This window comes from Arvicanthis niloticus, chromosome 12, assembly GCF_011762505.2.
Source record: "Arvicanthis niloticus isolate mArvNil1 chromosome 12, mArvNil1.pat.X, whole genome shotgun sequence".
In the NCBI taxonomy this organism is placed as follows: domain Eukaryota; kingdom Metazoa; phylum Chordata; class Mammalia; order Rodentia; family Muridae; genus Arvicanthis; species Arvicanthis niloticus.
Genome location: NC_047669.1, coordinates 61,023,242 through 61,095,330, shown reverse-complemented (window position 1 = coordinate 61,095,330; position 72,089 = coordinate 61,023,242). Strand labels below are relative to the sequence as shown.

The 72,089-nt window shown below is 42.0% G+C and overlaps 1 protein-coding gene across 6 annotated transcripts; it reads left to right on the top strand.

The window, feature by feature from the left end:
- Positions 1–22,763: 22,763 nt before the first annotated feature.
- On the top strand, positions 22,764–48,385 carry C12H21orf91 (chromosome 12 C21orf91 homolog). Of its 6 annotated transcripts, none has more exons than XM_034515023.2 (5): positions 22,764–23,097; positions 23,493–23,626; positions 45,180–45,695; positions 46,700–46,762; positions 48,060–48,385. In XM_034515023.2, exons 2-5 carry the CDS (start codon positions 23,500–23,502, stop codon positions 48,224–48,226), a joined length of 873 nt encoding a protein of 290 aa, XP_034370914.1. In that variant the 5' UTR covers positions 22,764–23,097; positions 23,493–23,499; the 3' UTR covers positions 48,227–48,385. The 6 variants fall into 6 exon arrangements, with proteins under 6 accessions (XP_034370914.1, XP_034370912.1, XP_034370913.1 ...); XM_034515021.2 differs by having other exon boundaries at positions 22,772–23,038; XM_034515022.2 differs by having other exon boundaries at positions 22,785–23,173.
- Positions 48,386–72,089: the final 23,704 nt, after the last annotated feature.

Below are 72,089 nucleotides of genomic sequence, written 5' to 3'. Positions count from 1 at the left end.
GACATGTGTGTGTGTGTACATGTGTGTTCATGAGACTGTGTGTCTGTGTGTGTGTACTCACATCTGCATGGGTATGCATGGCATGGGCATGGGTGTGTATGTGTGTGCGTACTTGTGCCTGTGTATGCACATTCGAATCTGCATGTGTACATGGGCATGCTGTGTGTCCACAGGCAAGATTCCTAAGCTCCCTAAAGGAGAGGCTCCTGACCTATAAAATGGGAGTGACAGTGGAATTCCCAACATTAAGCGGGGTGACTATCCAATCACAGTTACTTACTCTGACATAAGTAACCAAGTTTAAATACCAGCATAAGACAGATCTAGTAGTTCATCAAGACCTGGTGCTTCATTGCCTCTAAGTTTAATCCTACACTGTCCACTAGGGAAAATGGTATATGATGGTTGTCACTGTGATTGTGTCGAGAGACACCAATGAACTTAGCAAAATACTATATAGCTTTGACTAGAAGAGAGTTTCCAAATGTGATAAGATCATGAACATTTCTGATGTAATCAGTAAAATTTTCAGTCGGCTATTAGGACACAATTGTGCAGTGTTGGGGAGAACTAATTGAAGGAAGTGGGTCACTGGGTTATGTTTGAGGGTGTATCTCTTGACCCCAGCTCCTTCCTGTTTCTCTCTGCTTCCTAGACACCATGAGGTAAACAGATTATGCCACATGTTCCTACTTCTGGCCTAAAGCAAAGATTTCAGGAACCATGAACTGGCTAATCTAAAATAAACCTTTCTTGTCTTGTTTTCCCAGATATGCTGTTTATGACAGAAACCTAATACAAGGTCATTTTTTTTCATAAACACTAAAATGTGACTAATTTGAACTAAGAAGTGGCTCTAGTTAAGACCAGATTTTTTTTTAAGTACAAAGAACTGCTTTGTAAAATAACCTGTTAAATAGCCTATTTGTTAAACTTGTAAGTCTAATTACATGTTAAAAAGTAATATGTTTTATAGTTGGATTAAATAAAATATGTTTATAGTTTATTTTAGCACAAAGGATATATATAGCCCATGGTATGATGGCTGTGTATCATGCATAAAGCCCCAGGCTGGACCCCAAGAGCTTCTGCCATATTAATTGTACTTGTTTTTATTTCCTTTAAGAAAAGAGAGTATCTTCAATGACATATGTAGAATGCCTTTGGTGGACCCTGTGGCTACCATTACATTGTTTGTGGGATCCTAGGACGATAATCTGTTCTTATTCACTCTCTCCTTCTTCCATGTAGGTTCTATGGGAGGCAAAGAAGAGCCCAAGGACTAGGCCATGTCAATTCCAAAGGGAAGAATGTCCTGTGTAGGGACTTCAACAAGTAAAAAAAAGCAAGGTGAGGGCCTGCCTGCCATGCCGCAGTACCAACAAAGACCAATGTGGCTTAGCTCTCCGACTCCAGTAGGTGAAGCACAGGTAGGAACTGGAAAACAGGATTATGTAGGTAAAAAATGGCTGGAGAAATCGCAGAGTTCCTCACGCCAGTCTGTGGTAGTTGGCTGGGAACGCTCTGGGTTCCTCCAGCTGGAAGTTAGGCCCGGCTGCTCACTAAAAGCCTCTCCACGGTTCCTCACAGCACGGCCCCAACACAGGAGGAAGTCTTTGGGTTTCCAAAACCGGTTTATTGACATGATAGATGGTAGATGGATCTGGGTGCACCCCCTAAAACCCAGGGCATTCTGAGTTCAATAGGGAGGGGAAGAGGGGGAGGGGTTGGGGAGGAATGCTTAATTGACTCCACCCTCTGGCCTTCAGGTACCTTATTAGTATGTAAATCTCTCTAGGGCGTGGGGCCTGTGTACTGACTGAAGGGTGAAGGTTGAATGGAGATTAGACCTCGGTGTCAGGATTAGGGTCATTTTCAAGATTTGAACTCCTGCTCTGAATAAAACAGAAAGCCAGTGAAAGGTTTAGGAAAGTCCTCCAGCGAGCTCTGTTGAGACTAGACTGTGGAGTTAGTCGAGTCTGCATCAGGACACCCAACACTTCTAAGGAAGTGAGATACTGCACACTAGTTTGTTCTTCTTCAAGGGGGATTTTGAAAGTAGAGCTAAAGAGATTTGATGAGAGATTAGAAGTAGACTAAGATAGCTAATGAAGGAAAATACACTCAAAGGTTTTTGTTTTTTTCTGGGGGGGGGGGGGTATTTTTAATCTCAGGCAACCAGAAGATCTAAATAATCACTAAGGAGAAGGCAAGGAGGATGAGAAATGTGAGGTTAGGGATGGGAGGCAAAGGGTAAAAAACGGAAGTTCAGACATGGATATGCTAAATGAGCATGAAGGAGTCTCATCAATCTGGGACTCAGCAAGTTGTATACTGTAAATATGTGTGTGTGTGTGTGTGTGTGTGTGTGTGTGTGTAAATACATACAGGATATTTATTGTATTTAAAAATAAAGGTTAGTTAGCATCACCAATGGACTGAGAACAGACAACAGTCCCAAGATACTTTATGAAATATCAGGCTTGACTGATAATTGATATAGATAAATAAATATTCTGCAATATCTATTATTCAAAATTATTTAATATTCCAAAAACATTTAATATTCAATATGTAATATTTAATGTTTAGTAATGTTAAATATTAATATAAATATTTAGTATTTAATAATTAAAATATTTTAAATAATTAAAATTTCTAACAAATTTGTAAAAGGATAGATGTTAAAGATAGATGATAGATAGATAGATAGATGATAGATAGATAGATAGATAGATAGATAATAGATAGGTAGAATGCATATAGTCCTTCCATAGGTTAAAAAGGAATAGAATATTGAGACATAAAAGGAAGGTTTATGTAGGTTTGCAATACATTTTCGAGTAAATTTTCATTTTCTTCCAAAACCTCTCATGTATTTTCAGAAGTCAAAAATAGCTTCTATTTAAACTAAATAATCATTCCAGATTCTCCTTCATAAACAAAGGCAGGAAATATAATCAGACAGAACCAGAAAATGAAAGACAAGTTTGTGTTATCTTTCTCATCAGTTAGGAATGCTTCCTTCTCAGCCTCTGCATCATTTCCTTAACCGTTTGCCAAACAGTGTGCAGAACCTCCTCCCCCCCCACCCCCCACCCCCCCCCACACACACACACATACAAATGGCTGCTGTTGCTTTTATTTCTTTATTATACTGTTTGGCATTTTCTGTGTTAAGTTCCAAAGGCCTTCATCATCTGACTGGGTCATTATCTTTCTTAGGTAAAATCCATAGGAACAGAGCTAATTGGCTCAGCTTGAATCAAATTGTTTGAGTCCATTAGAACCAGAAATGAGAATTCAGCTGGTCAAAATATGGAGACTCTGAATCACATTAATTGATGCATTTTCTTTAAAATTGTATCTAGTTCTGTAGAGTGAAAAATTATAAAGGCCATTTTATGAAATATGTGTAGATTTTTCGCCTTACAGAACTCGGAACTGAAAATAAGATTTCAGGCCTTCACATTCCAGGTGAAGGACACTTGCTGGATTACATTCCCCAAGCCTCACCCAAGGCAGGAAGGCATTCCTGATTACAGATAAAGATGCTACCACCTAGGTGGGGCCATAGCCCTATAGCCGGAAAAAAGTAAAGATAGTAATCTGAAATGGCAGGATAGGACACAATAGCATGGTGAAAACGACATTTTTGAGAAGAATGAGTGTGCAGAGTGATCTCACATGACTCTAGATCATTTAGGCTAGATTCTCTGAAATGTTCCACTGTTCTTGGTTACCCCTCCCTTGGTCTTCCCAGTGCTATGTTCAAAATTCGTAAAGCAACCAATCATGTGTAAGCGTGCGAAAATGCCTTCCTCTCCCCACCCCATGCTATAAAAGACCCTTTAACCCACCACACGGGGCCAAAAACCCTGCTCTTGGAGCTAAAGAGCTTGTCGTTTTTGACCGCCGGCTCCTCCCCTAATAAACCTCTGCTGATTGCATCCAGGTATGGTTTCTTGTGATTTTTGGGTGGTCTCAATTTCCAGAGGCTTGAGGAAGGGTCTCCCAAGTATGGGGGTCTTCAGTTCCATAACTGTTCATAATATATGCTTGTTTAAAAATTCAAGCAAAGACAAGCAAGATGAATCAGAGGATGAAGGTGTTTGCTGCCAAGCTTGATGATCTGAGTTCAAGCCCCAGAATCCACATGGTAGAAGGAGAACCAATACCAACAAATTGTCCTCTATCTTCCACAAGTACACATAAATATACAATAAACAAATAGATGTTAAAAATCAAATAAATATAAAAGCAAAGGGAAAAAGAAAAAAAAAAAAGTGCCTTTAATTCTTTTCCTCTTGTGTCCAGAAGCATTTGTGAACCCCAAAAGACCACCAAGGAGCTAAGTCTGATGTCATCACATTAGGGTCTCTGTAGGCATAAGGAGCTAACTCTGATGTCATCACATTAGGGTCTCTGTAGGCATAAGGAGCTAACTCTGATGTCATCACATTAGGTGTCTGTAAGCATAAGGAGCTAACTCTGATGTCATCACATTAGGTCTCTGTAGGCATAAGGAGCTAACTCTGATGTCATCACATTAGGTCTCTGTAGGCATAGATTTTATGCAACTTACTTTTAATAAGGATTCAACGTCTCCTCTAGCCCACCACCCAACAGAGGTAGTGGAAAAGAAAAGTTATTAGAATCCGGGGAAGTGGACCTGTTCAGCAATAGCTCAATGCTCGTCTCCCACTGTCTGTGGGGTCTTATTTGCACTCCATCAAGCGTCCTGTCACCTGTGTACCCCAGCAAAACATTATTTTACATAATTTACTTTTCAAAGAATCTAGAAGTTTCCACCTCAAGTTTCTTTATTATAAACTTGTGTTTGGGCTTACTCACCGCTAACCAACAGGACAGTTTGGTGAAGTAGCCCCAAACTCTCGTTGAGACAAGGTTTTATAGAGAACGAGAGTACTACGTGAGCAGGGGCAGTGTGGAGAGCATCCTGGCAAGCATCTAATAGAATGACTATTGTAAGCCGACAGGTGGGTGCTCTGAAGCAAAACCACATACAATCACAAACGGTCTGAAAGTACATCTGAGACAATCAAACAAATCTTTGATTAACTGTTGCTAGGAAGTAGCTAAGGAGTAACTCTGAGGTATGAGCCAATTACAAGCTGTAAGGTCCTTCCTGGTACTTGGGTGCAGCTTGGATTCTACTGCAGGTCAAGTTTTCAGGTTTTGTTTTTTTCTTTTATGATAGAGTCTGCTCCCAAGATGGAGTAGGTTTGGCTACTCACCCTCACTCCTAACTACTCCTAATTTTACATCCCAAGGTGAGGGACAGAGGCAACTCTAACGAAACAGGTGACTCAGGACCCCAAGTATAAGTCCAAAAAAAGGCCTGTATTTGACTTTTATAATCTACTTAACACATAATATAAACAATATTAAGAACTCAGTTTTCCTGTCTCCTTGAGCATTCCTTCTATTTCAGAGAGTTTTCCACAGTACTGGTTTTCTAAAAATCTTCAGTTGCGTATATATTACCATAGGCGCTGTGTGCTTTAATGCATAAAATGGGTCTGACAAGCATAAAATCACAGTTAAAAGCAAATTTATATTTCTAAGGAAGCACTGAAATGCTGAAATATATTCTGAAGTGAAAAATGGACCTATTGAAGCCATTTGAACTACCAGGACCCCCTCCTCTTCTTCAGTGAATCCCCAGTGCTTTCTCGTTGCATCTTTTTAGACCTGGAAGTTATCTTGGAGGCTGTACACAAAACTCAAACTTCTCATGCAGTTTTTTTCATAATTGCTATAGTTGCATGCCTTATGCTTTCTCTCATATATCCCAGACTGTTCTGGAATGTCCGTCCTAGCCAAGTATGACCTTGGACCTGATCTTCCTGTCCCACTTCTGAAGTGATGGTATTATAAGTTCACACCACCATGCCCAGTTTATGCAGTGCTAAGGATTGAATCCAGGGCTTCACACATACCAGGTAAGCACTCTACCAACTGGGCCAACTCTTGTTTGTATATTTAAAAATTCAAATAGACACATACAGGAAAACAAAAGGTGGCTTAATTTATCACTACCTAAGTCACCACAGATTATCCTGGAGTCCCCAGCCCTCTGCAGAGGGAAACGTAGTTAACTGTCTCTGCAGAGGGGAAATGCAGCTAACCGTGTGGGCTGAAGTCACTGAAGGGTTTTTCTAGGTTAGATTTAGTGTCTAACTTGTTCTCGGCTTTTCTCTTTCATCTTCAGCTCTCCCTTTTTTCTTTATGCTGATGGCTTCTTGTCAATATTCCTGGCAAGTGACTCTAATGTCTCTCTATCCAGAACCCATCAAGACATCTTTAATAGAGTCCCAAAGAGTTAATCTCTTAAGGTTTTTTTTCATATTTCACCCATTTTTTTAAAGCAGACGTTTTATGAGTTGGTGAAGCAATCATTCAGAAACATACATCTCTAAAGCCATAATCATTTTATAATCTGTGCTGTGTATCAAACAACTGCAGCCCGTCTTCCGAGAGGACCATCCTTCAAATGCAGTATCTAACATTAAAGCCGCTTATGGCTATTTCAGATAATGGGAGCTGTCCAGCCGGTGATGTGTTTCAGTCCCTTCCGTTTATGGGGATCAGTTGTGCTAATAGTTGACTCGAAAATGAGCTGTGAGCTGCAAAGTCAGCAGTGAATGATGGGAACAAGTGAGCATACGACATTTATAAGGCATCTCTCCCCACATGAGAATATATTAAGCACAAAGGCAAATGCGATTTTTTTTTTTTTTCAAAGCAGCATATCACATTCTCATGAACTTCTTTCCTTAAGTTTATGTCCTGCCCGGTGAGAAAAACTGACCAGCACTGAGGAAGCAGGTCAGTAGCAAGAGCACCTGCTAAGCACACACAAGGCCCTGAGTTCCAGGCCAGCACAGGAAAGGAGAGAACTGACTGAAGAGCCTTCAATCTCATACTTTCTAAATTTTTAAAATAAAAAAATAACATGAAAATTTTAAAATAAGAATCTTCACAGGTATAAAAATCTCCTAAACTATATCCTTTGTGAGCTTCTGATTACATTTTCTTGGAAAATCAACCATTTTATCGTAGGAGTTATGTCATTATGGAAATGTGCAGTTATTTTTTATTTCTAGTCTCCTTCTAAACCTAGGAATAGCAATATCTATTTTTGCAGGTTTTATTGATATAATCTGAATGTTTTCTTGCCCTGAACTTGTATGATGAACCCAATCGTCAATTCAACTTAGACAGGCAAGGTCATGAGTGTGGAATTCCTAAATGGGATTGGTGTCCTTCAAGGAACTAAGAGGTTGGATTCTCCCCTTCTACCAACTGAGAACACAGGGAGGAAGGGTTCACCACTCTGTGAACCAGGGAATGAACTGTCATAAGATGCTTAATCTACCAGGGACTTGATCTTACATTCCTTGCCCTTGAAAGCAGTAAGAAGTATGGTTCTGTTGTAGAAGCCACCCAGATTCAGTTCATTGCTACAGCAGCCTGCTCAAAAAATTATATAATATAAGAAGTAGGAGTTTTGCCACGTATGAGGCCCACCACTGATGGTGTTTCCATCCTGTGGCAAGTAATTTCCACACATACTGGCAAAAGTTCAAATGCCTGCCTGGTTGCTCAGTTTTTCTGACTTTCAATTCATTTGAAAGATGTATTTTCTTTCATTCTTTGGAGGAAGTGTTCTGAAACCTATTCTGTGTCATCCCCTGAGGAAACCAGTTGAAATTACACACCAGTCATGCATAGAAATAACTGGCTCAATAATGCATCCATAATTGGCTTCCCGGAAGCATCTCTCACATAAGTGACCTTCATTCAGATGTTTATCCATGAGGGAAAAACGATCAAAGATGTTACATAAAGTGTTTTTCACAATGCCCAGTACAAAGATTCATGAGAGGTCCCTGCTCTTCATCTCTTTGGATAATGTTGTCCACTTTACTGATGAATCAGAGTCCACTTCTCAACAGTAACTCATACTGGGCAAAATGATGTCCTATGTAGAATAGCCACATGTGGCTACTGAAGACTTGAAACATTATTCTAAACTGACAATGGAAGGCAGTGTAAGCTGAAAAACACTTAGAAAACATAGAATAAAAACTTAAGGGAACTCAACAGTAATTATTGTGCTGATTAATTGGGGTAACACATTTATGTACTGAATTTTGTGTCTTTGATTTTTGTGGTATTAGAACCAGAAGATCATACACTATAGGCTAGTAAAATAAAACATGTTAATTCTAGTCCTACCAACTTCTTACTTTTTACAATGTAGCTCTACCACAACACACTAATTTCCTTTGTGTGTTGTATTCTTGTGATGAACTACAGTACACTGTACATACTTACACTGTATGTTTTTACTACTGTAAGGTCTCAGTTCAGGAACAAAAAAAGGAAAGAGAGAGAAAGAGAGAGAAGAAGAAATAGAAAGAATGAGAGAGAGAGAGGAAAAGAGAGAGAGAGAGAGAGAGAGAGAGAGAGAGAACACAACATACACACACAGAAATATCCTAAAAGCTCATAGTCAGTATCCTTTCCTACTGTAGAGGAATTTTAATCCAGCAACATGGTTGCTCTGGCATGGGATCACATCCAAAGACCTTCTAGCTTTTTATCACCATCACTAGATTCTATAATACAATTCTTTCTGCTTACCAAAACAGGGATCTCTGTTGCAAGGGTATTCTGACAATAAAAATTCCAGGAGACCTAAAGAAGAAGAAGGAGGAGGAAGAGGAGGAAGAAGAGGGAAAAGGAAAAAAAGAAGAAAGTAAAAAGAAAGAAAGCTATTAAGTCTCTAAAGGCAGAGGCAAGCTCTGTGAACTCTGAGTTTGAGGCCAGCCTAGTCTATAGAGTGAGTTCCAGACCAGCCACAACAACAATGAGACCCTGTCTGAAAGTAACAACAAAAGCTATACAGGTGCCATAAAATGTCTTCATTTTTAGAGATGTACAGAACTGCCTGTGGAATATAGCCCTACCCTCTATATGACAGCTTGTTTTAGTCTTGCTTGGTAAACGGTTCTGACTCTCCCATTTCCCATGCTTGGCCAAATAAGACAAACAACACAAACATGGAACTTAGGAAACTAAATAGCATTTTCACTGTTTTCTCGGTCCCTCATTGGTCAGGATTCTTAACATCAGTGGTCATTCAATCAGAGGTGTTTAATATCTTCATTCATTCCTTGGGGTTAAGAGAAAGCACGTGGAACAGTAAGGGATAAAGGTGACTCCAGCTTAGGCAGATAGATGTGCTTAGTCAACTCTGATGATGATCAAGGGATGGCAGATGTCACAACAGGATCTACCTCATAAGTATAGGTATCTTGAATAAGATCAGGAAAAATTCGTGTAGGGAGAGCAAGAAGAGTAAATGCATCTGCAAGAATGACTGGCCTCTGACCCATTCCCTAGCTGAGTAGCTAAGGAGAGACAGCAGTGGAAAACAGTGGACGTCTGCAACACTTGGTACCCCAGCATTAGAGCAGAAACCATTGTGTCTGTTGGGTCTCTAGAAACACCTTTTGCTAACGAACGTTAAGAAATAAATTCTCCCTACATCTAGGCAAGTATTAGAATTTACTTGAAAAAGACAGCTGAAGATGAAACAAGCTTGAATTTTTAACCCAAATTTAACTATGGTGAGTCAGTCAACAGGAGTCCCAGGGATTTCAGAATGTAGCTTTTGAGAGACTGGCAAATAGCATAACAACCCAAGAACAGACATCTTTTTCCCTGCCCACTCTGAAGATCTATCTGGTCCAAACTACACAAAGCAACAATATTATCCCAAAAGAAAGACAAAATCAAGGTCTGACAGATTTTAAACCTGAAGTGCTAACAAGGTGTGATGGTTTGCATATGCTTGGCCCAGGGAGTGGCACTATTAAGAGGTGTGGCCTTGTTGGAGTAGGTGTGTCACTGTGGGTGTGGGCTTAAATACTCTCAACCTAGCTGCCTAGAAGTGATTTCTTGCACTAGCAGCCTTCACATGAAGATGTAGAACTCTCAGCTCTGCTTGCACCATGCCTGCCTAAATGCTGCTGTACTCCCACCTTGATAATAATAGTCTGAACCTCTGAAATGGCCCCAATTAAATGCTGACCTTTATAAGACTTGACTTGGTCATGGTGTCTGTTCAGAGCAGTAAGACCCTACCTAAGATACAAGGCATGGAAAAGGAGAACATTAACCTAGAAATAACTACAGTTTTATACTATCAGGAAATCTAGCATATGATAGGCAGCAAGCTCAATTAAAAATATTATTTCAAGAGGCCGGCCCACCACCATGCCACTAGCTGCGCAGGCAGGCAGGAGACACCTAGAGGCCAGACAGGTCCACAGCCTGCCTCCATCAGGAGCCACTGTGATGTACAAGTCTATGGTAGACAGATGGGAGAGAAAAAGAAGCAGAACAGTTTCAGCATTATGAAGAGACATGTGACAGGAGACGAGAGAGTAGAGAGGAATAGCCTGACATGAATAGTCTGCACTGCCACCTGAGGCCATGATGAAATCTCCTGGCCCATGCTGCTGCCTCTGAGGACCATGTCTGGATGTAGGCATAATGTTTTTGTGCATTGTGTAAATTTTATCCTCGTTTTATCCAAATGCTTATTTCTCTGCCTTCGCATCTTGTTTCAATCCTGACAGGGCATCGCAATGCTTAGGTCAAGAATCTCCTGTCCTAAGTTTGTGTAAACGATTCTTACCATTTATTCTTTGCCTTGTCAATAAATGTTAATCACCCAATGTCTGGGCAGAAGAGAGAATAGGGCTGGACTTCTGCCAACCAGGGTAAGGAGAGACAGAGGAAAGAAGAAGGAGGAGAAAAAGGAGGAGGAGAAGGAGGAGAAAAAGGAAGAGGAGAAGGAGGAGGAGAAGGAGAAGGAGGAGGAGAAGGAGGAGGAGAAGGAGGAGAAGGAGGAGAAAGAGGTGAAGGAGAAGATTCATATCTGTGACCAGAAGGAAGGAGGAAAGAGTACTTGAAAGTCCAGCAAAAACATGGTAAGCCATAAATGGATATATTATTAGGATCTTGGCTACTAATCTGGTAGCCAGATTAGTTTAGGGGATTAAGATAGACGTTTCAGAGCTGAGCAGTGGTGGCACACGGCTTTAATCCCAGCATTTGGGAGGCAGAGGCAGGCAGATTTCTGAGTTCGAGGCCAGCCTGGTCTACAGAGTGAGTTCCGGGACAGCCAGGACTACACAGAGAAACCCTGTCTCAAAACAAAACAAAAAAAAAAAAAAAAAAAAAAAAAAAACAAAAACAAAAACAAAAAAAAAAAACAAAACAAAAACAACAAAAAAAAAAAACAAAAACAAAAAAAACCAAAAAACAAAAGAAAAGAAAAGATAGACTTTCCAGGTATTGAGATGAAGCTTGAAAATAAATCTTGATTTCTCTGTTTTGTTATCGAGAACTAGCTAGGATAAAGAAGTACAGCCACCCTATTAATTTACTACTTATATTTATATTAAAAATAGCTTTTACAACTGGGTCTGTGTCCATATAGCTGCAGGAGTCTGTGTCAATGTCTGTGGCTCATATTACCACCAAAGGCCATGTAGAAGTCCCTGGTCTGGGCTGCTGCCTGGGACCATGTTGATGTCCAAAGGCTGTGATGAGCTGCCACCCTCCTCATCAGCTAAAGCACTTGGGAAAGTGGGCTCTGAATCGTACCTGGGTAGCACAGTAGAGCTGGTCCTGGTGGTGGAAGCAAAGGTGACCTGACATCCTGATCCCCACCCGCTCCCCACCACACCCCCCGAAACCCCAGGTTGTGAGTGCTGGAGAGCTAGACCCACACCTTATCCGCCATAAGGTAGCAAGGGTGATCCAGAATTGCCCTCCCATCTCTCCATCTCACAAAGTTGTCTTACAAACTCCAAGCATGGCACAGCATGTGAATTTCTGCACTGAAACACATGTACATGTTGATTAATTAATTTAAAAAAGCAGGTGACTGCTGAGGAACAAATAGCTAAGGCTGTCCTCTGGCCCACACACAGAGACGCATGCGCGCTCGTGCACACGCTCGCGCACACGCGCGCGCGCACACACAGAGACATACACACACACACACCATGTAAGTAGAAGGTAGCTCCTTAAATAGAGTGTGAGACAGGGGAAAAGGAAGTAGTGGGGCAGTGGGAACATGATAGAAATATGTTAGTTAATGTATTAAAATTTCATATGGAATTCATTATTTATCATACATGCTAACAACAACCTAAAGAAGAATGTAAGATGTGCCCAAGCAGTCCTGTCTTTCTGCATCCTGACTCCGTGTGCAATGTGTGCAATGTGACCACACCCTTCTGCCACCGTACCCCCTCATCTGCCTCTGGACCTAGAAACTAAAATGCACCTTTCCTCTTTTTAAAGAAAAAAGTTAAACTGAGGAAAGTCTGTAAGCCTAAAAAGATCCAGCTTCATCCCCACCCTTTCAGATCTAAGCGCAGACAGGACTTGGCAGCGAAAGCTGCCTTGCTACTGATAATGCTTTAACTCAGTGGGAATCATTAAAGTCAGGCTGAATTCTCTGCTGTGTTTGCTCTATGTCAGTGTCCAAGAGCTAAGAATTAATTCTTTCTCTACCTATAGTTGTAAACATAAAGTACAGTATAAGAGGATTTTATTTATAAAATTAAGAGACTGGAAGAGGTCGTTGTTAGCTATAAAATTAAATGTCACCCAGTTTATTTTTGTCAAACACCAGAGTTCTGCTAAGCCTCAGATCTAGCCTTAAAATTATAAAAGAAGCTGAAAACCAGTAGGTAAAACATGGACAAACCTTTTGCTTTTATAAACATATTCAAGCCTTAGGTGTGTAGTGTTGCTTCCTAGAGACCTCAGAAGAATAGGATGGGAGGGGTGCCACTGACAATACTTCTTATGATAAAAAAACAAAATGACAATTTGCATCTGGCAGGAGAAAAAAACTATGAACTACAAGGACGTGGTAGGAAGGCACAGTTTGGGGATTTCTGAGTATGATTCTCAGAGATAGGCTCAGTACAGAAACTCTGAAAACAATGCCTCAAACATTATTATAAGAGACGGATGCTGCCATCGGAGCCTGGAGTCTTTAAGCACAATGGACCACTTGGATAAATCTTACCTCAATTCATATGAACTTGATGCCTGGAAACCAAAGGTTGACCTCATGGTTGCAGAAAGATATAACTGGAAAGGTGTTTCCAATGCAACCCTCTAACAAGATGAATTTCTGCTCTTCTGCATCTGAGTGTGTGTGTGTGTGTGTGTGTGTTGCACATTTTTATGTGCATAAGAATATCATAGCCCATGTTTTAGAAGCTATGCTTTGTGCTTCCCATAATCTCAGTTAACTCAGTCATTCTGGATTTCTGATGGGGTTGAAAACTTATAGTTTCATAGCCAATCCTTGCTATTTACTTTCAGAAAAAAGATTTGAGAGGATGGTTTTCAACTGACATTCATTCTAAAGCCAAGAAAAAAAAGAGCCAGGTTCAGAACTAAGTCTTTTATTTAGGAGAGATGACAGAGGTTCTGGTTAGTCAACAAAATGATGGACTGGGTATTAGGTCTATCTTGCACCTTACTGACATAGATTGGTATAGTTATGCTATAACTGTATTTTGAGAGAAAAATTTAATTTTAACAGGAAGGGTGATATGTAGGAAGAGCTAAGGTGTGAGGAGTACAGAGAGGAGGAGTAAAGAGAGGAGGAGGAGAAGGAGAAGAGGAGCTAGGTGATGAGAGAGAAAGAGAGAGGGGGGCCAGACATGGAGGCAGATGTTCACAGGTCTCCGCCAGTCAAAGATAGTTGATATATCTAGATTGGGTATTAGGTTACTCTTTTGATTGATATTGAGCATTACCAAACTTATAAAGCCTTTGATTGACATTAAAAAAATTGTATAAAAGCAAAAACGAGAAGGGGGCATGGGATAGGGGCTTTTTAGGGAGGGGAAAGGGGATGGCATCTGAAATGTAAATAAATAATATCTAAATATATAAATATAAAAAAACAAACAAACAAACAAATGATATCATAGCCCAGCCTTAGGAACTATCCATTTTATTTTTTTTAACTATTTATTTTATCTGTGTGTATGAGTGTTCTGGTGGTGGAACTTGAGTCCCCATATTTGACAGCAACGAATTTACCCACTGAGCCATCTCCCCATTCCCCTACACCCATCTAACGATCCCCATGGAAGTCTAGTGAACCTGAACGTCTAGGAACTCTCCCGGTAGACACTGCAATGGCTCAGTACACAACAGAAAAACACTTGTCAGAACGATAGCAAATGAATATGCCTTTCATGACCGATAGCATCGTCACTGTTTCCAGCATCATGTTCATCTTTGTCACCAGGGAGCTGTCACTGTATGTCATTCTTCCACATCAAAAAATGTGAACTGTAGATGGCACATGCCCCTGGGTCACAGTGGGACTACAGTGAACACAGGGAAATGCTTGGGACCACTTTAGAAAGGTCCTAAAGATTCCAAAACATCGTTTGGTCCAGGCAGAACAGATGGCTTTATTAATAGTCCCTCTATTTTTAAACTAATCTTCTACTTTTGTTTTCCTCATAAATGCTTACTAAAATTTATGTTTGCACGTGTTTAAATGAAAATTCTGTTGCCTCTTTTATATCTACTTAACTATACCTAGGGATAGAACTCTACAAACCCGAAGCAACTGAGAGAGAGAGAGAACTGTGCTATGAGAGAACTTGCTGATGACAGAATAGATTTCCTCACTCTTAAACAAGGATGAAGAAACGAGGCATACTTAGACGTAAAGGTGTCTGAGGTGAACTTCAAATTCCAAGGCAGCTAAGAGTGGACCCAAAACTGTCTCCAGGGCTGGGTGCATACAGCAACCCATCCATTAGTCTCTCAGAAATCCATGTACTATTCTGTATTCCTGAAAGGAAGACGTGGTTCTCAAGGCCCCCTTTCAGTGCAGCTTTAGAGCAACCAGAAAATCTAAATCTATGTGCCAGCTTTGAGTTATGGACTAAAAGACAGAAGCTATATATTCTTTATGTTCTCCTCTCAGCCTCCTACTCCCTACTATTTGCGAGACTCACAAAATGAACCCCAATCTTAGAGGTGACAGAGAGAAAAACCTAGAGGCACCATTCACGGCTGAAAACTTCACGGGCCAGGCATCCCACATTCAGAAAATGTAGGAAAAAAATTAAAATCTTATATTTCTGAGTCGCTGTTATTGAGCATTTTATATTAAATGTGGTGAAGTCTAATCCCAATGGTACAAGAACAGATTTTAAGGCATTAAACAAATGCTAAATACAAATGAGAAACATTATTCTTATAGACAATCTGTTTTCAGTTGAGCGATGTAAAAATACCGGTGTAGACTATGAATTTTTTTTTTTTTTTACCACTTAGGTTTTTGTTGTGTTTTGTTTTTTGTTAATAGTGGTGGCAGGGTTTGTGACAGTTTGCCTGGTATATGTATGTGTTAATGTGGATGCATGCACATACATATATGTGAGGTTGTGCATGTTTGTGTGTGCATATTGTGGTTGACACAGGGGATCTTTCCTTGATTGATCTCCACCTTTATTTCTTTTTTAGCTAGGGTCTCTCTGATCCAATGAATCAGTTCATTGATTCACCTAGGCCAGCTGGCCAATGAGCTTCAGGGATCTGCCTATTTCTGCCCATCTCAGCCCTGTGATAACACGCGTGAGCCTCCATACCCAGCCTTTGACATCAGGTCTGCGATCAGAACTCAGCTCCTCATGCTTTTCCACCATACATTGTTAATCACCTCAGTCATCTCTCCAGCCCATAACCTATGTTTAAGCCAGCTCCCTTCCTCTGGAGACGTTTGTGATGTCAAGCAATCAAATTTTACCCCACTTCTGAGCCTAGAGAATTCAGACACAGCCCTTGTAATTGGTTCAGGAGTCACTTTGTGAATTTAGCATGCAGCTGTTGGAGTCAGTGTGGCTCCAGCGCGTTGCACGATAAAGCACAATGCAGTGCTTCTTTAGCCAACATCTGTTATGCATCTGTCATTCAGCAGGCTCCACCCTAGCTTTACACTGTGGCTGGGCACTTGACTGATCTAAATCTCTCATCTCCTTTGTACCAGCAGATAAGCCTGAGGAAGCATTTCTCAAGATGTTGACAGCACACACGAACTTAAGCTAGCCCATGGAATCACATTTATAATGTGTCTGTTAATATCTCACAGGGATAAAAATATTACATTCAAACCATTAGAGTGAACTATAGAGTTCCAGGAACTGGAGAAGGGGTGAAGGCATAAAAATAAAGTGTGATTTGTTTTGCAGACAGTGTGAGTTCCACAGTTTTTAGATGTGAGTTACCAGAAGGCTGGTGCTACAGGTGTCACTCTCCCTATAAGAGAAAAAATAGATAGTTTATAAAGATAAACAAGGAGGTTGTGTTCCTTAGGGTTACTATTGCTGTGATAAAACACCATGACCAAAAGAAAGCTGGCTAAGACAGGATTTGTTTGGCTCATGTTATTGTTTATCATCCAAGGAAGTCAGGGCAGGAACTCAAACTGGACACTGGACAGGAACCTGGAGGCAGGAGCTGATGCAGAGGTCATGGAGGGGTGCTGCTTACTGGCTTGCTCCTCATGTCTTACTCAGCCTGCTTTTTGATAAAACCCAAGACTGCCAGCCTAGGGACGGTGCCACCCATCAATCACTATTTAAGAGGATATGTCACGGGCTTGTTAACAGCCTGATCTTGTGGCAGCATTTTCTCAGTCAAGGTTCCTGTCTCTCAGAAGACTCCAGCTTCTGTCAGGTTGACATAAAACTAGCCGGCATGGACGGCCATTTATGGATGAACACGTTGAGTGTGTTAAGTTGTTTACTTTAAAAGTGGGATCATCCTGTAAACAATCGTACATTACTGAAGGTAAGCAGAATATGAAATCAGGAACATGGAAGGAATAACTTCATGTTAGTAGAATGAATCCATGTGCGTTGAACTTTACTGATGAATAGGGATGATTTCCTACCGTTGCACAGATAGAAGATATTTTCAGGAAAGAAAGTTAATCCTCTCTAGCGGCCCTTGCTGGCTTATTTACATATCTCTTTTTCTTGGTTTGTTTTTGGGATTTTTTTTTTTTGGTTTTTTTTTTTTTTTTTTGGTTTTTGGTTTTTGGTTTTGTCATGGAGTTGGGGAAAAAAAAGATTTTTCTTAAACCTATTACTAGTGAAGATTATATGCAAACAAAACGCTGCTATGGTCTCTTAGGAAATGGCCTGCTTCCTGGCTGAAGTGAAAGTGGTGGCTTACTCTTACTCTCGTGCCTTTCCCATACCTTCCATTTCTATTCTTTTTCCTGGAGGAAAATATGGTGCCTAACTGAAGACAAACCAGAGCAGGCAGTCTTCACAACAACAGCAGTTGTGAGTGGTTGGCTTTGCTGAGCTCTGGGACACACAGAAGCCCTTACTTGACTAGGGTACTGTTAATTTGGGGTTTTGTTCCATGTATATCAAATGACTTGGAGCTATTCGAAACCCCAATTCACAGTAATGTCTATTTTCGATCAAGCCTAAATTATCAAGATAGTCTTTGTTTATAATACAGTTTTTCACACTTCAGTGAGTCACTAATTTGAGGGGTTTATTAGGTTTAGTGTGTGTGTGTGTGTGTGTGTGTGTGTGTGTGTGTTCACGTAAACAAGAGCAAAAGTGCATGCACCACAGTGTATTGCAGAAGTCAAAGGACAACTTTGATCCTTGCTATCCACCCTGTCTCTTGTTCACTCTCACCGCACACAGCAGAATAGCTGATTCATGAGCTTCCAGGAATTCTTCTATGTCTGTCTCCCATCTTGCCATAGAATGATTACAGGCATGTGTTACCAAGCCTGGCTTTTATGTGGGTTCCAAGAATTCAAACACATTTGGGCTGCAAGGTCTTTACCCAATGGGACTATCTTCCCAGCTCAAATTACTAGTTGTGAAAAGACTACATGTACAGATAACCATTCAAGTCCCTCTGAGCTTGCCTTTTGAATTATGAAGAACTGAAGACCAACCCTTTTGGAGGGATTGGCTTTTCTTCTCCCTATATTGTCAGGGAGGGAGGCAAAACAAGGCAGTTACTCAATGATTTTTTATTGTTGTTCCGGAACCTCCCTCAAAATGGAAGGAGATTACTAGTGTCCAGGTATTCGCAATCAATTTTTATTCCTTAAAACAGAAGATAAATATTAAATACATGAGATTTTTTTAATAGAAAACAATAAAGTGGAAATCATCTTGCAACTGTCTAACCGCTAAACAGATTAAAGTCCTCCTGTTAGGAGCAAAGCACAAAGCTATCATGAGTTTCTAGAGGAGGATGCCATCTGCAATTGTCTCAGAAAACTCTTTGAAGACTATACTGAGAAACTAGATGAAATATCTGCAGACATAAAAACCAAAGATTCCAGCCAGGATTAAATAAGGGTTACCAGAATAGCTTGTAAAAAGAAAGCTGGCCACAGTATACAAAATACCTATTTTTAAAGGCTGGAACATGGATCACACAACACGGAGTTTTTAATAGAAAGGATGGCAAATGGGATGAGGCACACAATGCCCCTGGTTCTATGCCTAGAGGTATTTTTCAGACAGCATGAGGAAAGGCCACACTACAGTAAGGAGAGAGAGATTGAGTTTGATGATGATGATGGTGGTGGTGGTCTGTGACTGGAGTTTGTAATACACAGTGTTAGAAAGGGAGACCCATGCATAGATAATATTTCAAATTTTTCTGTAAGTCTTTGACTGAAGTTGAAGCTGAGCGTGTATACGGTGAGACTCCGAGAGGCTTGGGGAAAATAATCCAATAGAGAAAGAATAACTACTGGAGACTATAAGTCAAACATCTACTAGAACTCACAGGAATGTGAGTTGTTTGAGTTTTCCTCAGCTAGGGTACAGAGTCTTTCTCAAGCATTATAATATATAATAGACACCCTAGAAAGCCATTTTCTAAGGGCAAGAAAAACGAAACTATATGCATTTACAAACTGAGTTTTAAAAACACGTTTGGAGAGAACCAAGCAGAATACCACTAAAATAACCTCAAAACAAAGTCCAAACGTTTCTAAAACTTTATATATTCAGTGTATCAGTTTCATAAAACTGGCATAACAAATTAAGGCACATTTAATGTGCCTAAGGCCATATCCATTTATTATTTTATGGATAGATAGATGTGGTTTCAATAAGAATTTCCCCAACTGGCTCATAGATTTGAATGCTCAGCTACCAGTGAGTGGCACTCTTTGAAAGGATTAGGAGGTGTGGCTTTGTTGGAGGGAGTGTATCACTGGAGGTGGGCTTTGAGGCTTTCAAAAGCCCAAGCCTAACCCATTGGCTCACTCTTCCTGCTGCCCACAGATCCAGATACAGAACTCTCAGCTACTGCTCCATTGCCTGGATGCTGCCATGATCCCCGCCATTTTGATGATGAACTGATAATGAGCCTTGGAAACTGTAAGCCAGCCCAAATTAAATCCTTTCTTTTATAAGAGTCCCCATGGTCATTGTGGTATCTCTTCACAGCAATAGAACATCGATGGAGACCATGGGTAAGACTCCAGTACAGTGTGGTTCTGTCGAATGCTCTGTTTTGGGTTCACTGAGGCTAAAATTAGGATGTCTGTAGGATGTTGAAATGAGTGTCCCAAGTTTTTCAGGTTGTTGGCTAAATGTAGTCCCTCACAGACTGGGCCTGAGATCCCTGTGCTTGCTGTTTCCTGGTGATGGGGACTCTCCCAGTTGTTTTGGCTTCATCTGCTGAACAGAGTCTCTGACATTAAAGATTCTCACTTTTAATGGCTTATACAATTAGAGTCACTTATTATTATGCTTGACTGTACCTAAGACTCCAAATACAGTATTTTACCATTAAACTTAGAGGCCGGCTGAATTTTCTGAACATTTCCTTATGAATTACTAGACCTTAGGCTCTTCACTTGTTTGATACGTGGATCTGGTACCATTTTCCTTTGCCTGGGGAGCTTCTTTGACGTTTCTTACAGAGTGGTAGCAATTTCTTTCAGCTTCTCTTTGTGTGGAGACGTCTCTATTTTCAGAGCTCCACTGTGTGAACAGCATTTTAGGAGTCCGGCTCTGTTTCCACCTCTGAATGCCTTTATTCCAGATTTTTCGGGTTTGTATGATGTATGAGAAGCCAGTAGCAGTTTCTCAACTCCTCGTTAAACACATCTCTTTTCACAGTCCACTTGATGGTTTTTCTCTTTTCCTTGTTATTTTTCCTTTGATTATGTGTTAGTTAGGGTTCTTTTGTCTAGCTTCAGGTTAGTTGAGCTTCTTGGATATGGCTGATACTTTTCATCAAATCTAGTTTTTTGTTTTTTTCGGGTTTTACTTCCCCCCAGCACTGCAGTCATACATGTGTGTTAGGTTGGGTGCTGTCATATCTGAGGTCGCTAACACTCCGTGTTTTGTTACTCAGTGTTTCCTCTCTGCACTCCTTTTCTTTCTGAGCACAGATCTTTTCTTCTGCAGTGTCTGATCTGCTTTTAAACCTACCCAGTGGTTGTTTCCTTTCAGAAATAATCTTTGCAGAAACAGACAACCCTCTTTCATTTTCAAAGAATAATAGTTGTATTTGTGGTTTTTGTAACACAGTAACAAAAGCACCAGACCAAAACAACTTAGGTTTATTTGGTCTCAGGACTTCAGAAGGATTTCAGTTCATCCGGTGGCAGGGAAGGCACGGAGAAGTGGAGCAGCTCTTGGACAATGATGTGAACTAAGTGGCAGTGGGTGTTTACATATTGGGAGACTAGGAAGCAGAGGGCAGCCTGCTGCACTAGAGACCAGGCTATTAATTTTCTTTTTCTTTTTGTTTTGTTTTGTTGTTTGTTTGTTTGTTTTTTTGAGACAGGGTTTCTCTGTGTAGCCCTGGCTGTCCTGGAACACACTCTGTAGACCAGGCTGGCCTTGAACTCAGAAATCTGCCTGCCTCTGCCTCCCAAGTGCTGGGATTAAAGGCATGCGCCACCACCGCCCCAGCCAGACTATTAATTTTCAAAGACATGCTCCCAGTAATCCGTTTCTACTAGCTGTGTTCTACCTCCGGAAGTTTTCGTGGTCCCCAAAACAGTACCAACCTCAAAGACGCATAAGCCTCCAGATCATGAACCTATGGGGAGTGCGTCTTACATTTAAACCATAACAGGTATCAATTCATTAGATCATTAGAAACCCAACGGCTAGCTAGCCTGAACTACATAGCTATGAACAGCAAAGAGACCCTTTCTCAAACAAGATAAAAAATGAGGACAGACATCTGAAATTGCACGTTCTGACCTCCACATACATGCACAGGGTATGAACACGCACACATCTTACACCACCACGTGCACAGACATGCACATACAAACTTTTTAAACATCACTTTTATTAAACAGATGAATAGAATCCAAATGCAAGATATTTAGCACACCCCCAAATTTTAATGTGAAAAGGGTCTTTTAAAATATTTATTATTTTATTATTATTATTATCATTTTATTTAATAATTAAATTTAATAATTTAATTATGATAATTTTAATAATAATAAAATGATAAGATATTTATTATTGTTGTTGTATTATTTTATTAATAATAATAAAATAATAATAGGGGGACATGTATCATGGTGAGTGTGGGACACTCGGAGGGACAGCTTCGTGGAGTCAGTTCTCTCATTCCACCGGGAATGGAGCTCAGGTTGCTGGGTTTGCCATAGCAAACACTTCACCCACTGAGACAACTCGGGTCCATGGATCTGGGGTCTTGTTCAGAGCAAGGTACTGATTTCCGGATTTTGCCTTTGTAATAACGCCACATGGAGTCTTCGAGTCATCTACCACACTTCGGTAGTCTGGGCACAGATGACTTTTCTGAGGTGTTGATTAGTGGTTTTACCCCTGCAGCTTTGAGTTCAAGCTCCAGTTTTTGTTTCTAAGAAACTGCGATAAAGGGTTAGTCACCACTAAGCTGCAAGACGAGAGCTGAGTTTCCTGTTTCTCTTCTGTGGGCTGTTGAGAAAGACTACTATAGCGAACGTAACTGAAAGTATTGCGTAGACTTGTGGCCTAGGCAAGACTCAAGGAGTCAAGCAGATGATGAAAGTATATTTACATACTAAAAAAAAAGTTTAAGAAAAGGGTGGGCTTAAAACCAAGAGGCGGAGCCTCGGGAATGCTGTCCCTGGATGTGCTTGGGGATGTACCACATCGTGGGGAGGGCCGCCCCCATCAAGACGTAATCAGAAGGAAAAGATGCTCTGCTTCTAGAATTATACCTAAATCGGGATACCTGAATATAATATCAACTTTTATCTTACTCAGGAAGTCAACCAACGTGAAACTGGAGTTCAAAAATAGTACGTGGTTCAGGTTCCTAGTTTCGAAACAATCCACTCCCCACGCGTGTGTATGTGCGCCTTTCTCACCCCCACCCCAACCCCCGCCAGCATTCGCGTGGGCCCACTCCTGTAACCCGCGAGTGGCTGGAGTTTGCAGGGGCTGGAGGGAGGCGGGCCGGACGGGTCCATGTGCGCCACGCGGAGGGGCGCGAGATGCTCGCCGCGGAGGCCGGGGTGGGAGGTGCGCTGGTGGGGGGTGGGGGGGGCGAGGCGAGCGCGGGCGGGCGGGCGGAGGGCGGCTGCAGTCCTCGCGGCCGGGTGGCCACGTGGGACCCCCGGGGCTGTGGGCTGGACCCGCGGCTCTCCCCGTGGGCGGTTCGGGGTGGCGCAGGCGGCCGGGGCGGGGCGGAGCGCGATGCCGTCTGCGCCGCGGCGGCGGCGGAAACAATAGTGCGGATCGTGGCGCGCGGAGCCGGACGGTAAAGATCCTTCTCTGAGCCGCTCTGGTGCGCAGGACCGGTGCCGGGACAGACGGACGGACGGACAGACGAGACACATCCCACGCCGTGCCGACTGCCCACAACCCTCGAGTGGCGCCCCTGGGACCCTCTGGTCCGTGGCTGCGGGGTCTCCGACGTGAGCCGACCTTTCCCGGGTGTCCCCGTCCCCACGTGCGTCTTGCCGCAGAGGAGCCGAGTAACCGAGTTAGCGGAACGCCTCCAGGCGCTCGCCCAGAAGTTGGCAAAGGCGCGTCCCATCGGCTCCTTCTGGCCACCGGGACCGACCCGAAGTTGGTTGACAGACCCGGTGTCTGCCCGCGCGACCCGGGCGGCGGGTATCTCCTGTGGGCAGCCTTTTTTTTATCCCTGTGCTTTATCCGCAGTAAAACTGTGGTACTGTAACTCCAAGCATGGCGATGCTTGCCTGAGGAGGCTGTTGCAAACGCCTCCTTTTCCTTTTTTTTTTTTTTTTTTTCTTTTTCTTTTTCTTTTTTCCTTTTGTCGGTACTGCAGGCCATAAGCAAGTTCTTGCGGTTGTGTAACTTGCCTTTTCTCTTTCCTCATAGGGGCACTATGAACGAAGAGGAGCAGTTTGTAAACATTGACTTGACTGATGACAACATTTGCAGTGTTTGTAAACTGGGAACAGACAAAGACACACTCTCCTTCTGCCACATTTGCTTTGAGCTAAATCTCGAGGGTAAGGATACTGCGGTTTTAACTGCATGCCCTGTTGTACTTTTGCTTGAAGGTAACTTTTGCTTGAAATTGCTTGAAAGCCTAGAGCTTGTGCTAAGTGAGGATCTGCTAAGGTTTTTCTGGAAATGAAGCCAGAGTTAACATAGTTATGAATCGAGGAAAATCTTTGTCTTTAAAACACATAGTTAAACTCATTTTCACTAATTTGAAATGAAGTGCAGGTATTGTCTGGTAAACATTAAATTTTTAGCCTCTCTGTCCCTCCCCTCCCCTCCCCTCCCCTCCCCTCCCCTCCCCTCCCCTCCCCTCCCCTCCCCTCCCCTCCCCTCCCCTCCCCTCCCCTCCCCTCCCCTCCCCTCCCCTCCCCTCCTATTTAAGAATCAACATGACCGTTTACATGGGCAGATGTAATCTTTTTTTTGGTGGTGGTGGTGGGTTTTTTTGTTTGTTTGTTTTTGTTTTTTCTTTGAGACAGGGTTTCTCTGTGTAGTCCTGACTGCCCTGGAACTCACTCTGTAGACCAGGCTGGCCTCGACTCAGAAATCTGCCTGCCTCTGCCTCCCAAGTGCCGGGATTAAAGTCCTGCGCCACCACAGCCAGATGGCTGTAATCTTATTCCTTTAGGCACAAACTCTTAGTCTCTATTTTCCCATCATGTGATGAATTTTAATCAACTTTTAATGTTTCTAAGTTCTTTATGTAAAATTTTAAATAACTTCCTTTACTTTTAGTAATCTTTAGAAAACCAAAAGGACTTTTCAGTTTTCTTGATGCCAGCCAGTGTCATTGTGAGAATGTGTAAAAGAAACTCTTTGGAAATTAAACCTTTTGCTGAAGGTTGGGTTGAGTACACAGATAACTGGGTCCTAGATACTAGTCTCTTGTTTCCAGGAAACATGGGATGTAACCTTACTGTTCACATTGTCACAGTGAAACCCCAAATCTTTTTAGGTATCTATGAATCACACTGAAGAGAAATCTTAAAATTCCCCCCAAAATAAAATTTGCTTGTAACTTGAATTTTGAGGTTCTAATGTGTTGGTGGAAAAAAAAGACCTTATTAGAAACTGGACATTTTGAAATACTTAGATGCTTGAGGACTTGGTTTCAAAACAACATTTCATTTGGTCTTTAAAGATTTTCATGATCTTTTTTTTTCCTGTTAAGAGGTACGAAATATTGTTATTGCTAAACACACTCACTCCCGTACTGTGATCATAGACTTTGACATTCCTGTTAGAACTTGTTACTCAGAAATGTTGTAGCTTTCAAATGGTGTGTCTTGGAGCATCATGGGATTTCTGTGGGTTACATAGTATGACTGTTAGTTTGGCTTTAGTAAATGTAGCGATTCCGGCTAGTTTTAGAAGCCTGACTTCCAAGTGTGAGTTTTGTGTGGAGTTTATGTTAACGTTCTCCATGCCACAGTGAGAGGGCACACTTCTGCTCTTTGGAAACACAGTTTTCCCTGTGTGTTCTGACACCTCCTGGAGGTTTACATTTTAGAAGGGCAAAGACATCAGAAATGATCAACTGCAGCCTCTTGTGTTTCTCTGTGAAAGAAGACTGAGGTCTGGCGGGTAGGCTGCTCCAGGTTGCTGGAGTGGTGACAGCAAGCTGTTGTTATGTGCCAGGCAAATGTCTGCTGGGAGCACATCTGTGCCAAGCATGGCCCTAAGCATCTTACTGGATTATCTTCATTCAAAATAGCTCTGGGATGCCTGCTATTATGACTCATTTGAATGTGATGGGGACCTAAGAAGTGCACTATGAAGGCACATCGCTAGTAATTGATAGTCCTGGGCCTCGAAGCTCGACCATCTAGTTCTTGTGGATGTGACCTCAATCCTATCGAACTCCTGCCAGTAGGTAGTTAATTGTGGGATCGATGCTGGAAATCCCTCCTCCTGAATCCTAATTGGTTTTCCGTTCAGCCAGCTTTCCCTAATCGGTGCTTCCTGATAAGTAAATCATCATGCCAGATATGAAATTTTACTGCAGAGACCTCAGTTTTCATAATTGTTTTCCTAGCCCTTCTGAAGATGCCTTTTAACTAACTGTGAGCATTGAACTCTTGACATGTAAACATGATCCCAGTCCTGTCTTTGAAGCAATGGTTGTCATTGGTCTAAAAGACAAAAATGGTTCTCAATCTGGATTAGAACTGTTTCATCCTGTGTGTGTGTTAAAGGTGGAGCTTAAAAGCCTTCTTGGTTTGTCTGGAGTACCAGTTCCTTGCTCACAAATGTATTTCCATTGTTACTGCACTGATGAGCTATTTGTTATATATAACCGTTTGTTTAGTTTAATATTGTCATACTGCTGTGGGAAGATGGGGAGAGATTTCCACCAGTGTCAGTTTTTATATCCATACCCACCCAGGTCTTGTTAAAAACTTAAAAATCAGTGGAGGGCTAGCAAGACGGCTTAATGCAGGGAAAGACACGATGTCAAGCCTCAGGAGCTGAGTTTAATTCCTGGATCTCGCACGGTGGAAGGGAAGAACCAGCTCCCTCAATTCATCCTCTGACCTCCGTGTGTGAGTTGTGGCACATACCACACACACACACACACACACACACACACACACCACACCTGCACATTCCACGTGTTTTTTAAATCAGTGGGAGAAAACGAAGATAGGGTATATCCTTCACCTTTGTTAGTGACTTGAACTCATGTAGTTTTCTTCAATAACTGGTTTGTAAGAGGGACATTTGAATAGGACATTTACAGGTTTAGTATAGTTTTGTCTAGAGTGTGGTGGTGTTGCTGTTAACTAAGAAACTTGAAATTTTCTCTCAAGCATTTTTCCCTTTTATTTTTTATTTTTTCCTGCAAAGAGCCCAAGTGAAAAGAAATGAATGTCTCGAGGACCATGGCAGTTGGGCTAGGTTTTACACATTTGAAATAAAACGCCATTTTATACACTTTAGATTGTTTACATGAAATGAGCACTGACCTAATAATGAGCCTCTTGTTTCAGAGCCATGTGTGTGCTTGTGTTTCTGCAACAAAGACAAAGGGTGAAAGGGCATTGACCTCACACAGGCCGAGCTTACTGGAGGCACTCTGTCTTCTGGGCCTCCTTTGAGTTGTCTTTTTCCTGTGGTTTCACAGTATTTCAAAGGAAAGTGGGTACTGACTAACTCTCGTGTTTCCAAAGCACGGTCCTGTTCTTCAGAAAACCTGACCATGTTATTTCAAGGGCTTCAGTCATTAAGGGTTCCCAGGGGTGACTTTCGTAGCCCGTAACTCCCCATCAGGATAATTGATGTACTTATAAGATGAGAGAGGTGTGCAAGCAGAGGGCTAGGCCCTGATCTAGTAGTCCTGAGGCACTCTGAGATTTTGCCCAGTGTTAGTGATCAAGTGCGTACACTTACAGGCATCTAGTTTATTATGAAGGATTCTCTAACCTACTTAATAAACAGATCCCCTCTAGCCTGTAAACCGAAGCCAGGTCTTAGCGACTTGCAGTGAAACAACCGTAATGTAATGTCCAAAAGGCAGTAACAATCCTGGGAGTGGATCCCCAAGTGCAGGAACTACTCTGCTTCCCAGATAAGTAACTTAAGCTTTCCTTCTTACAGTGATAGATACAACTGTTAGATAACTGAACCAGTTCTGTTGCCATCTAAGCTGGCTTTGCTAGCTGAGGAGTAAGCATGTGTCTGGCTTCTCTGTGCAGTCTCTCATTTGTTCTCCCTAAGTTCTTGTTCTTTCATGGAAACAGAAGTAAATTTTGTTCCTGAATCTTTCTAGCAAGAAAAAAAAAATCTGTATTTTCTCTTAGTAAAGCATAGGTGAGCCCAGTGTCTGCCTTTACTGTTCATCCATCCTGGTTTTTTGTTTGTTTGTTTGTTTGTTTGTTTTTTATGATAACTTTGTTCATCACTGATTGGTGTGAAACCCTTGCTTCCACTTGAAAGCCAGAAATGGCTGTTTATTGTTGAAGGTCTTCTGTTCTTCATCTGTACCCTGCTCTGAATGCCAGTGTCTTTCTGCTCAAGCAGACACATCCACTGCTTGGGCTGAGGAAGCAACAAACTTCATCTGACTGCAGCATCTTTCTCTTGGTACCATTCCATAGCGGCAACACCGTGTACTAGGGTTAACTAAAAACAGGGTCTGGAGAGATGGCTCAGCCGTTAAGAGCACTTGCTGCTTGCTGGTTTAGTTATCTACCAGGTGTTCACTAGAGGAAAGAAGGCTTAAGTTACTTAACTGGAAAGCCAGAGACTGCAGAGTTTTGCTTGCCTACACTCACAAGATGGCTCACAACCATCTCCAATTCTGGAGGACCCGGTGCCGTGTTCTGGCTTCTGTGGGTACCAGGCACATACACAGGGTACATACATACTTGCAGGCAAATGCCCATACACATAAAATCAAAATAAATAAATGTTTACAAGATAAGCTTAAATGCCATTTTTACTTTATCTAAGTGTAAAGCCTATTGCTGTTTCTGTATTTTCAAGTGATCTTTCCCTCTTAACATTATAGTTAACTTTTTCTTTTAAATTCCCCCCCCCCAAAAAAATGGCCTCAGAAGTGGCTGATGGTCTCAGTGGCTGACCATCTCTGAAGAGATACCCAGGGAAAGGGGAGCCATTAGTCTCTCCTGAACAGAGGCAGAGAGAAACCAGGGAATCGTCCCAAGCTTAAAATATACCACCAAATTACTTAGGTTTAATTTCATTTGTTCTTACCCAATAATAAGTTTCTGGGGCACTCCTCCTTGGGAGTTGGATTAATTACAATGTTTTATGGACTAAGCTAGCCCCCCCCCCAAAAAAAAAAAGTTGAAAATCCTTACAGCTTTTTGACAAGACCACTTTAAGCCTGGCTACATGCTGGTCTTCACAGTGCAACCATTATTCAACGAACTTTCAGTTCAGCCCCAAGGCCAGAAGAGTCATCTGAGCACTAATCGATCTCAACCAAAATGGAAACAGTTTTGCCTTCAGTGTGAGGAAACCTTTACTATTGGGGGGGGGAGGGGGGAGTATTCATATGGCCCATTTTACTAGTTGCCTCCTCAGTAGACACTGCACCTTTGTAAAACATCAATCTTATGGGGAGCAGCAACTCTTAAACATAATGAAGTAACTTCAGGAATCTGCTTGGTGGAACTAAGGGAAAGCCCTTTCTCTTGTATTCTGGAATAAGTAAATAATGGCTGAAGTAACCTTAGCCTCCCTGACTTGTGACAGAAACTCCGTGTCAAGCAAAGGGAAACAAAAGAAAGAGAAGCTTGGGTCTTTCTACCCAAGGAGTAGAGCTATCAAGCCCAGACTCCCCAACTCAGCTTCTGTTTTGAGCATGTGTTCGTACACGTTGGGTTACACGTATGGGCAGGTGCAGGCTAAGGCTTGAGGCCAGGGCCTTACCTCACTCACTCTCTACCTTATTTTTTGGAGACAGAGCCTTTCACTGAATGTCAATTTCCCTGAAGCTATTTTTATGTGGAGCTCACTGAGAAGCCGCACTGACTGGCCAGTGAGACGTGGGGCTCTCATGTCTGCCTCTCTGGTGAGGACCATGCCACCAAGCCTAGCTTTTACAATAGGGTTCAAACATTTCTCATGCTTACGTGGCAAGGACTTTACTGACAGAGCCTTGTCCCTCACCCCCAGGTTCTTTTTATACAACAAATACCCAGTCTTCGTAGTTCAGGAAACTGTTACATATGCCCAAACCAAATCCCCCAAAAATACACCATCATGACCAACATTTGTGGGTGATCCAAACTTTAAAACTTAACCTAGACTTTCTAACTGAGACTAGAAAGTTAAAGAGAACAGTTTATGTAACTAAAATAGGCTACTGTAACTGGGTCAGGGGTAAGAATTTGAACCTAGCTCCGCCCACATGGGGTTCAGTTCAGACAAGCCTTTATCGTGCGCTTTTCTAATTGCAGCTGCTTTTCTTTGAAAACATTCTATAATTTCAGCCCAGGGCCCGTGATAGTGATGCCCACTTTCCACTCTCATCTCTAATGAGGTTCTGCTAACAAAACCATTTCAAAAGTACATAGTGATACACAGTCCGGACCCGGACCAACCGACGGGAATCCCCACTGCCGTGAGATGAGCAGGTTCCTCATCTGCACTGTGCCCTCGGTTTGTGGAGAAGTTCACGCTCCTCTACATGGGCAACAGGAAATGAGTAACACTTCCTCTCACTCAGTGATAAACGACAGGGGGCGGGGAGGGGGGGGGAAAGTGTGGAAATTGGAAACCCTTTAACGTTATGAACTGATTCTCAAGTGGAGTCTAGCAGTTGTAGCAAACGTAGATTTCTCCCATCTTAGCCCAGCAGAAATAATTTTATCCTCATCTGTGTGTGACAAAATGAAGGGACCCAAGTGAGTGGAGTTGTCCTCCAGTCACATAGACAGTAAAGGACACACAGGAGCTCACACCCAGGTAGGTCTCTGAGGCCAGTGCTGATACAGCTGCAGCCACTGGGTAAAGGATGCTTCTTTGACTTTCTTATACTTGCATTGCTTTAACTGTAGATCAAACCTTCTGGTAGTAGCACCACAGGGCAGTGGCACCCTCTCTCTGGAAGTGACATTCTTTCTATAGCAGTGCCACCTTCCCTGTAATAGAAACATCCTTTCTGTAAAAGTGACTGGCACTCCTTATTGTCACTCCACATCTGGTTTTCCCATTGTCTCTAATTGGTCCTACAGGCTGCTTCCCACTGTGTTGTATTTGTTTTGTTCGATAAAATTATATTGGCACGTTTTGCCCTAGCCTGTGGTCTAGCCTCACCCCTGGTCTTGCATGACCTTGTACATGCTAATATCTAGCAGATTGTCTTCTACTTCTCTCTCCCCTCAAATTATCTATATTTGCAGCTAATTTTAAACGTTTTCACTTATATAATCAGAGCACCTGAGACTGCGTGTCTGAAGTAAATTATTCTACGCCATATGTCATTTTTGGACTGGAATCCTCCCTCCAGTCTGCTGTTGGAGATGAAGCATGGAGAGGGTAAAGATTCATACACCTTGGGGAATAATGCAGGAGGGTGTCTCCACAAAATGACAGCTGTCAAAGTCCTTTAAAAAGTTAAATTTCTCATCTGGGCTTTCCGGCTCGTTCAGGTAATTTCTGAACACAGTAGTCTGAGGAGGGGAGATTGTGGTGTGTCTAAGACCACAGCTTAAGACACAGATTTATACCCTGTCTCTCAGAAACAAAAGAGTTCCCTCAGATGAGCAGACTGTTTGCCACGCCTCCCTTCTGTTTTATTCTTTGCTCTTGTTTTGGGACAGGATTTTGCTATATAGGTTTGCCAGGCCTGCCTGGCCTTGAACACACAGAATTCTACCTGCCTCTGCGGGGAATTGCTGGTGGTACATTTGTCTCCTGTACCATTTCCTTTTCCTGTGTGGTTCTATAAAGACCACTGAATGTTCAGCCATCACAGAAGGACTAGCAGAACAGTGATTGAGTATTTAATTGGTGAATTAACATGGACGAGTGCTAAGGACCAGCCTCAGCTTGGAGAGGGGTTTTGAGGAAGGGATGTCTGGGAGCAGTAAAACAAAGGACTCGAAGTCAAATTGTGGGTCCAAACTGGCGGCCTCTGTTCTGCTGGAGACAGTTTTCCTGCCTGTTTTCTCTCTGATCTGCTGGAGACAAATTCTCTAGACATTGCTCTCTTTCTGTTCTAAAAAAAAAAAAAAATCTCTGGATAGATCATCTCTTACAGATCATAAACCCAGTCTTTTTATTTTACATATCGATCCAATCATTTACTCCAGGTTTCACTTTGATTGTCCTATGAATCAGCATCCCGTGACCCCAGACCCTTAATCCTTAGGAGACATCAAGCACACATTTTCTTTTAACATTGCAAAAGGATTCAGAGATCTGCCTGCCTCTGTTAACCACAGACAGTAAGCTAGCTGGGTGGGAGCCTGTCCTGAAATTACCATTTCTACCATACCTGGTCTGTCCCAGGCTGACCTTGAACTCAGGAATCCAATCCACCTGCATTTGTATCTGCCTATCTTTGTATCTTTCTGACATGCTGGCTCATAGTGTAGTTGCCTGTTTCTTTAGATCTGTGAAGCCCCTTAGACAATTCATATCACATCCTTATATTTTTGCATAGTTGAGAAATTATGTATTTTTGAACACATGTTTTTAGAGTCCTTTTCCACAGCCCTTAAGGGCTGTCCCAGCATTTACCATTTTTTTGCTAAAACATTAGCCACACCTTAGCCTCCTGGACTCATGCTGTCTCGGATTATCATGGGCATCATTAATGTTAACAGGGAGGACATTCCTTGAAGGACCGTGAAAATATGTACATTATTATACAAACAAGCCCTTAGCCCACACCTGCTGGCTCTGTTCCAGGGACAGGAACCATGTGATTCTATCCCCATGGAGCCCATACCAGACTCAGGTGAAGAACTTTAAAGAATTGCCTTTACGATTTTTCTTCTAAACTGACCCACAAGGAAACTTTGGTCTATTTACCAAATTACATAAGGTCTTTCTAGAATCTACTCACAGCTGTGAGTCTTACTAATATAACCAAAGAGCTTTATCTTCCCTTCAGAATAACAGCACGGTGCAGCTAGCACTAACAGTTGTGTCTGGTTATTTTAGTTAACTAACAATATAAAAACAATGTTTGAGCAGGCTGTCTTGGAATGCTTTTCTAGGTTCCTTTGACACAGGTAAGCACTACTTCAGGATGCAGCAGCCACCAAGTGGGCATTCACTGTGCAGATAGTCTTGACTGCTTTAAAAATCTGTGATCAAAGCAAGTACGTGAACCATGCAACCCAGAGCACTCTGTTAATAATAATATTGTAATTATCAACAACGTGAGTGCATAAAAATTACTTTTCTAGCGTAAAATCATGTTTGATTTATCCCAGTAGCCAGGAGTGAAATGTGCAACGAGCCATACAAAAACATTGAATCCAAATTGAAAGTACTCAACACTTAGAATTATTTCCCGCAGCAGATACAGGTGTCACGGTTGAAGTCATGAAGAACTTTTCCCAGATCGTTGATAAAAGTCAACCACCGAGGATTAAAAGGCAATCTCTATATTACACGCACAGGATCATGGCCTGTGAAGAAAATGAGGACAGGAAATGAAGAGTTAGGGCTGAAACGGAGTCGGAGCACTGCTCTCTGCCTGCTGAAGCAGGTGATGGCTCTCTTCTTTTGCAAAGGCAAGTCAGCTGCGACCCGGAAGCTGGTTTATCACTTCCGCTTCCGCTGCTCTTCTCTCTTGCTGCTCCTCTGTCAGGGCTTTACTCATGGGTTTTCCTTCAGAAACCATTTATTTCCTCTCCTCTTGCTGACTGCTACACCCACTCTGAGGCGCCTCCCTCAGTACAACCGGTCAGTGAGCCCGCCCTTGCCATTTCTTCCGGGTCAAGCTCTTAGCTCCCGGATGTAGCATAGTAGGCATTACATGACTAGCTATTTTTTTGTTTTAGTTAATTCGGAGAAGTTTGTAGAGAGTATTCTTAGCATACCTCACTTCCCACCCCCCGCCCCTCGTTAATTTTTTTTAAGTGTTGGAACTAAACCTAGGACTAGACCTGTGCCTGGCCAGTGTTCTGTCGTTGAACTGTATCCCACCCCTTGTTTTGAGTTTTTTGGATTTTTGTTTTTTTCAGGCGAGGCCTCACTAATTTGCCAGGCAGGCCTTGAACATGCAATCCTCCTAAGGCAGTCTGTCTGTCACATAGATGGGGTATATACCCTGTACTATGGAGCACAGGATTATAGGAGCCTTCTTTTCTTTTTTTTTTTTTTTTCTTTTTCTTTTCTTTTCTTTCTTTCTTTTTTTTGTTGTTGTTGTTATTCTATTTATTTAAATTTCAAATAGTGTCTCTTCCCTGTTTCCCCTCCACAATCCCACCATGCCATCCCCTCCACTTTGCCTCTATGAGGGTGCACCCCCACCACACATCCATTCCTGCCACACTGCTCTAGCATCCCCCTACTCAGGAGTATGGAGCCTCCACAGGACCAAGGGCCTCCTATTGATGCCAGCCAGATAAGTCCATCCTCTGCTACATGTGTGGCTGGAGCCATGGGTCCCTTCATGTGTATAGTCTCTGGTTGGTGGTCTAGTCCCTGGAAGCTTTGGGGGTCTGGTTGGTTGATGTTGTTCTTCCTCTGGGGTTGCAAACCCCTTCAGCTTCTAGAAGCCGCCTTAATGGCTCACCCCTGCCTCTCATTCCTCCTCCAACGAAATTCTAGACTCCATTCCCTTCTTCCTGTCTTAGTTTTATTTATGCCTTTGGTTAACTCGTACCCTGTGTCCTAAATACCATATATCTCTCCTCCTTGAATGTAATTGCTGAGCCCTTGAAGTATGTGTGAAATGAGAAAAAATGATGAATTAAGATGGGAGAGAACCGTGCTAGGGCCAAGAAGAAATGATGGCTCTGTGTGGGAGTTAACATAGGAGAGTGTAGTATGTGATGAAGAGTTAGTATTGTGGTTTGGACTGAAGGAGTCCGTTTCCTCCTAGGCATTGCTGTTACAGGTTACTGGGCCCCTTTTCCATTAAGACCGTAGCTTCGTGTTCTGTGGATGTTGAAGGTTGAAGAGCTGAGGAGTTGACCGTTCTGTCACAGGCTTTTCACCGCTGCATCTGACCCCCTCTTCCTGCAGCAGGGCCAGGTGTGTCTGCCGAAAGCAGCAGACAGTGTACACCTTGTTCAGTTAGCAACTTTTCCCTCATGCCCCTTTTATTTCTTGGTTCTCCATCAAAGATTAGCAGGTAAATAAAACTCTGTTTTGGTTATGATTTTACTTTTGGGGGGACTTGGGTCGCCTGTAATTCCCTTGAGGTTAAATGTCCGGCTAGATGCATTGTTAGCAGAGGAAGACTTCATAAAAGTTTTTAATATAATCTGCTTTGAGAATGTGTCTGTTACTTCCAGTGTCTTCGTCTTTCTTGTTTTACTGAGTTGATTGAACCGAAGCCCAGTTTGTCTAGAACTGAGGAACACTGGTGTTCATTTTCAGACTAAACTGTATGTCTTTTCAGAAATTTCCATGGTGTTTTGCATTTTTTCCTACTGAAAATATAAGCGGCTTTGCATTTCTCAAACAAACTAGTCAAAATACAGAAAGCAAAAGGAGTAGAGGGGTTCATAACCATTCAACATGTTTACTAATCTCAGTGTTTCTACTGCTGAATTTTCTGGGGCGAAGGCGTGTGGAGAAGGGAATTGTATTTATAAAAGGAACTTCAGTGCCCATGCCATTACCATCCAGAGTTTTCATTCACCACATTAGGAGTGTTCTCTGTCAGTCGGTAACTCTTTAACCCATCAGCGTTTTTTTAAAGGGCCAGTATCGCCTTGAGAACTGCTTTCTTAGTTTCCAGTGCTGAAACACTGTGACACAACTCTTTCACTTGCCTGCTTTAAATTCCTGTTGTGATGCAGCTTAAATTTCTAGGAGAAGATGTAGGCACCGAAGGTAGGATTCTCTATCTCGTGCTTTAATGTCTTCCCTGCTAAATTGATACCATGCACTCTGTCATTTAAAAACCTGTTCTTGTTCCGGTGTGCAAATGGTTTCCCTTTGTTTCCTAACCTGCTCGTTTAGCTCAGAGTTGATTTTTTTTTTTTACCCTAGAATTATGATGAGGTCGTTATGACAGATGACTTAAAAATGGTTATTCTACCCGAGATAAAAAAAAAATATGTCAGTAGGTCGCTGCTGCAACATTAATAGGCTCCTGTGTTCATCCCCATTGAGAAATGTTATAAATAGAAATATTTATATGACTGTGTGTTGTGGATACCCCCAGCCTTGTATTTTGATGCTAATTCCCCTTTCCTGTGAAGGGCTGCAGAGGAGGTGTGAGTCATTACCCAGGTGATTTCTAGTGAACCTTCTACCCATCTTAATTTGTAAAATAAAGGCTGGAGCCAGTGATTGGACAGAGGAAGGGGAGGTGGAGAAATAAAGGTTGGTAGATGAGAGCAGAGGGAAGACTTGAGGAAGACAGTGGAGGAGGAAGATGACGAATGAGAGGACAACTGGGAAGCAGGAGGTACAAGGACAGACGCAGGGTCTGGAAAATCCTCAAGTTATAAGGGTCTCATAGCTGGGGAACAGAGTAGTGTAGGGGTATCTGACCAATCTGGGCTTACAGAATATATTCAAATTTACTGAGTTGTGTTTTCATTGACTGGTTATATTTGGGTAGGAGACTTTAAGATCTCCCACTACAACTGCAAGCAAAGAAAGGGGATGCTGAATTGTCTGCTGCCGACATGTTACATCTGTGTGGTTCAGGTTGGTCTGAAACAAGGGTTTCGCTTTAGTTGTTGACAGCAAAATTGAAGGATGTTACAGAACACACACACACACACACACACAAATCCGCTTACCTGGAACATGAGGGTCTGTGGTTCAAACGTAAGCAAAAATACGGAGTTCTAGAACTGATGTTTCATAGTAGTAGTAGTCTGGGGTCACTTCATCTCTCTTACCTGGAAGAAAATCAGTTTCTCAGTCCAGACCTTGCCTGGGGAAACAGAGACTGAAGAGATGAACCACAGTTCATCTTGGTTTCTTGTGGCAGAAATTTCTCTGTCCAATCTGTTTGCAGCCGGAGGCCTGTGATTGGACAGGGATAAGGGTGGCGGAGACGGGAGAAACGCAAGAGGGGGAGGAGAGCAGAAGATGAAAGCTGATTTTAACCAGCGTGGCTTTAACCAGCCTTAGGCAGAGAAGATAGGAAAAGGTTAGGATATTTGGGATATACTGTCTAATCTGTGTTGGCATCTTACCATTATTAATTGACTTTGAAATTATTGTATGGGCATCCTAAGATTTGAGTATTTGCTGATATATAAATCTGTTTTGTTAACTATTTCCTTTAGAGTTTTTTTTTAACTGGGTTACTGGAAGGTGGGACCATCGACAACAGGAAGGGGAGTCAGGGGAGGTTATGGCTGTGAAGGAACTAAAGGCTCCAGGGACAGAGACAGAGGCAGCGGAACCATGCTGCACATAAGTGGTGCTGCCAGGACTGCGGGAACATGGCAGGAGCCAGCCAGACGCCTTCGTTTCTGATATCTCCCACTACAGTTTCTGTCTTAGCTAGGGTTTTACTGCTGTGAACAGACACCATGACCAAGGCAACAGTTAGAAGAACAACATTTAATTGGGGCTGGCTTACAGGTTCAGAGGGTCAGTCCATTATCATCAAGGTGGGAACATAGCAGCATCCAGGCAGGTATGGTGCAGGAGGAGCTGAGAGTTCTACGTCTTCATCTTCAGGCCCCTAAGAGAAGACTGACTTCCAGGCACTAGGAGTAGGATGTTAAAGCCCACACGCACAGTGACACACCTACTCCAACAAGGCTACACATCCTAACAGTGCTGTTTCCTAGGCCGAGCATATTCAGACCATCACAGTTTCAGGTCTACTTCTGGGTCTGGCTGGCTTGTCCCCTTTCCTGTGGTTGCAACTATGAAAGCGTATCTCAGACTGTCTTCAAATAGCATTCATCTTTATAACTTTACCATTGCGTCACTGTCAATCTTCCTGAAAGTTACTGTCCCTGTATGCCACGTCAGTGGGTGATTAAAACTGCCAAGTCTGTTGTACCCGTAGCTATGCTCTGTGGCTTTATGACTTAATTTTGTTTTATATGATAACCTCACATACAACAATAGCATAAATGGTAAAACAATGAATTAAATGTACTCAGTGGAAAACTTGAATATGGAGGATTAAAAAAAACTGAATTGTTGCCTTAAAACTTTATACGATGTAATTTTATTTAATTGTGCCCCTTTAAATTATCTGAATTTGGTGTGTTTTAATGTTCTTGAAAAGCCGCCCTAGTTTTTTTTTTATTCTGTGTGGTTTCCAACTTGGTGTCCTCCCTTACAGTGAGGCTTTCAAAGAAATGGCGGTGGCTTCCATCCACGTTCTTTAAGTCCCTTTTCTTAATCAGTTGCCTGTACAGGAGCTGTCCCAGCCAAGTCAGCACTCTGATCAGCGTGGTTAAATTTCAATAAATGAAAATGAAATCAAATTCAGAGTTGAGTGCCCAGGTCACACTAACCTCATTTCTAATATTAAATATCGATGCGGCTGGTGGTATTTAATAGCTTAGATGGGACATAACCAGCATCACAGAAAGTTCTGTTGGATATTACAGGTTTTAAAAAAAAAGTATCCAAATTAGAGAGTAGAATCGAATGTGGAAATTTTTTTGTACTCTTTTAGTAATAAACAGTTGCTATGTAGGTGTGTTTTCTAAACTTCCCAACTGTTAAAACGAAAAAGAAGAATTCACTGGGAGAGAGGAATTTTTTTTGTTGTTGTTGTTTGATTTGGTTTCAGAATCGTTGCACACTGTCAATACATGAACCCACTTCTGCTTCAGCTTCTCTGATACTTGATGTTGCAGTTTGTATTTTAACATGACTTCTCTGAACTCTTGGCCAGCTGAGTTTCTTCCTCATAGTTCATTTATTGAAGCCAGCTGATTTGATTATCAGCTTAATCCTCTTAGCACGAAAAAACCTGAGCCTGGCATAGCCAGCCCTGAGCTGAAATCTGCTCCCTCATAAGACCACCTGTTGTATGTCTCTCCTAAGTTGGTGGTTCTCAAATACACAGGACAGTTGCTGAGCCTGTCTGCGTGCTGACTCACCGTGATCACCAATAATTCCATCTGCTACCCAGTGCAGAGTACCTTGCTTTCAAATATCAAGACCTTGAACACAGCAGGCTTTATTTAGTTAGTCATTTAAGTGACACTTGAGTTAGCTAAACATCTGAGAGGTCAAAGAAGAGGGTGCTCCTTTGTCACGCTATTCTGCAGGCACTGTGAACAACTGCTAAAGCTTTCTAAGAGTCCTGTGCTATGGAATTTAGGAAGGACCTATTCAGATCCAGGCCTGCCTTCTCTCCTTTAGTTCCAGGAGATACAGGATAGACAACCTGAACACGCCTCCGCTTTCGGCAGTGCTCAGCAACAGCAAAATGGTAATAAAATGGTAATATCTTTTTGAACCATAGCTTACCCAGTGCTTGCTCAACGAATGCATGGTAATATAGTCAAACTGGGTGTGCCAAACATTGTTCTAAGCAGTCTGTCCAAACAAATACAGCTACAGTTGTAACATACGTTCAAGTGACGTCACCTGGCTGGAGAGCCTTTGAGGTCACACAGATATATGTGAATCCAGTCAGGCACTGGTATGGACTGTTTTGATCTGAAGAACTTGTTCTCTGTTCTCATGAAGTTGCCTGCCTTCTATATAAGCCGGTGGCTGAGAGACCTGATTTAACAACAGCAATCAAGAATTATATGGGAGTGTAGTGGTTTTTCCTCTTTTAAGATATCTGAAGACCAAACAAAATGTGTGTGGTATGGGACCCTGTGAGTGCACCACCTCTACAGACAGGGCTTCTCTTGTGTTTCATTCATCAAAAATAGTAATCTGCTCCTCAAAAACAAAGAGGTGGACTTTGATTTATTTTAATCTTTTCCATTGCAACTGTATGCACATGCAATCATTTTTATAATCAGCAGTTGCTTAAACAAGCATGGTATTATTTAACATGTACAAGTATTTCTCTCTTAGCAACCAAGGTGAATTTATCAAAACAAATCACTCTGAAGCCTGGAAATTATCTAAGCTGGACACAATATGAACCTCCATTTAAAAAAAAAAAAAATGGAAGCAATACTACTGACTATGTGAATTACTGTACAAATGATTGTTTTATTTAAAGGTGATATGCTTATTATTACTGAATATTAATAAACTCTCTCATCTAAGTACGGGGGTGGGGGGAGGTCCACAGTTCTGCTAATAGGAAACCCCACAAAATTAAATCAGGATCTGGTTGATAAGTAAATGTACACAAGGTAGACAGATAATGTGATTGAAGAATACATGAAGTAAAACTGTGTGGCATGTGCCGGGACAGTCAAAACCAGGCATGGATGGATGGATGGATGGATGGATGGATGGATGGTCGGGCGGGTGGGCGGACGTACAACTCATTAAGAGTTTTGGCAGTTATGGCTTGTCAAAAAATGACTTTTGGAGTATCATCTCTGTTAGAAGCATTGTATTCCCACAGTAAGCAGATTAAATAAAAGCCCAGGAATACTCTTTTAAGATTTTAAGATCAACAGTGGCAGTTTTCACATTTGTTCACAAATGTTCGCATTTGAGTAGTTTTGGGCCCTCTGGGCTTTAATATAGGCAATTTTATTTTAAAGGGAGAATCAGAGAATGGAATTACGACGACAGCCTGCCAGATGGATTATCAGGAGAGTTTTCAGAACACAGAAGAAAGGTTTTAAGTAAAAGTTGTGTGTTGTGGTTTGTTTTCTGTTGCTTTGTCAAGGTTGGCAGCTGAAGCTATGACAGCCCATTCCTTGCCAGCTTTGACACAGCACTTTAAACTATAACCTTTCCTTTCTTGTTTGCCCCCAAGATCTTATGTTAATATCATGTTATAGAGCATAGTACAGCCTTAAAAGTCCTATAGGTTTTTTAAAAGAATTCCCATCACTTAAAAGTTCTCTTTCTCTCTAAGAGTACAATCTCTTAAGTTTGGGCTCCTGAAAAATCCAAAGCCAGTTAAATACTTTATTATTCCAAGAAGGAAAAACAAGGCCATAAAACTTTAAGTGAAAACCAAAGTCCAGCAGTGTCATTCCAAAATCTGGTAGCTCAGTGCCTGACATCTGGGACTTGATCGTGACCTTGGCACCAAAGGTCTTTGACAGCTCCACTTCTCTGACTGCATCCACAGTGTCCAACTGCATCCACAGTGTGTTTATCTTGGAGGCTCAGGACAGCTCCATTCCATGCTATTTTAAATTTTAACATTGAGTGGCTGTCCTTGGGAAATGTCCTCTAATCCTGGCATCTCTAATACTCTGAGGTCTCCACCTCACCAGCGGCCTCAGTGGCCTTTCAAAATGACATGCCTCCGGTTCTCTCCATTACGTCTTCAATCCTGACATTTCTCATAAGAGAAATGATTACGTCTCCGATGCTCTCATTTGAAATAGTAAATTGGGAAAAACATAATCACTTAAGAAGTTTATATAAGATGGCAGGCATATTGCTATTACATTGAGACCTTTTTTTATATTACAAATTAATTCTATAAGGTAGTCATGGTATTGTTTTACTTTTCAGTTTTAAATGGGATAATTAATGTATGTTTACAAACATTTTTTAATTGAATTTTAAAATTGAATGGTGTTAAATTTTTAATATAATTTGACCTAAACTGTTAAAGGATTAGGTGTCCCTAATTAAGTGGTAGTTTCTGTGAATCAGCCCTTGTTGTGCACTTATGTAGATTACTATTTAAAATATATAATGAAGTAAACCTTATGATTTTCTTGGCAGACTGATAGCACAGGAATCTGTGTATTAGTGCCATTCACCACTTCCTTAGACTGTCAGCTGTCAGCCCTCTGGACTTAATTATAGGAATGACTTCACTGAAAGATGCCCTCAATTATCCTCTTAGTAAGCTCCCCAGCCCTCCCAGTACCCTTTAAGTAAGATGGGTAAGACCACAGTGAAGTAATCTATATGTGACAACTGGTAAAATAAGGGTTCCATGGTTATCATTGTTGCTGCGGTGTTTTAAATACTCTCTTAACTTTTTCTGCATTTAACTGCTTTTTATGGAGTACAGACACTAAGACCCTGGATGCCTATGAGTAAGCTAGATAATTGGTCCCTTTCTACATAAAACTTACCTGGCAAGAAATAAAAGCCAGCGAAGAGGCAGTTGTAAAATCATGTGTAATAAGCTAACCTAGGTGTGTTGGTTAGAGAAAGCTTCTTAGAGGAATTGAGGACTAGCCACATATGCATAATACCCAGGCTTGCAATGGGTGAAGCAGTGTTTAAGATGCTTAGGGATGAAGAGGAGGAGGAGGAAACCCCTTTAAGATGAGCAGCAGAACATCCGAACCCTGGGACAGGAGCAGCTGCTCTAGTTTCTTTCCTGAGCAGTCTGGAGTCTCCACTCTCCCAGAGTGAGTGGGGTTCGAATGGAAGCAGTGGAGTTTCATTTCAACATAATGAATTCTGGGAGCCTACAGGACCATCTATGAGCAAAAGTTGTAGGTTACACAAAGCATGTATCAGGCTGTGGGGCTGATGGGCTAGCCGGCATGGGATTTGGGGCACACTGATCAAGTCCTGGTATTGGCGAGCATTAAACATTTATTCCTTACTTGATACCACTGAAACACAAATTTTCCATTATCTTATTATTACTCACGAGACTTTCAAGTTCGATTAACAAAACTCCAACTCGAGCTTTTGAGCGTAGGAGAGAGTAAGGAATATAACTTTTCATGGTCCTTGAAATATGTTTTGTTGGGTTTTGTTTTTTAAACCTCACGCCTCAGTATGTTTTCTGACTCTATTTTCATGCAAATTTAGACAGAATCATTCTGGCAGGCATTTGTATAAAGCTCTGTGGACATGATTTACCTTCAGTGTAGAGGGAACACTGTTTGACTTTAATACTATATCTTGAATTATAAAAAATAAATGGCTATTTTGAAATACACTCTGAATTTGAAAAATGCATCCTATATTTCAAAAAGCTTCAAAAACAAAAAAAAAAAACCCCGGGAACTATAAAAAGGGAGTCAAAAAAATTCCCATTATTTTTAGTGTGTCATGAATACCTGTGAGTTAAATTTATACCAGCTAATGTATTTATGCTGTATGAGTAATAATTGTGTGGGATTCATTTTTTTCTAGAAGATAAAATTACCTTGATAAGTTTTAATAAGTATAAAATTGAACTGCAGAAAGTATAGACATTTTGATTTTCCTACAAAATAAATGAAACAGCTCATTACATTTGTAAGGCATACACACACACACACACACACACACACACACACACTCTAATTCTGGTTTATATCCCCCAAGTCAGAATGGAACTAGTAGTGAAGTCCCGTAGACCGTCACTCAGACTTACAGGATGTTGCCATTGTTCTTGGTTACCCTCAAAGCCTTGATGGTAAGACCCCATTGCTAAAGACGGCACATACTTGAGTCGTAACATCAGTCTGGCACCAACCGGGATGCTTCATCCCAACTGGCTATCATCCTAGTACTGGAAGATACTATGTATGCGACCGGAACAGAAAAGTATTAAATACTCTTATCCAGCAGTGAGTAACAGCTGCTCTGGCAAAATAATGCCCACTGTTACAACAGCAACAGTCTTAAGAGAGTAACCAATCTTTTCCGCTTTGCTTTAAGACAAAACTCATGCCTGGTACCAAAGCTCGGACACTGGGCTAAGAACCTGTGACTGGGTAAATCGTAGACCTGTGGCTGCTAGATTTCTAGGTCCTAGAGGAGAGGCTTCTACTATTCTCTAAATGAACAGAGTATTAGGCTGCCTTTCTACCTATATTACTTATCTCTCTACCTATAGATCAGTAATCTGTCAGCCCTCATCAGAGAAGTTTATTTTTGCAATGGATGTCTATTAGCCCAGAGACCCAAAACGTGTCAGAATACAGAGAGTAAGAGACTGAGGGCATCTCAGTCCTGAGTGGGACATCCACATCACCCATCAGTGATCGCTTCAGAAGATGGGGTGCCCATAGTAAAGTGGTGGTTTTTCCCTTTGCATTGTATGTTTGTTTTTGTTTGGGACATGAAGTTCTACACATGAACTCAGAGCAGTTATGATAGTATGCACAAGATTAAACCCATGTCCAGCTGGCCAGGAGATGGAAGAGGGTGTCATGATACTTTTTTCACAGTTGAAGAACTATTAGCAACTGCTGGCAGAGGCCATTTTCTTCACATAAAGAAAGGCCATGCCCATGCACTTACTGGAAGTATTAAGTGGGCATGATGGGAGTTTAAAATAAAAGTTGGGGAAGAATAGTAGAATTGTGGGGGAGGGGTGGGGGAGGGATTGGAAACAAGGGACTAGGTCATGAGTGTGAATTTGATAATATACTTTCTATAAGGAATATGATTAGCATATATCCTCCATTTGGTTTTCCTTTTTTTAAAAAAAAACTTTTTATTGGTTTTATTGTAAATTTCCTATCATGTACCCAATTCCACTCATCCCCTGTTCCCCTTGCCCGCACCTTCTACCCTTGCAACCTCCCTGCCAACAGAGAAAAAAAAATGTGGTTGTGGATGCTCTTCGTATGCTCTTGGGTCTTCACTTCTTTGCTTGCAAATATTCTTCGCATTGAGTTGTTGGTCTGTTACAAGGCCTCTGACTTCTGTACACCATCAGTATTCTAACATCATCGGGACTCTCAGAGAAGCTGGTGTTGCCCTGTGTCATGGAGATTGTGTCGTTTTGAATCTGTGGGACTCCACAGACTCCAGCCAATTGTTGATGGGGTGGATATGGGGGTAGGTCAATTCAAAGCCCCGGATTCGGACCTGAGCATTATCTGAGCAGGTTGTTCCACCAGCAGCTCCATATGGGACCATGCCACTAGGAAGAGCTCTCCTGCCCTGCCCTGGGCTGGCCCATCCAATGCCACCGCCAGCAAGGGGCAGAGGAAGCTCACCAATATCAGGGCCAGCTCTACCTTGTTCTCCTGGCAGGGTGCAGGACCTGCTCTCCAGAGTGTTGCAGCCAGTGAGGAACATGGCCAGTTGTAGGGCCAGCTCTGCAGCCTGGATTAACCTATGTTACCGGGGAAACACATGTTTGAGGTGTTGAGGTGTATATAATTGTGTTCACATGTGTGCAGATTCCTAAGTGAATTGTGTGGAAGCGAGAGGCTGATATTCAGTATTTCCTGAGATCTCTCTCTCTGTTTACTAAGGCTAGGTCTCCTGAGGAGCCCAGAGCTCACTGTGTGCTCTGGGAGCCTGAACTCGAGCCCTTACACTTGCGTAGTGAGTGCGTCCACTGAAGCATCTCCCCGACCGAGCCTTGAGCATTTTTGTCACTGAACGTTCTAAAAGAAAGCTTTGTAAATATGTACTTCATGAGGACTAATGATTGCTGGGAACCATGGTGTGTGTTTTTATATTGCATATATTCAGATGTCACTCGACTAAGACTCAACTTGAATCATTACAATTTTCGAAAGTCTTTTCTAGTCACACAAACAATGCTGTTGAGTTGGGGGTGTGTCTCAGTCAAGTGTGGGGACCTGATTCCAATCCTCCCTTGAATGCATTCATAGGTGTTGGGGGTGGAGGGCATGAACCAGACCAACTCTCCACTGAATTCCAAGTTCAGTAGGACTCTGTCTCAAGAAGTGGAGATGGAGAACGATCCAAGAGAGACACACTTGGTTGAACTTGGCCCTCTACGCTTACACATAGTAGTCATTTGAATATGAAGCTAAATGGAAGCACAGATTAGGCTACATTTAGTATTTATTGGCTTTGAATTTGCAAATTAAATCTAGCAAGAATTCACTAAGATTCTTTTGTATTTAAGCTAATGTTTTTTAAAAAATAAATGAACTTTTTTTTTGAGTTTTCATTGTCTTCTTGTCGTTTTAGGAGTACCAAAGTCTAGTCTTTTACACACCAAATCATTGAGAGGCCATAAAGACTGCTTTGAAAAATACCATTTAATAGCAAACCAGGATTGTTCTCGTTCCAAGCTATCCAAAAGTACTTACGAAGGAGTTAAAACCATCCTGAGTAAGAAGATAAACTGGATTGTGCAGTATGCCCAAAATAAAAATCTGGATTTGGATTCCGAGTGTTCCAAAACTTCCCAGCATCACCTGTTTAATTTCAGGCATAAGCCAGAGAAGAAATTACTCCCACAGTTTGACTCTCAGGTGCCAAAGTACTCAGCAAAAGGGTTAACCGGCAACGCAGGCAGCATCTCAAGCTATACGCAAAGAATCCTGGAGCACAGGGAGGATACAGACTTTGGGCTTGGTATATTGGAAGATGCAGATGCATTGTGGACTCACAGTCGCAACCAGGCACAGAAAACAGAAGAGACAAGTTCTGGTCCAAAGGGGGATGTCCAGACCCAGAATCCACGTTACAGCCGAGAAGAACGTGAGTAGTGTGTGAGGAATAAAGGTGAAGTGTATGTGGTTTGACCTTTTATGGGGGAGGGTTGGGTGGTTGTTGGTTGGTTTTGTTTTTCCTCTGTGTGTGTGTGTGTGTGTGTGTGTGTGTGTGTGTGTGTGTGTGTGTGTGTAGAATTACAATTAGGATTACAGATTTGGTGAATATAATATTTTAAGTGACAGCTTGACCTCAACAGAAGTGAGATAGATAATCTTAAAATGTTCTTTGGATGGTTCTTGAATATATATTATTACACACCATATTTCATTACCACCAGCACCTATCTTGCCCTTATAAGTGACCAAATGGAATGGAATCGGCAGGGTTTCTTCTGTATGTAACTGGAACTGTCCGCCAGTATTGTTGCTGACCCCTTATGTGACTAAATTGGCCAGGGTGGTCAATTTAAAAACAGACATCCGACCATTTGCTAAAGCCTAAAAGGTAACATGGGCATTTGTTTTAAATTTTAAAATGACTTCTTTTGTCTGCACCTTTTCTACAAAATCTCACTAAAGGGGTTTTAGTTGGCTTAAATGAAATTATTTTAGATCCAGAAGGAACCTCGACTGCGTCTTTAGACAGGTTCTTGATTCTTCATGTAATGGTTGTTTTGCTAGATAGACATGCACAGGACGTTAAAGCCCCATGTCATGACTTAATTAATGCCTAACAAAAGTCAGTGTGAATGGCAGGGACTAGTACTTCAGGAAACGGAAGTAAGAGAGACTAGGATCCAAAGGGGTCCACTACGTGCCTTTTTTTTTTTTTTTCAACCTTTGTTTCCTGTGGAGGATGGAGGTGTTACAGCAGTGATGTGTTTCCTATGAGGGTTTTGTGGTGAGAATCCGCTACACTTTAAGAACCAACGAAGGATACCTGGGGTTTGGTTGAATGCTGAAGTGGGGAATTAACTGGCCGTTCTTTACCTAAGAAGCTCCCAGGCTGCTTGGGTGTGTGGTAACAGTTACTGTGTTTTCATGTTTCAGTGAACTCGATGACTCTCGGTGAAATAGTACAACTGAGTACAAAGCTCCAACAGCAAATCCAGGGTAAAGACTCAGTCTCAATGCTTGTTATGTGTAAAGATGTGGACACCGACTCTCCCCTGTGATTGGACACTGTTAGCGTCTGCAGCGTTTAAATTGGGGAATTAGACATTGAGACCTGTCGAGGTTTGTGAGGCAAACAGCCAAGGGTAGATTGCTTGGTGGCCTTGAGGAAAAGTGATCTAAAGTAGAATCGAGACTGCAGCTAACCGCTGCCTTTGGCCACCGTTGACTTCATCAAGGGCCACTCACGGCACCGGGCACTCTGGGTATACACGACCTGGCAGTTCCTTAAGGCAGCTGTACTAGCCCTGGTTATCTATATAAACTATGAACCATTTGAAACCCATCAAAAGTAGTGAGATAAGTGTAGCGACCACTTCCCGTGGTCATCTGCTGCAATTGTTACTAAAACAGCTATTTTTCCTTATCCCCTCTTTCTATTTCTGTGGGCTCACCTCTGCATGCCTGCATGGATTATTTTTGAGATCCCTGACAATATATATTGTTTTGTCCATAAAGATGTCAGGATTTTCTTTAAAAAAAAAAAAAAAAAAAAAAAAAAAAAAAAAAAATGCATTTATTGTCATTTCTTTCAGCTTTCTTCCATTTAAGTGACCTTTAAGTCGCTTACAGAAATTACGCATTCAGTCAGTAGCAGACTCAAGTGCAAAACTTTAAGCACACAGCCTCTGAAGATCATTAAAAATTGTGCTCATAATCCCAGTTCACACTCACTGAAGGCTTATTCTATGCTCTTCACAAATAGGAATTTAGTCAACTCTGACAGTGTTTCTATGAGACGTTTGCCTCTATTACCGATCTTACCCGTAAGAGAAAGTTCAAGTCCAAGGTCTGGGTTACCTGTCTGAAGCAGGCACATACCTAGCAGTAGGAGCCAGGGTTTTGAAAATCCAGGTAATCTGTTCCAAGTCTCTGAGGGGTTTCTAGACCTGGATATTTATGAACATTTATGTCATAGGTCAGTATGTCTTGATTGAACCTATTTGTAGGTTATAGGGGAGAGAGGTGACTCATGTAGTGACCACTCTTTCTGTGTTGTATACATTCCTAACTTGCGCCTGGTGCAGAACACTGGGCATCGCAGTTTGCTATATGAAAGGTGATCAGATGATCAACACCGATAGGCTCAGAAGGAAAACAGCTATTTTCCTTGGTATCCAATTTGTTTCTTATTCAAATTTACTCAGTGCGTTGTACCTGTATTCGTTTAAGATTGAGTCGTAAGCGCTAGCTCTCTGCACACTAAAAACGAAACTTGCTTTTTAAATTCTCACAGAAGTTTTTGAAGAGTTAACACACCAGGTGCAAGAAAAAGACTCTCTGTCGTCAGAGCTCCATGTCCGTCACGTGGCCATCGAGCAGCTCCTCAAGAACTGTTCCAAGTTACCATGCCTCCAAGTGGGACGGACAGGAGCGAGGCCACACCTACCCATGAACAACTGAACTGAACTGAACGCCGCTGGGCTCTGTCCTCTGTTGCTCTGCTAAGCCTGTGTACCTAGAAAACATTGGAAAAAAGTTATGCTCCATTTTTATGGTTGTTACACTTGGAAAACATAAGATAATATTCATTATCTTTATCTAATAAAGCAGATCACTCTAGTCCAGGGTTAATCATTTGGCTTCATTTGGGGACTTTTTCTTATAATTACTAAACGCCCCTCCCTTAAACATACTGTTACAGTGTTTTTATTGACCAATTTTTATTGTAACTCAGCAGTCAAAACAATAGAAACCCAATAAGGTCCTATGTTAGGCTAAACTACTAGAGATAATTTTTAAGAGGGAAATAGAATTCATAATATCACCTTATTTATGAGCACTATTTTAATATAAAATTTTATATATAAGATTGCTATTTTGGGTATTTTTTTTTCATTGTCTTTATAAGTCTGTATTTGAATGGCCATGTGTATTTGCACTTCGTCGTGTGAATATGTCCACCTCTGTGGAGATCACTGCATTTTGGCGATACAGTGTTTTTATAACTGTTGTCTTTCTTTCCAAAGATAAATGTGTTTGGATAGTATTTAGAGAAGCAGTCTACCTAGTTGAGGCGTTTTAACTACTAACAGCATACGAAGTGGAATTTACCGCTCTTTTTAAAGAAAGTATATAAGTAAATAAAGCACATTATTGTTTTCTAACGAAAGCAATGCTGAATTAGTTTAGGAAGAAAATACTATTCTAGTTTTTATGTGTCTTCATAAAAGTAGAGGCTCCACCCTGCTCCTTAATTCTCATGACTTTCTTTGATGTGTTAGTTTTGGACAAAGTAGGTCAACTATCTTCAAACTGAACCCATCCTCCTTTGGGGGGAAAAATTAAATTATTATGTGTGCTACTTCACATGGAGTTCCAATAATCTGTTAACTGTCCAAATTCTGCTATCTACATCACTGAAATTCATCCAAAAAAAAATAAAAATAAACTAAAAAAGAAAGAAGAAAAACCACTTTAAGGTATTTTTCTAAGTTTTAAAATCTAAAGGGTTAGAAGATTACAGGACAAAAAAAAAACATTCAAATCAAGAAAAAGCATAATATTATAAGCTACTTTGGTTTCAGATTCTTAACTAATAAGTTATTTCAAGATATTAGATATGTTTCCGTGACAAAATAAAGGCTGTACTTCATCCAAAATTAAGATGGTTGTCTTTAGCTGGTACTTAGGATATATTTGTGTGGTTGATATTTTTTGCTTGCAGAAATCTAAGGAAAGAAAGCCCATTGACTTGCCAGCCTCATACGTAAAGATGGTTTCTGCCTTGAAGTTAGCAGTCTGTATCTGGGCAAGGGTCAGACTTTAATATTGAACATAAATAATATTTGACTAAGCAAACAACTGCCTCACTGTAGAAAAAGCACCTTTTCCTAATGCTAGGATGTACTCAACTGTCCTGGCTGAATATGCATTAGTCAATGTCCCATTGGTTTTGCTTTGTCCTGAAGAAAACTTACCTTTGAAGCTTCTTGGAAGGAGTTTTTGAAAAAGAAAAAAAAAAAAAATAATACTTTTTAGTTTCTCTCAGTTCTTCGAGTCATCCAAAATGAATTTAAAATCCGGAGAGCGGAGGTGAATGCATTGCCTTAGTTTTGATAAGCTGTAAACTGAATGTGTGCAATATGGAAGGTTCCACATTCACAAGCTGAGTGAAGACGTGTCCTGATTATGCCAGTAAGTGGTTCAGTGCTTGGTTGTTATGGTTACAGTACAGTTTGACTGTACTCCTGCCCAGCATAACTCATTAAGCATGGCAGCGGCCGGTGTATTGCACACCCTTGGGCTTCTGTCTGGATGATGGAAAGGCAGTGGGGGCAGACATAAGAGTGTGAGAGAGTCAGCACTTGGTATGTGCAGTACTCAGTGTGTTCCTATCACAGGAGACCTACGGTGCAGTCCTAAACGCAACCAGTGTTACCCAAAGAAAATGTGTGCTTATCTCTTTAAGGAGTTCTCTGGCAAATGCTTAGTTTGCTAGTGAGCTGGGGTTGATTGGGATTCCTCCCATGTACTCTAAGGTGTTAACTGGGACCTCTGATTCATTTCTTTTAGGTATTTCATGGGAAAAACCAAAGGAATGGTGCTCCTAAGTCTCTATCCCTGGTGCTGGTAGTAACACTCGTACTCATTCACGTGGGTCTTGCTGGAGTATACTACTTTGTATAATTTAACTACCAGTTACTTGTTTGGATTTTGTTGTTGTTGTTGGCAGTGGTGGTGGTGGTGGTTGCTTGCTTGCTTGCTTGTTTTAACACAGGGCCTTGCTACATAGCTTTTGCTAGCCTAGAAGTGTCTTTGTAGACCAGGTTGGCCTGGAATTCGTAGCAATTCTCCTGCCTCAGGAGGAGATCTAGTGGCGTGATTCTGGTGCATATCCTACTCCTAGTTTGTTGTGCGCTCTTGATTTGAATATGCAATTATTGTATATGCAAAAATAAGGATGGGAACAGAGTTGAGGTCCAATTTAAGGAAATAGGAACGTTCACAAGTACTGGTTTTTCTATTTGGTTCTTTCTAAAACAGTTGTGTGTTTTGAGAAAGTTCAGAAGAAACTTCACACATGACTTCATTTTTTAAAAACAACAGAAGATGTACTGCTCGAGAGCCCATCCGTCTCTGAGCTGCTATGAGGAGCAAAGTGAAATTTTGTCATACTGGATTTCATAGTTAAACACAAGCATATTTTTTAAATCAGAAGTCAGATGTGATTTTTTTTAACATGATTTTTTTTTTTTTAAGATTAGTGTTTTTATGTGCCTAGCATATATCAGGCCCTGGGTTATTAATTCCTGTCACCTTAGTAAATATACAAAGGTTTTGCTTCTACTTTTGGTTCTATTATGTTGTCCAGGCTGAGCTTAGAGGTGATCTTAGCACTTCAGCCTTCTGAATGGGGGGTGGGGAGGATGGCGGAGGATTGACTCCACTGCCATGCCTGGCTTAAATTTTCATATTGTCCATCCTCGTAGCATTTCTCTGGAGATTATCACCTTATTCTCTTATTAATTTTTAAGTTTGTTATTTGGAACAGGCATTCACTTGACACACCGTGCTGATGATGTAAACAGTCCATTTGCATTTCCTGTGCAATTTTTCCATGTGATATTGGAGTAAAGGGAATCCCATGCGTTTCCAAGTGCCATGTTTGTTTCACCCTAGAGTGCCCATTTTTATAAACATTTAATGATATTTATAAGCATTAAATGATTATTTCTCAACATGTGTGCAGGCTGGCAAGTGATTTCGGGAACATGATTGAAGCAGATTCCGTTGCCATCTTGATAAGTAGCTTGTGATTTCATGGGCTCTTGCTATATTCTATGTACCATTGAAAAATGGCTTTTACCATTTTGTTTGTATATATAGAACCTACCTTTGTGTTTATTCTGTTGAAGACTGTCAGGTTTGTTTTCTTTTTCAAAGTCATCCTTTTGATGTGCATGTATTAATGTGTACCAGTTGGGGTTTTATTTTGTTTCTTTTTTTCACGAGAAATCTGTTTGTTAGTATGGAGTGGGCATGCTCCAAACTCAAGTAGGAATTTTAAAGATCTTGCTGGCTTTGTAAAGGGTTCAGATGTGTGACCATGCAAAATAGTTACGTGGACATGAACTACTTTAATGGTGGCGTATGCCATTCCTTTCTTCATGATTTGTTTGCATTGTTTGGAGGAGTTGTTTGTTTGCTTGTTTTACTTTTTGCAAGTTCATTTACTGAGGAATGTTACTATTGTTCACACTACACCAAGATGTGTGGCTCTTTTAAAACTTTGTATGTATAAAAATTTTATATGCCCACTATTAAGATATGACCCTAAAGCAGAGACTTGATTTGATTTGGGTCTGATTCCAGTTTTACCTTGAACAGAATTTTTTTTTTCTGAGAAAATTTGATTTAAAAAAAAAATCACTAAAGGACAGAGTCCTAAATAAAATACCCTTGCAAAGTTAAGCTTTGTGGTTCGTAAGAGCTTATCTGCTGAAGTAACCCGACTCCGTGGGGAAGGGAAGGTCATGCTAGTCTAAGAAGAGTATGACCTTTGCCCTTGATTTCCCTAATTTCATTTGATGCCCCTGCTGATATCAGCCTTTGCCTGAGCAACCCCAGGCCACACCCACCTTGACGGGAACCCATCACTTGGGTGGCGAACGATAAGATTTTTAACATTTAATTTGTAAATGTTTTCGCTGATATTTTTAGTTTAAAGCAGGCTCCGTTATAATTATTCAGCAATTCCCCCCCCCCCCACACACACACACACACATTCTAAGTTTACCGAGTGAAGCAAAATGTCCTGGAGATGGACCTGTCTAAAGCCGCCTGTGCTGCCAAATATAGCTTGGCTGTTTGGTTTGGTTTGGTTTTCTTTTTCTTTTTCCCACTCTACTGCCTCCAGAAGAGGTGGCTTTAAAAAAGTGTTAAGTAGTGGCGTGTGTGTGTGTGTGTGTGTGTGTGACAGAGAGAGACAGAGAAATGTTGCTTTAAACCTTGCTGCATCTGCAGCAGCCCTTGAACTTTAATCTGTGCTGTTGGAAACTTCTTTTCAACAATTATGCTGCCATTTAGAAAGCGAAAATGAAACTGCTGCGGTCAAAGCTAAGTTTGTCTCCAAAAAAAAAAAAGTTTCCTTTGGTCATAGTCTGGGTTATATGCAATTTATATATTTGTATTCTTCTTTGAAATTGTAACTAGATAAGCCTGTCTACGATTTTTAACTTTACAAGAATAAAACAAGTATTTTGGTAGCTATCTCTGAGCCTCGATTGATTTTTCTTACATTTATGAGTTTACTGGAGGTGGGGTGCACCAGCCCACATTTGGCTTGTGGAGGTCAGTAGCTTCAAGAGTCAGTTCTATTTTTCTATTATGTGGGACTCAGGGATCAAGCTCAGGTTCTCAGACCTGACAGCAAACCCCTTTACCTACTGAAACATATTTCCAGCCTCAGTTAAATGTTAAAAGGGCCGGCCAGCCTGCCTGCCTCCCTTCCTTTCTTCTTCTCCTCCCTCTCTTCTTCCTCCTCCTCCCCTTCTCTTCCTTCTTCTTTCTGAATCAAATAGCTTGCCTACCTTGAAACTTTTGTATAATGTTACTCTGTCTATCCAATTAGCTGGGTTTTTTTCTCCCCAAGTTGATCTACTAAGAATAAAACTTTAGGGGTCTGGAGAAATGGCTCCAGTTAAGAGCCCTGACTGTTCTCCCTGCGGATTCAGTTCAATTCCCAGCATCCCCATGGCTGCCAATAACTATCTGTACCTGCAGCTCCCTGGGGATCCGGTACCTTCTTCTGTTCTCCATGGGGACCAGACACACAGATGGTATGCAGATATCTAAGCAAGCAAAATATTCATATACACAATAAAAATTTGCAAAAAAGAATAAAACACGTGTATTTCAGTTGGCTTTTTAAATATTTGAAAGAAGGAAACGACATTAGTCAAAAATCCTGTGGTTAGCATAATGAATCAGTATTAAATTAGTCTTTTCCCATTTGTGATTGAGTTTTTATTAGGACTGAGGAGATGGCTCATGGCTAAGAGCACCTGCAGAGGACCATCTCACTGGCTGTGGTGTGCCAGAGGAGGCCACAAGACAGCTCTGTGAAGTCAGTTCTCCTATCTCTACCCTCTGAGCCATCCCACCATCCTTCATCAGTGACTTTTAAAAGTGACTGGTATGATGTTTATATGGTGATAATTTAAAACTAGGAAACACAGACAGTTGTTTAAGAGATCGGAAGTAGATTACATGGTAAGTAATGTCTTAAGAATTGGAACACTGTCTCAGAAATCTGACTCTAAACCTAGTTTAGAGTTTTTGTCTGTAGTCTAGCACTTGGGAGGCTAAAGGCTCAGGAACTCAAGCTCACCCTTGGGCTTTCTAGCAAGTTGGGAGCCAGACTGCTGCATGAGACTGTCTGAAAAAACAGTCCATTAGTTAATAATCTCTAATATTCGTGAGTGAGAGTACTACATCAGGAGAGGAGATAGAGACCGAGAGTGGACTTTGTAAAACTTGTCAGGAAGCATCCTAGACCACAGGTTTTCCTGGTTAGCTTCATTAAATTCATCTTTACTTCTCTCAGCCTCAGTTCGATAAATTCTATTCGTACTCAGTTGACCAAACTGCTCCGGTTCAAACTAACTATGAAATCGTTCTCCCTTATTTCTTCAGTGACCCGTTAGAACTTAGACTTCTTTACAAGTGCCTTGGAGCCTGGCAAGGACCTCTAAACACGGAGGGTAACACTGTAAGCTGAAGTATACGATAAGATAAACCCTGTCTTATCAGGAGGGGAACCTGAGGGTAGAGCAATGCCCTTTTTATATAAAGGAAATACTAAATGAGAAGCCATTCAAAGGCTCCACCTTTACAGTCTGATCTAAATGATATCTGAGGTTTTTACCATCTTGAAATTGCAGTTTTATATTAGTAAAGCTTTAATGTTGCTGATGTGCTATTTGGGGGAGGGCGGAGGCATAGGGTACCAAGTTTATCTCTTAAAAACTTGCCGCCCTGACCACTTTGCATCTGGGTTTCCCCATCCTAACTTTTGAAGCAGTGATACCTGCAGGACATCCATCATCCTTAGGCAGTCATGTTGAGAGAGCATCAGTGGTGCCTGCAGGACATCCATCATCCTTAGGCAGTAGAAGACAAAAGCCACTGACATCGGGTATTGAGTAGTCTTTGCTTGCTATAAATCTGATTGGACACAGGACATAGCACTTGATTACTTTCGGCTTGCTCCCCTTCCCAGCATTCTAGGTGATCTTACAGTGCTTAAATTCTTCCCACCTTAAAGCCATTAGTCAGCTTTCCGTGGCCTACAACAGAAGCAACACCTGGTCTGGTCTGTCTGGCACTCTCCTACTTAGAAATCTTAGGAAATTGTTTTCTAAGTGTAAACTGCTAAGACCCACTGGATTTGTGTAAACTGTGGCTCAGAACTACATGGCTACTTGTTGAGTCAAGTAAAAGTGACAGGAATTTCAGTGTCAAGTCTCTTGACAGTGCACATGCTAGTTTGACAATTTGAAGACGTTCTGGGTTAACAGGAGGACTTTCGAGAACTGCCACTGTCTTAGTTAGGCTTTCTATTGTTGTGATAAGACACTATGACCAAACGCAACTTGGGGAGGACAGGGTTTATCTTATCTTATACTTCAGCTTACATTTTATCACTTATAGAAGGCAGGAAATGATACTGAGGACGAGGAGGAGAACTGCTTACTGCCTTGTGCAGCCTGCCTTCTTGTAAGACACAGGACCACCAGCCCAGGGGTGGTACCACCACAGTAGTCTGGACCCTCCCACATCAATCACTAATTTTACAAATGTACTACAAGCCAACCTTATGGAGGCATTTTCTCAATTGAGGTTCCCTCTTACCACATGACTAGCTTGCGTCAAGATGACACAAACCAGTATATCCACTAATATAACTAAAGGCATTCGGTTTCTACTTACTGATCTCATGAAAGGACTGGTGCAAGAAAACCAGTAATGGTCGTGGAGAGATTGGCCTTGGTAGTACTAAATGACTTTCAGTTCATCACGTATCTGTGGGATGGATGAATAAGTGAAAAACCTCAGAGGCAGAACCAGGACTCAATGTCTTCTAAAAGTGTGTAAGTAGCTACCCAGCAAAATGCCCGAGCCACTCTTCTGATGACAGGTTAATACAGGAATTAGCTACATTTCCTGTGGCAGTGATAAATTATCCTTCCTTTCAGAAACAACTCAAGGAAGGAAGGGTTTATTACACTTTACAGTGTGAGAGGATACAGTCCACTGTGGTGAGGAAGTCATGAAGGTTGAGGAATCTGGTCACACTGCACCAAGAGTCAAGAAGCAGGGTGCGATGAATTTCTGTACGTAGCTCTCTCCTTTCATCAAAGAATTAGGTCACGATGCTAGAGATATAGGTCAGTGGCAAAATACTTGCTTAGCATGCACAGGACATGGGGTTCAATCCCCAATAAAGGAATGTAGAGTTTGGCAGGGATGAAGTCGGTGACCCCCTCCTGTAGGGTGTGTCTTCCCGCCTCAGTTAACCTGGTCTGGGTAAACCCTCACAGCTGTGCTCTGGGAACTGCATATCCTGTCAAGTTGACAACCAATAGTATCCATCACACTATTTATTTCCACGTGGCTTCTCCACCCCAGTTCCCTGGCGATCTTGAGCCTCTGGGAACTGTTACTTTCTCTGCCTCCCATTTCTCCTCTAAATTGGTGGGTCTCTTAATTTCAGGTTTTGTCAAAGAGGGACCTCATCCCCAGCGTTTCCCGATCAGTTGAGAAACTGGAGAGTTTTTTTTTTTTTTTTTCACCTCTCAAATTCCCAGGTGACACTGATGCTCCACAGTACTTCATAGGGAAAAATGTTTTCCGCTGTCCCAGAGTTCTCTTCCCAAAGGAATGTGAAAATGCTGCTTTTTTAGCTCAAAGGTCTTTGAGAATGATTACCATTGCCTGCGAATTAAAAGCTGATACCCTTCGGCTTGGTCATGTGAAGCCTTCATCTGACATCCATGTGTTTTCCATTTGAATTATTTCATCAAAGAATTAGGTCACGATGATGGAGATGTAGGTCAGTGGCAGAATACTCACTCAGCGTGCACAGGACCATGGGTTCAATCCCCAATAAAGAAGTATGGGGTTTGTCAGGTTTGATGTAGAGCGAGTGTGAACTGGGAGTCCAGAAGGCTATAAAGACGGAGCCAACCCTCAGTGCTGGACTTCTTCCAACAATGGTCTGCCTCCTAAAGGTTCTACAACTTACCCTAACAGTGCGACGGAGATTGAGTGTTCAAACACCTGAGTCTCTGATTCTCGACACATAAAGTATTTTGTGTGTGTGTGTGTATATATATATATATATATATATATATATATATATATATATATATATTTTACATCAAGTTAAACTGATTAAATTGAGCTCCACTGGAACGAATCTGAAATTTGATACGTCTGTCTCTCAAGAAGAAAATTTACAAAAATCCTTATGCAACAGATGAAATTTCAAGTGTGGGATTTAAAAAAAAAATTAACTTTTAAAGCTACTGCAAATACCATATGGGAAAAATGAGAGTTCTTTAATTTATTCTTTCTTTGCAGATTGATTTATTTTTATGTGTATGCGTGTTTGCTTGTGTGTGCCACATTGTGGCTAGTGCCCACAGAGAATGGAAGGGAGCACTGGAGCCCTTGGAACATGGACAGTCGTGAGCCACTATGTGGGTGCTGAGAACTGAACTCAGGTCTTCTGCAAGAGCGGCAGCTGCTCTTAACTTCTGAGCCATCTCTCCAGCCTGTATGGTTGTTTTTTTTTTTTCATGGAATGTGTTTGTCTTTGTTCATGTGTATGCATGGGGGGGGGGGGTTGCACATGATGGAGGACAGAGGTCGGCCTTGGGTGTTTTCCTCAGTTGATGTCTTACTTCCCACCTTGTTTTTTGAGACAGTGTCTCTCACTGAGCCTGGAGCTCACTGCTTGGCTAGACTTAGCAGCTAGCCACGTGGATTTAACTTGTCTCAACCTCCTCAGTACTAAGACTGCAGGCTCGTGCCATCAGACCCAAGATTTTGTATGGTGGCCTAGGTAGACCAAATCAGCTCAGCCGACACTTTACCAACAAAGCCACGTTGCCAGCCCATTTCTCTCTCTCTCTCTCTCTCTCTCTCTCTCTCTCTCTCTCTCTCTCTCTCTCTCTCTGTCTCTCTCTCTGTTTCACATGCATGTTTCATTTGTCCTCTCAGTAAATGCTACACCGGGTACAGGGGTCTAAGACTGTTCTGAAGGCCCAATCACTATATGGTACATTCTTTCCCGGGAGGGATTTGGGAAGTCTGTGGCCTAGAATGAAGTAGCTTTATAAGAAAAGTCAGCACAGAGGATGTGGAAGATAGCCAAGATGGAGCTCATGTGTCCCAAAGGCTCCCATCTGTAGCTTCAAAGCAAAGAACAGGCAGTACGGTAGGAGGAGGCAACCCAACAGTGATAAGGATGGAAGAGGAAGTTCCTATGGGCGCAAGGATGGAGGGATTGCTACCTGACATTCAGAGGCCTGTTGCTAAGCCTCCTTTGCTACTACTGGGCAACCATCTGCCTCTCTTAAATGTTGTCTGCTAACCTGTCAAAAGTGGGAGTGAACTTGATCCTTAAGGATCCAGTGTCCTACAGCTATGATGAATGTTAGGAAAACGGCAAATGGCAAACCATCCCGGGCTCTGCATGCAAAGCAGAGCGCCCCCAAAGGAAGTGTGGTTTCATTCAAGGAGATGCTGGAGCCTTCATAAGGAAGCAAACAAAAGATGGCCAGCTTAATTAAGCTGCTTCACAAGCAGAGATGCAATTCTCTTTGTATGTTTTAAAAGCATTTAAGTTGAAGACAGGAAAAAAAACGTCTGTAGCGTTAACACCTTGTGACTCTAACACACTTCTCTGTCAGACAAAACTAATGAAGGAGAATGTTTTTGTAGGACTAGCAGTGGGATGATTATACAAGTTCACTCACTAAGGGCACATCCTCTAAAGGCTTATTCACTTTTCTCTCAGCAAAGCAAAGGCACCTGGTAAACTATAGAACATCCTTTGTTTGAGTCACAGAATTGTCTTTTATTTGGGGATAATATTATCTCTACTATCTACTACCTACCATCTACTGCTCTGTCTTGAGAGGATAATGGCAGGAAGGTTCTCTGATTTTCTTTTTGTTTATTGGCTATTCTTATTTGTCTTGAATCTCTTTATTTTATGATGATTAATCTTACTAGTTCCATTGGATGTCTGGATTAAGAGATAACTGAGAAATCGATACAGCACAATGCTGGCCTTGTCCGAGAGTTGTTTGCCTCAGCCCTCAACATGGGCAGCGCCACCCCTGGTAGGCTGTTTTTGTGTGAACTGACACAGGACCAACTAACCACTCTGCAGGAACTTAGCAGGAAGGTGAAGTAGGACAGGGAGTTACATGCAAGCTCAGGATGTGGATCAGGTCATCTGAACGGATTCACCTAGTCCTGGATGTCCGAAGGTCACTAATGCTCCCAAGGCTGACAAGGTAAATAACTATATTGCTAGCCCTCTGGCTATAGGGGTATTTTGTTGTTACTGTTGTTGTTCCTTTCAGCCCTGACTAGGTGGCTCTGAAACTAGGAAAGACAACATCTGGGCCTCCTGCTAAGTTTCTGTCAGCTGCTTCAGCCACTCTGCTTCACACAAAAACAGAAAAAAATGGGTGGAGGAGGTAGGTGTGTGTGTGTGTGTGTGTGTGTGTGTGTGTGTGTGTGTGCCATAGACTGAAAAGCATCCTGCACTTAAACAAATGTGCAGAGGAGCAGCTGAGCTATAGAAACCCAAGTCCCACTCTGTCTCCTCGTCATCTCCGTGCTTGTGTGAACAAACTGTGAGGCCGAGGCCGGAGACCCACAACCTTCAGGACGACAGTGCATTTCGTCAACGCATGGAAGAATTCCCTGTCCCAGAGTGATCTCTTCTCAGAAGACAAAATAAGCTAGCCAGTGTGTGGGTCTGACTCCAGTAGCCAGCAGCTAGATACAGAGAAGGGCTTTCTAGAGTCTCAAAAGCTAAGAATTGATTTGATCTTGTTTTATTTTTTTCTAGCAGAGACCTCTAGTTAAAATAATCATAAAATGGGCAAAGGTGGCCAGACGATGCTATGATGAGCGAACTATGTGGTGGAGAGGTGATGGAGAGAGAGAGAGAGAGAGAGAGAGAGAGAGAGAGAGAGAGAGAGAGAGAGAGAATCGGAATGGTTTATGCACCGAGAAGAAAGGCAGAACTAGAGATGATGAGAGGGTGGTGAGGAACAGCCTGATGTGAGTGGTCTGTAGTGCCACCTAAGACCACAGTAATAGCCCAGCCCATCCTGCTAATGAGGGTCATGTCTCTTTCTTTGGCCTTGGAACAGCAGGAGTCTGTGTTGATGTCCATGGCCCTTGTTACCACGGAAGGCCATGCAGATGTCCGTGTTCTGGGATGCTACCTGAGGCCATAAACAAGGGCTTCACAGAACTTGGTTCTGCTTTTTGAAGCCTGCAGCAGTCAGGAGAGCTAGCCTCATTCCTCTTTGGTTGCAGTGGCATAGTGTGGGATAGATCACACACGCACACACACACATATCACCAACAACAACAACAACCACGACCATCCTGCCATCTGCACCTCACCTGGGAATGGAGGTAGAGCTGACCCTGGTAGCATGGGTGTAGGTGAGTCGGCCCCAAGAACATTAGAGTGGGAGAGCTGTCCCTGCCTCTTCCCGGCTGTGGCACTCTGGTAAGCTGGCCCCTCCCCTTGCTGAGGCAGCGCTAGAGAGCTGGTGGTGTACATACAGGAGAGCTGGCCCCAAGGGCATGGGTGTAGGAGATCTGGTCACGTCATTTGCTAGCTGCCTCAGGCAAGAGATCTGGTGCTGCCCCTTGCCTGACAAAGTGGGAGAGCTGGGCGGGTGGGCTGACCAACTCAGCTACCTCCCAAGCTCAGATCCAAGGTTTTGAGTTTTTTCTCGACCCAACATCTATCCCATCTGTGAACTGCTGGAGAACATGAAGAGGCCAGTCTGGCAGAACCAAAGCTGCAGGATCACCGTGACACAGGGCAACAGCAGAATATGGAGAGGAATCCTGGTGAGGATCCCATATTGATAGTGTAGCTGAAGTCAGAGGCCTCAAACAAGACCGACGACACACTGCTTTTCATCTTTCACAGCATTTCAGTCTATGATAGACACACACACACACACACACACACACACACCTCCTCCACCGTTTTTCTGTTTCTGTGTAAAGCAGGGTGGCAGCGACAGCTGACAGAAACTTAGCCCAGATGCCGCCTTTCCTAGTTTCAAAGCCACCTAATCAGGGCTGAAAGGACCAACATTTGGAAGTAAAGCTGTTTGGAAAAAGGATTGTACTGTGGGATACACAGCGACACACCACAGCTTCCATGGGGAGGTTTTATTTTATTTTCATTTTTTACGTGTGTGCGGGAGGTTGCAATGGCAGAGGGCAGATATGGAGGGATGGGAAAATGGGTGGGATTGGAGTTCATGAAGTGAAATTCACAAAGAATCAATAAAACGTATTTTAAATAGCATTATTATTAGGAAGTCACTGAGGTTTATAAAATAACAATAATCACAGAACAAACCCTTTCAAGAGTAACACAACATAAGCAGAGCAGAATTGCTGCTGACTGATCTGAGAGCAGTCACACCAGTCGGGCAAAGTCTCCTTCAAATCTCCCTCAGTGATTCTCTTTGCAGGCCCCCCAACTGCTACCAAGATCCCCTGAGGTAACACTGAGAGACCTGAAGCAGGGATGTTGCCTACGCACACGGACTCCTTCCTCAGTTGCTTACAACACTCATGCAGTCTACATTTTGTTAGTCACAGACATGGCCCACATGCCCAATCTCCCGATTTTTTTCCTAATAGCTTTCATGGCACATGCCACCTTCACCTGGACACCTAGAAATTGCTGCTGCTTCCCTCCTCCTCCTCCTCCTCCTCCTCCTCCTCCTCCTCCTCCTCCTCCTCTTCCTCCTCCTCCTCCTCCTCTTCCTCCTTCACCACCACTACTCCTTTTCCTGTGCCTTCTTTTGCTCCTTCTACTCTTTCTTTCTTCTCTTCTTCTTTTCTTTTTTTTCTCTTTTTCTTCTGATGCCTTTGTCCCACAAGAGCCATTTCTGATTAAATTTCTCTGCACTCTGAGGGATCACAGAACAAGCCAACAGAGAACAGATAACTGGGAAACGAATAAACAAGGCACACGTTTTAGTGAATCAAGAGGTATCCTAAATGTTTTGTTTTGTTTTTTAATTTGGAAGATGATCAGAATGGATTGAAAAGACTTCACAGGAGTTTAGCAGAGAGAGGTGGGGCCTGTGAGTAGAAAGTCAGTGCCCCAGAAAGCATATACAGAAGAGGCAGAGAAGCCAAAGGATGATGGATTGCATAGAAGAAGCTGATCAATAAGGAAATATATGAAGGATAACAGAATTCTGGCATCTTAACCCATAAGGAAAATTGAAATGAACCTATGTGTCTAAAATGAAAATAATGAGGTAAACACTCAACTGTGTAAACAGATGAAACATAATGGAAGTGCCCGAACACGTGATTCACCTGTGTGTTTTTCCAGTGTCTCCAAGACAAGCCAACAAGTAACACCTAGAGCCTGCGTCTTACCTTACGATCTACTTTCTATTTTATTTTGGTTTTTGTCATCTTAAGGACCTCCACTCATGACCTCAACCAGTCTGGAAGACCCAATCTTCAACGACCATTAACATATAGATTCAGTGATGTTGTCTCCAATATTTGAACTTTCTGAAGGCACATTCAGACCATAGCAGTAGCCTATACAGCGATTTCTTTATAACCTTAAGTGAACTCTCTGGATGTTTCTGGAACACTCTCTTTTTCCTTGGAAGGTCCATGTTAACTGTCTAATTTTCTGAAAAAAAGAAATTCTCTGAATTTCTTTAGGGTAAATCTACCTAATGACTGAAAATGCCCTAAGCACGCGAACGCCCCCTGCCTTTCTATCCTCACGCCGGACAGAGGGATGGTGGGAGATGCCATTAGTGTTGAAAGACTTGAATTTATGAATATGTTCTTTCCGAATTTTGATAGCTATTTGTTTTAGCTACAGTGGTGACTCATTTAAAATGGTTTTATTTTAGAAATACTCTTGCTTATTCAATTTCCTTACATTATGAATTTGCTGCAGCTCTACTTCCAGGTCACTGATCAAACCGAGGACAGCTTGTCACCGCACCTTCAGCAAGTCACTCGCCTGAGGGGAAAGACACATTTACATTTTTGGCCTTTAGGTAAAGGTCCCTTTTAGTTTCCAGAACAGTGTAAAATTCTTGAAACTAATAAACCCCATGCTAAGTGTGAGTGGTTAAAACCTAGTTAGTCACTTATGAAGCATCCAGCATCCGAGCGTGTTATTCTGAACTTATTCCTGATGTTGACAGCCATTACTGCTCTTAAGAGCTGTCAGATATAAATTCTATCGGTGACTTGTATGCCAAGTCTTCAATTAGCGATCTTCCTGATACACATTTTTGAGAAGTCTTCCACTTCTGGCTGCATCATTGGTGACCTGAGAAAGCCCCTAAGAAGGGGCTCTGTGTTGGCTAATATTGGGTCAACTTGATACAAATCCAAATCATCCGGGAAGATGGAACCTCAAAAGAAAATGCCTTTATCATATTTGCCTCCAGGCATGTCTATAGAGTATCTTCTTGATTGATTGATTGATTGATTGATTGGGAAGGCCTAGCCCACTATAGGCAGTGACATCCCTGGACAGGTGGTCCTAGGAGGTATAAGGAAGGTAGCTGAATGTAATCCAGGGAACATGTCAATGAGTAGCTTTTCTCCGTGTGAGTTCTGCTTCAGCACCTGCCAGTAGGTCCCCACCTTGAGTTCTTGCTTTGACTTTCCTCAATGATCTCTGGTCTGGCAGTGTAAGTCAGATAAACCCTCTTCTCCTCAAGTAGTATGGTTTTTTTTGGTGGTGGCATTTACCATAGCAATAAAAATCAAAGTAGGACAGACCCCAGCCCTTGTATGAAAGGCCATTCAGGAGCCGATGGGTGATCTGCTACTTAGGCCAACTTGATACACTAGCTCGTAGTGGGCTAGGCCCTCCTACATCAATCAGTCAAGAAGATGCCACACAGGTTTGCCTGAAGGCCAATATGATAAAGGCATTTTCTTAGCTGAGGTTCCATCTTACCAGATGGTTTTAGCTTGTATCAAGTTGACCAAGTAGCAAGTTGAGCTAAGATTGTTATTAAGGAAGAATCCCAAAGGTCTAAATGTCAAGCCAAAATAAATAAAGACAGATTTCTCTGAAGTGTTGTTCTGTCCTTATCTGAAGCACAAACTGGTATACTTAAAGATACTTAAAAAAAAATTTCTAACCACAATAATATAGTTGAATATATAAGATGGGTTCTTCTGCATTGCAGTATTATTAAAGAAAGATCATTGGACTAAACTTCTAAGAGGCCTTTGGAATTAATGATAATAAAAATTTTGTGAAGTAATACCAACAGGCACGGTCGTGCACACCTTTAAACCTACAGGCAGGCAAATCTCTGTGAGTTTGAGGCCAGCCTGATCTACAAAGTGAATTCCAGGACAGCCAGGGCTATGACACACAGAAACTCTTTTTAAAAGAAAAAAAAAATTGTGAAGTAATCACACAGTGCCATGAGGTTACTTTGTAAGCACTGAATAAGTTAGTCTTGGTAGCAAACCTAAGAGGTAGGTGCTACTGCAGACGAGAAACTGGAACACAATATTGAGTTGACCGCATGATGCAGCAACAACCAGTTCAGCTTGGAGAGGAGATCAGACATTCTTTGTTTTTTTTTTTTAATTGGATATTTTATTTATTTACATTTCAAATGTTATACCCTTTCCTGGTTTCCTCTCTGCAAGCCCCCTATCCCATTCCCCTTACCCTGCTTCTATGAGGGTGCTCCTCTACCCACTCAGCCACTCCCACCTCGCCACCCTAACATTCCTCTACACTGGGGCATCCCCTCCCATTGATGCCAGACAAGGCCCCTTCAACTCTTCTAGTCCTTTCCCTAACTCCTCCATTGGTGCCCTTGTGCTCAGTCCAATGGTTGGTTGCAAGTATTTGCATCTCTATTGGTCTAGCAGAGCCTCTCAGGAGACAGCTGTATCAGGCTCCTGTCAGCACACACTTCTTGACATCCACAAGTGTCTGTGCTTAGTGTCTGCATGTGGGATGGATCTTCAAGTGGGGCAGTCTCTGAATGGCCTTTCCTTCAGTCTCTGCTCCACTCTTTGTTCTTGTATTTTCTTTAGACAGAAGCAATTCTAGGTTAAAATTTTGGAGATGGGTAGGTGGCCACATCCTTCAATGGGGGGGAGGGGGATGCCTAATCTCTGGATATGGAGACCAGCCATTCTAGATAACAGGACTTCTCTTAGTGGGAGTGAGGGTATCTGAAGTTGCTTTATGCATACATACTAGGAAGTGTTCTGCCACCGAGAAACATCCCTAGACCTGAGATCCAGATTCTTAGTCAGCTGCCCTAATATTCAGGGATAGTACTGCTTTTTTGAAACATATTCTCATAACCTCTTATATGTTCCAATTGTTTAGGATTTTTAAACATCAAATTTGCCTCATAAATAACATTCCTATTAGAATGTCTCCTATTAAAGAAATTATACATTACAGTCAAGGGAAATTAAATGACCCAGATCATAAATTTTATTTTTATTTTAAAATGTAGGAACTAATCGAAAGTGCTATACTCTCAGCTATCAATCAATACCTATTCACAAAGCTATACCTATGTCATTAAAATTCCCATTTGTTAACAAGTGCTGGAACCACATGTCAATGATTCTGTACTACCGATAATTCGAAGAATGTTTGTTTTGAAAACAGAAAACAGCCGGGCGGTGGTGGCGCACGCCTTTAATCCCAGCACTTGGGAGGCAGAGGCAGGCGGATTTCTGAGTTCGAGGCCAGCCTGGTCTACAGAGTGAGTGCCAGGACAGCCAGGACACAGAGAAACCCTATCTCAAAAAAACCAAAAAAAAAAAAAAAAAAAAAAAAAAACAGAAAACAAAAGCTGTTGAACTTACTGTGGATTTATCACTTCTGATATTGAGAAGTGTTCTCTTTGGGAAAGCCCTGAAAACACTATTCCGTTTCATCATAAGTCTTGTGATATTGTATGAGTTGACATGAACAGTTGACACAAATGGGGGTTCTAATAGAAAACTGAGAGCGGTTGAGGGATCCAGTGAGTCAGGATCTCAGGAGTTATGCAAGTCCATCCTGTATCCTAGCATCCTGACCTCAGCAAAAATGCCCAGCCAACACGATTCCCTTTGTAATTTCACAGCTCCACTTCCATGACCCGGCTTCAAGATTTCATTTCTCCACCCAGAATGAGAATGTATCTGAGTGTAGCAATTTTCCTGCCTGCAGGTTTTATGAGGACAGTGAACTAGAGTATATTGTGCTATTAAACCATAACAGGAAGTAAATTACAGCGTGAAAACCGGAGCAAATTCTGCTGAGCGGGTGATTTTTTTTTTTTTTTTAAGCAAATGGCCACATCTTATTCTGAATTAGCAAAGAGTGGAAGATCTCTTAGAGATGTGTCACTATAACTTTATTTTGCCTTTAGTTTGCCAACGGAAGCAGTGTTTGAGAGAAAGAGTTTCTACTTGGGGAAGGAACGTGGACAGAAGAGTGCTCTAACAGCTAGAACAGCTACCCCCAAACACCATTTCTCGAACTCTTGGGATGCTTTTTTCAAATTGATGGGCAAGCATGTAGGGGAAAGAACACAACTCAAAGACTCCCATCTCCTCCAAGTTCCTGGAACTGCTAAGAATCAGTAGCAGCACACAGTTCAGATTTTTCTAGGGAAAGGGGTGGGAACTGAATCACACTGATGCCCTAAGACAGACCCACGACAGACAGGTAGTGTGAAGATCACCTGCAGACCAGTGGGAGTTCCTTTGCCTCTTGCCACATCTATACAGTTTACCAGTCCCCATTCATTCCCAACGCTGGAGAAGAATTTGACAGGCAAGAGTTCAGACATCTTTGTCTAAGAGACAAAGACTCAGTGGATGCTCTGCCTTCCTTCAATAATGAGCCCCGTGGTCACTAACAGATGCTAACTGTAAGCAGATGTGTTCATCTGAAGATGAGGGAATCTTCGTAGACTCTCAAGGAAACGGGTGGGCAAAGGTGCGGCAATTTCAAGGATGGTTTGTCTTTTCTTTGCTGAGTAAATAAATCGCCTCCTACTTGAGAATTCTCCAAAGCATGTCTTTTCCAAATGTTTAAAAAGATAAAGTGGGGAGGGGACTTTAGCATGTAGTTTTAATAAAACCCATGCTACATCCGACTATGCATGAGCATCAGGCATTGGTGGTCTCAACCACCCTCATGGCTAGCTCTACGCAACTGTCTTGACCTTGTTCCTGCAACAGGGGACACAGAATTTGGGGGTGGTGAGCACAGAAATGCTCACATATCTCAGTATAACCCCTGCTACCGTGTTCCTTATCTCCATCAGCCTACCTCCTTCAGAGTTTCTATTGTACTTACTGAGAACATACCTACTCAAAATTAAGGTTACCCATGGCATAAAGTTTAAATCTTAGAGAATGTCCAACTGTAACAAGGTCTCAGACGGATGTACCTGAAGGATGAAAGCCTGTAAATTGTCTCCCAAAATTAAAATTTCCATGAAAGCTTTCAATATTACTTGATGATTTTGTGTGTATCTATGACATATGTAAATATTTGTGTGGGTGTATGCATGCGTGCACATGTCTGTGGAGACTAGTGGTCAATGTTAGGTGATTTCCTTAATTGCTCTCCATCTTACTTTTTGAGACAGAGTCTCTCACTAAACCTGAAGCTCACTCATTCAACTAAGCTGCATCAATGGTACTCTCTGAAGATATGTCTGCATGCATCTCTCCAGGCCCCAGACTGCAGAAGTAGAGCAGAGCGGGAGTCCCCATTCAGGTTCTCATTTCCTTAGCTATGGGAACAGCCTGACTTCATTAGAAACTCTAGAGAGATGGTGAGGAAAGCTATTTCATGCTAAAGACTATCAGTAGATGCTTTCCTCAGGAGATGAGGGAATCTTACTAAAAACTCAAGAAAGAAGGGGTGAGTAACAGTAGGGAAACTTCAAGATGGCTTGTCTCTAACCTTACCAAATACATCAGTTGCCTCCTGTTTGAGAACCTGGGACGTAAGGCTTTTCCAAAAAGACAAAGTAGTAAATAATAAACCAGTGAATGGGTAAGCACAGAGTCGTATCTCTTCATTGAAATATTAAAGACAGTATGTCCCTCATATACACAGAGTTCTTGGTCTAAACAGATATGGCTTACAGTAGGAGAGAGCTAGGTGACTCGGGAAAGAAGACAGGGCAAGAAGCATGTGCTGCTCACTCGCTCAGATCAGCCCTTCCTTCAGCCCTGACCTTTTTGCTTGCTAGCTCTGTAAGGTCTTGTGGATCTTCCTGTTTCAGTGACATTCGATGGCATTTAGAAAGGTGTCACGTGATAAGGATGGAGCAAGCCCCCTGAATGGCAGCAGTGATCTTAAAGCATGCTTTTGAGAACTCCCTAGCAATTTTGAAAGAGACTCTCAGAGCTCGACCATCTTACCATTCTGATCTCAATCTCTCTTCTCTAGAACTGTGAAAAATAAGTGTTGCTGTTTATAACAAATTATGGATGGCAGCATGCTACTTTGCTTTAACTGACTTGATAAATAAGTGTTGATTCATTGACTGTTCAATTAAGTGATTAAAATGATGGAGCAAAGTAAAACTCACCTACTAACAATAATTACCCAGATCACACTGCCTCTTCATACAAAGTAAATCTTCCCCCTAAAGACCTTCAGAAATATGTAGATATAGAGACTAGAGAGACTAAAGAGACTACAGAGATGGCTCAGTAAGAACACCAGCTGCTCTCCCAAAGGATCCAAGTTTGATTCTCAACCATTCCACAGCACCTCACAACTGTCAATTACTCCAGTCCCTTGGGATCCATTTTCCTTTTCTGGATTTCACAGGCATGTACTGAGACAAAGAACCCACAGACATATTTAAAAGGGTACAGAATCCAGCCAAAGATTTTATTTTAAAGGGGAAAACTCTAAAATAAAATTAGACAAGAATTTTTCATAGCATGAATGTGTGCTTGAAATGATTACGTTTTTAGAGTTTGTACAACAGCATTGCTAAATGTTATAAAGAAAAGTTGAAGCCTTGGTCCAACATTTGGCATCAGTTTTCAACGTGTGCACACTTGTTGCACTTTGCCGATATTCATGGCGTTGTGCTGGAAGACAAAGACAAATGATACAGATCCTAGCTCTCAATGAGCTTGTCATCTTGTGGGCACTTAATGGAGAACACATATAATCCTTTATTCTAAAAATAAATACAGGACTAGGGAGATGGCTCAGTCAGTAAAGTGTTTGCCACACTGGTAGGAACACTTAAGTTAGATCTTCCAGAACACAAATTTAAAAAATGAGGTATGAATTAAAGGCCATCCAGAGACCACCCGACCTAGAGACCCATCCTATCGGCAGATATCAATCCCCCAACACACACACATACTATTGCTGATGCCAAGAAGTGCTTGCTGTCAGGAGCCTAGTATGCAGTTCCCTGAGAAGTTCTACCAGCACCTGACCAATACAGATGCAGATGCTCACAGCCAACCATTGGACTGAGCCCAGGGACCCCAATGGTTGTAGATGTAGAACTCTCAACTCTTCCTGCACCATATCTGCCTGGACGCTGCCATGCTTCCTGCCTTGATGATACTGGACTGAACCTCTGAACCTGTAAGCCAGCCCCAATTAATTGTTCTTATAAGAGTTGCCTTGGTCATGGTGTCTGTTCACAGCAGTAAAACCCTAAGTAAGACAGTTGCCTATGCACCATTGGATGGCCCTTCACCAACGTGCATAGGGGCAGTACTACTGAAATCCCAGGGTTATAAAGAGGGAAAAAAGAATAGGATAATTAATTTGGGAGAGTGTGTGGAGCACCTGAGAGAAGCCGGAAGGGGTAGGGTAGTAGATATAATCAACATAGAAAAGGTTTTGTTTTGTTTTGTTTTCTTTAAAAGCTTGGCACGGCATCAAAGTTCTGTCATTCCTGAGTAGGCAAGTCTCAGTGGCCAGAAAGTTTGGTGGAACTGGAGATCCAGGCACATGAGAGACATTGTCTCAAAATAATTAGGAGAGCAGTTGAGAAGACACCAGACCAACACATACACACACACATGAACACTTATGTTCACATATTCACATACCAAAATAAAGGCCAAAAATACAAACCAGGCATGGTGATACATACCTGTAATAATAGGACTCAGGAGATGGATGCAAGACTTATCAGTACAAAGATAGCCCCAGCCAATAGTGATTTTGGAAAATGGAGTAAAAAGTAGAAGCTAGGAATCTAGCTCATTTGGTAGTGTGCTTGCCTCAACAGCACAAGACCCTGGGTTTCATTTGCAGCCCTGAGAATAGTAAGAATAATAATGAACAGGTTTTTCTAAGAAACGATTTCCCCTAAGAAAGATAATATATGTAGCTTTAAAACATTAAGGAAATCCCTGAGGAAAGAAATGCCACAGAGGATGGTGGTTCGAAGTTCTTCAACCTTTTCCCGGGTAGTTTTGCTGCCCCTAACTGGCCTGGGGCTTCTCAGAGGTCTCTATTACTTTAGGAAATAGAAGCTATTGAAGTTGTTCTTAATTTTTAATCCTTCCTAGTCCACACATCCATGCCTAGTCTGTCTCCAACTTTTGTTGATTTCCTGACTCTGCTCCTAGAATATCAAGATCACACACATAAACCACCATCCCTAGCTCAGGATTGGTCTCTATAGTCAGTCATCTTGATTGGATTATGTGTTACCCAAGAGATTAGTAGGCACACTTCTGGGAGTGTCTGTGATAAAAGCGCAGGAAGTGATAGGTCATGAGGGTCTGACCTAATGAGTGGATTCATCGCTAATAAGACGTCACTAATGGAAAGTGGTCTATGGTACTTTGAATGAGAAATATTCTAAAAGGTTTATACTTTGAATACTTTTCCCAAGCTTTTTTGTTTTGTTTTGTTTTTTGTTTTTTTTTTTTTTTATTTGTTTGTTTTGGGGTTTTTTTGTTGTTTTTGTTTTTGCTTTTTTTCCAATACAGGGTTTCTCTGTGAGGCCCTGGCTGTCCTGGAACTCACTCTGTAGACCAGGCTAGTCTCAAACTCAGAAATCTGCCTGCCTCTGCCTCCCCAGTGCTAGGATTAAAGGCGTGCGCCACCACTGCCCGGCTACTTTTCCCAATCTTATGGCTATCTGAAAAGACTGGATACTGTCTAGGAGGTAGAGCCTTGCTGGGTGAAATACATCACTGAGCTTTGTGTATTTATACCTTCTTGTTCATTTTTGGCTCCTGAGTGATGAAATACTTGCAGCCAGCTCAGGCTGCTTGCTGTCTTGCCTCTCTCACCATCACAGATTTTCCCTCCGAACTATAAGCCAAAATAAACTCTTTCCTTTATAAGTTGCTTTTGGTCATGGCATGTGGGACCAGGACCGTGTTACACCCCACCATTGGGCACAGCCACTGGGGAAGTGAAACGTGGGGAGCTTGACTGTGCTTTCCAGGAAGTAGGAAAACACAGTCTTCCTGGAAATTGGGGTTCCCTGACTTCCAGGTCTCCAGTTGCTACTGGAGAACTGCACAGAAACGTTGGGAAGGAAGTGCAAGGGGTCCACTGGCCATGACAAAATTGGACCTGGGACCTCCCAAACTCCTGGACATCCAGGCATCAGGCATCGCTGAGTCACAACGAGTTTATAGTGGAGTTGGGGGCTCTCGGGCTGAGAACAGCATCCAGCCCGGGGCCTGAGGGGAGGTGGGAGCTCTGTCTTAGCTCATCTGTGAAGGTAACAGTGATTGTCTTGGGGATAGGTGGGCCTTCCATAAGAGACTTAAACTGCAGCTCTGTAGTCAAAGGCCTTCTCTGTGTTCCCCATGGCAGTTCTCAATGGAAGAGACAGTCCATGTTTATCCATACCATTTATTCACTATTCATCATGAAAAATCAACTACTCAGGGTGGACCAGAGATGAAATACCTTTTGTGGAAAGGAAAGTCGAGGAAGGGAAGCTTATTGGCTAAACCCTCGAGGCCT

Excerpts from the sequence above, each read along its gene's own strand:
- C12H21orf91 (XM_034515023.2), top strand. The coding sequence starts at position 23,500 with ATGAACGAAGAGGAGCAGTTTGTAAACATTGACTTGACTGATGACAAC. Across the intron at positions 23,627-45,179 it reads CTTTGAGCTAAATCTCGAGG|GAGTACCAAAGTCTAGTCTT; the intron begins GTAAGGATACTG and ends TTGTCGTTTTAG. Across the intron at positions 46,763-48,059 it reads GCTCCAACAGCAAATCCAGG|AAGTTTTTGAAGAGTTAACA; the intron begins GTAAAGACTCAG and ends AAATTCTCACAG.